The 72089-nt window shown below is 36.8% G+C and overlaps 1 long non-coding RNA gene and 1 pseudogene across 4 annotated transcripts; both read right to left on the reverse strand.

The window, feature by feature from the left end:
- Positions 1-18370: 18370 nt before the first annotated feature.
- LOC102026403 lies at positions 18371-54509 on the reverse strand. 4 transcript variants are annotated; one of them, XR_259794.1, is made up of 5 exons: positions 48854-49019; positions 40901-41007; positions 40381-40525; positions 23742-23884; positions 18371-19693 (listed from the first exon to the last, which is right to left on the reverse strand). It is a non-coding gene; the product is annotated as an uncharacterized LOC102026403 (long non-coding RNA). The 4 variants fall into 4 exon arrangements; XR_001232662.1 differs by lacking the exon at positions 18371-19693 and adding an exon at positions 43116-43198 and having other exon boundaries at positions 23261-23884; XR_001232661.1 differs by lacking the exons at positions 18371-19693; positions 48854-49019 and adding an exon at positions 54462-54509 and having other exon boundaries at positions 23261-23884.
- Positions 36588-37914, reverse strand: LOC102026080 (annotated as a pseudogene).
- Positions 54510-72089: the final 17580 nt, after the last annotated feature.

Here is a 72089-nt window from a genome sequence, read left to right on the forward strand (position 1 = left end):
GCTCACCTTTATCCCAACATGCAAGTTTTCTTCACTGATGACGTTTTGAAGGCAGTAGTATAGAATTGGATAAGACTTTCCTTTAAAAATGCCCAATGGAAAATTTAAAAGAGTTTCCTTTTTTTTTAAGGTAATGTCTATAGGTTCAGTACTGCTTTCTTAAAATAAAGTCTGTATTCACTCCCCTCCTGTGATAGTGTTCACTTTTACCTAAACATAGCTGAGCAATTGTAATTTGTGATTGGCATTATAGAGGGGGAAATAAATGCAAGCTAATTTCATGAAATAATCTCCCTAGGAAAGAACAAACTATATTAAAACAATCTCTGTTGTAGACTTTTGATGAAACTATGCTGTGTCATTGACAGAATACTCATCAGAAGCAGGATAGAAAGGCATTGTTTCAGAAGTATTATGTGCAAATCATCTAATTTTTCAAGGTTAATGAGCGTAATTTACCCATCTTTGGTTAGTGAAGGGGTTATATATGATGAACAAAACTGAGAGTTCTCCCATTTCATTTCTGTTATTGATTCGCCCACATTTGTTTGGCCTTTATGTCCATGTAATTGATTTTGCATCATTCTGTCCAAAGCAGATGGGCAACTGCTCATGACCACTTTCAAACCATTTAGATTATTATTGTACTGATGTTTATTCAAGGCCAAATGGAGAGAACATAAAAGGTGTGATGTTCAACTTAGCATAACAATATCATGAAAAATCTATTTGGTCTCAGCAGCAAAAGAGATTCTCACTACCAATCTGTTTCACAAGTGTGGGTGAATTGCTTCTGTCCGTGTGACTGGGCTAGCCGTCCAAATTAACTATGGCATCATTTTCTAGTTCCACAATAAATGCAAACTCTCCAAGAGTCTAATAAGAGTAGTCATCTCAAATGCTACTTGATGTTAAAATTCATAATGAAGACTTTTACCACTCCTCATACTTTTGAACAAGGTGATGAAAATAATAAATATATACATTCAACAATCCTGAGAGCCATATTCTACTTATTTCACTGACAACACTGACTCTGATTTTATCAATGAACAGATTTTTTGTTACTTTAGTAATATATTCTGTTGAATTTCACACCTCTGTAGTCTTACTTTGAATTGTAATTAGCATCACTGAAATCCATTATCTATACAGAATCTTTCAGTTTTCCTTGCTGAGAATTTACTATATTAATTTACATTATGTTCTATGTTTAGATTTGACACTTGGATGGATCAAAACAAGTTTAAGGGCCACTGTTTATTAGGTAAGTGGAAGTGCATAGCTATTTTTATGCTACCACAAGCTAACTAAAACTCCCTTAAATCCTATTAGTTAAGATGCTTTAGGAAGGCTAGAAGGTTATTTAAATTTTTCCCCAAGTTCTAGTGAACAATTCAGTCTAACATGCAGACCAGAGTTAGACCAGAGTAAGACACTTAGGATGCACATACAAGCTGAGCATGAAGATAGAGTTGCTTAAGCAATTGAGAAGAAAAGCAAATGACTTCTAATCATTTACTAAAAACCACACTGGCTGAGATTTGTTTGAGGCTATCAATACCATTTTTCTCTCTTTGTGCATAAGGGGAGACTACACTTCCCAGACCGCTTTGCAGTCTAAAATCCTTGAAATTGAGTTCTGGCCAATAGAATGTAGGTAGAAATGTTAAAAGGCATAATGTACATTTCCTGGTCTGACCATAACTTTCCTGGTCTCTTCCTACCAGGTTTTATTGGAGGCCTACCTAAATTTACATGGGAAAACAGGTTTCCTTAAAAAATCAAATAAAATTTTTGGTGATTAAGCTGAAACACTCTAAGCCAGAAAGCTTTGGAATCACTGAAAGTGGTTTAGAACAGTCCAATAGAAGTTATAACAATCACAGTAAGCTACCTTTTAAAAGTTCAATGTCTTAGAAATTGAAAGGTCTGTATCTAATATACCCATTACAGAGTATGGAGGATTTAGATACAATAATTAATAATGCAAGTTTAAGAAAAACCAACTATATATAATGCAATCTTTTTTGATGATTGTGAAGACACGTCAGAATTCCCAGTGCCACCGGTTCCCCCCTCTGAACACTGGGTGTTCGTTGAGTAGCACTATTGCATATGGCAAGGGTGATACAGCTAAATCTGGAGGCTCTTGTGATATTCCCAAGTTCTATTTTTAAATAAAGTACTTAAATGCAAGATAGTTTCATTAGCTCTCTCTCTGTGATATCACCCAGACAAAATCTACTTCAGCTATTTTAACTTTCCTATTTATTTATTGAAAATGAATGGAAATTTATTACATATGTGTTACCTCAATTTATTCATATAATAAAATCTATACTTATGCCCTCACTAACACCTATTACTAGACTCTTTCCCTAAGTGAAGGATAATTTAGCTTTACAGAAATGTAAATGATGCCATGCTTCGTACATATTAATATTTTTAAAACTACCATATAAAAGGCTACAGGTTTTACAATGAAGGATAGTATACTTAACAAGTTATTTTAAGGTCTGCTTTAAGTCCTACATTTAAGCATAAAAGTTATTTTCTTTATTTCCTTCTTTTATTCATCTATTTATAAATTCAAACCTCTTGAAATATTTTCCTCCTGTATTTAATGCAGGCTGATCTTTTGCTTAGAAAAATATGTTACCTCATTTTTTAATTTTTTTATATGTTCCTTAAAGAAAGTTAAAGAACTTTACCTTATAAAATGCTAACACTACAGTGTAATGATTACACTACAAAGGAAGTATATATATATATATCTGTATGTATATACATATATGTTTAACCCTTTTCTCTAAAGTGAATAATTATTGGTAAAAGAATAGTTTCTTCCCAAAGAAGGCTTTTGAATGGTACAGTCCATAATGCCACACTGTAACCTCAGAGAGTGAATGAGCTTGTCACTAGGGCATATAATCCTCTAGGCAAAAAAGGAGAAAATGTGTTAAGACATAATTAAATACTTACTCTTGGGGAAAATACAGGAAAAGAAACTTCATCTTTTGTCAAACACACTTTTGTTAACCCAGACTTTGCCAGATTTGCAGCGTGTCAAAACTGATCTGTTCCTTAGCCATTTAAGTACCAAGAATGCATACTCATTGTTCATGACTAGTTTCCGCTTGCATGTAACAAAACAGCTAGTTGGAGAGTCAGCCTCGGTCAGTGTCTATTTAGGGCAAAATGTCAAAAAAGAATGTCCTGCATTTGAGGCTCCACAATAATGAACATGGCTAAATCTGAAAATTAACAAAAGAAAGTGAACAGCTTTTTAAATTCTGAAGAACATTAGATTCTGGTGTCCTTTTTGTTCTGATTGTTGTGGCTTAACACTCTGAAAAGACCACCTGTTGGGCAGCCATTTTGTGATTGTATTAAATGCAGTGATTGCATAAAAGAACACTTTCCAAAATAACCTGGCATTATTATTCACTTATTTTATAGTAAATCTGCATTCAAAACCTACACTAAAACATGAAGCTTTTCTTCCAAGTGAAATTTAAAGCTATAAGTTTGATGTAAATGCATACTCAACTGCAAACGCATGATTTTATGGGCAAATGCATTATACTTAAAAAGGAGTTCAAGTAAACCTTTGATATGGCAATTAGGCAGTGTGTTGAATAAAGTGAAACAGTTAAAAGTGGTGCACAGTAGACAGGGAATCCCAGAGGAAATGACATAAAACTGATAGCACGTAATTATTGTGCTGACATTGGGAGACATAATGTAGTTAGAGAAAATTACTGTTGCTTATTAAAAGAATGCGCTCTCCTCTGCAATCCTGAACGTTGCTTTTACTGGTACAATACCTCCACATTCATGAAAAAAATTAAAATTATGTCCAAAATTCATGTGCTTTATAATTCATTTATACTAAAAATCTCTTCTAGAAAACAGTGCAAATGAAAATATTATTGTCTAAATTCAACCGGAGGAAATGAAAGTTTTTGTGCAGGAGACAACTATGAAAATAAAGGAAGAGAATACTAAAATTAAAACAAAGAAACTGTAAAACAAAGATAATTTACTACAGAAAGATCACTTGCTATAGGTGGCTTGCTAATAAATTTTTAAGAACATACATTTGACGTTATATATGACAAAAAGTGATCCGGGCTTTTACGAACAAATGTTTTGGATCTTTGGCCCTGTTTTATTTTGTGGTTACTTCATTCTACATTTCATGATCTTCAGAGGTATACAAACCTGTAGAGTTAATACCCTTTCTGAATTTGTAAAACATAATCACTTTCAAAATATTTTTAAGTTATTACACTAGTTTCTCATTTTTTAAGATATTACACATTTCTCATTTCATTTTAATCCCGATTATACCCTTTCTCATAAGATGATTTACTTTAAATTTGATCTACTTATTAGCCTTAAATAAGTTACATGGAATGAATAATTATATTGTTACTAAATAGCAATTTGTCACTCAGATATATCCAAAATTTCTTTTCCCTAGATTTTAAGGTTTCATTCACTCCAGGCTTTACTTCTGTAAATTTTTTAAACAGTTTAGATTTATTCTGATGTTGTATTAAAAGTGAACTTTTCCTTTGAAGAGAAAAAAAAGTGATTTCCTTATTTCTAAAGTGATAAAGTGAAATTTCCAAGTTGTAAAACATTCTAGTGTTGATTCATATGAAATATCTTGCCATATTCATCACTTTTCCAGTAAGTTCCTTAATGTACATGGTATATTTTAGTGTAAATTCTGGATGTCTAATCAAATAGTGAGCTTTTAAAATCCCTTTCCAAATAGGTATAAAGGAAGACTTCTTTTCTGGGAAATAAGCACACTTGAATTTTATTTCTCTAACTTTATGTTATTAATGAAATGCTTTACAGCACCACACCCACACCCACCATAGAAAGCATAACCCTTGGTGTTCAAAAATATTATTTTTCCCTTGAAATGTACATTAAAGAAATGTAGCCTCAAAATATAAATATACAGAAGGATACAGCAAAAAAGTAAATATTCAAAAATAAGTGGACCACTGTAAATGAGATACCTCTTATTCATAAATTGGGAATTTTCATTGAGAAAAATTATAAATGCACTCAAATATCATTATCAAGCTCAATATACAGAAATTATCTGGCAACTTTAAATTCTAGTTCATCTATCGCATATTTTGGCCCCCCACCAGTCTATTTTCCTGACATTAATGCCACTCAGTGGAATACATATCACATTCTTCTTCTATAGGAAGAAAAACAGGGAAAAGGTGATAAAGGACATCATGCTGCATTCACATCACATCCAAGCGTAACATTACAGACCCTCAGAAGTTGGTGATTTTGAAAGCCAATACAGTATAAAACAATTGGTGGTATTAGTCTATAGTTAGACTGAAATATCCAGTAATTTATTCTCCCGATGAAAATATCTTACAATACTTTCAAAATATAGGCAAAAATCATAGGATAGGTAGTATATACTAAGTTCCCTGTTTGCTAAAAGACTGATTCCATTGATTTCGTTAGACAAAATCATGGGAAAAAACTTGAGTTTATATAGAAATGTAGGTTAGACTTTAAAAAAGAAATGGACCTTTATGAGATCACAGTGTACCTTTAGCTGCAAGGGTTAAGAGGTAAGGAGGAAGTAAAGAAAAAGGAGAGGTGAAGGAAATAAGAGAAATTGAAAAGATGAAAGAAAAGGATTGAAAGAAAGGTATTATTGGTCACAGCTAGGTGTCAGAGACAAAACTAGAAAAATAAAAAATGCTTCAATATTAGATGGAAAATTTTCCAAAAAAATATATATACCACATATTAAATAGGAAAAGAAAATAAGAATAATAAAAAGACTTTCAGGCTTTTCCGTGAGCATATTTGTCAGGGGAAAATAAGCAAGCAAGAAAAGAAATAGTGAAATTGAAATTTTCTCCAAAGGTATCTCATATAGAAGGCTTCATTGTGCCTTCTTTTTCATACCAAGAATTTAATTCTGCATTCCCTTTGTCTGTCTTAAAGCATCCTTTGAGTTTATTCCATGGATTTCTTTTTCTTTAAAATTTCTCCTTATAAGCTAAAAGAAAGGAATAAAAATCAGATCTTTGCTTAGACTCCTTTGTCCCAAGTTTAGGAAAGATGGGAATGTCTTATTCATTTACACTTGGGTGTTTTCTGATTTTCTCTGCTATACCCATAACAGCCACCGTTTTCCTCCTCTTTCAGACACTTTCCCTGCAAAACTACAGTAATTCCAACAGATCCTATCTTATGAATTTATTATTAATCATTGAAGCACTTTCTATGTGTTCATGGGATAGAATAGAAAAGCTGTAACAATTTTTAATCCCAGGGTTGTAGTTCTAAATTGAGGAAATGTTGAATTTCTGACCCAAAGGTCCATCCAGGCTGGAGGGAGGTTAGAACTTCCACCAGGAGGAGCAATTTATTTCTGGATACCATGGTTATCCCAAGCCTTTCCTTGAATAAACTCAAATTTGAGTTTTAGCTCTGGGACAATTTCTTCCTTGACTTCTGTGCCAGTTTTGGCCCACAGTGACCTAATGGGGTCTCATTAGGTCATGACTCATGGGGTCACCAATTGATTCTCAACCCTGCTCATATCATCTGGCCAAGGAACTAGCCTTTTCCTATGAAAACTAGGGTATCACTTATTTCTCACTTCACAAGGACACACAAGCATATAGACACGTTTTCCTCCTCTGATCAACATCACAGAGCAGTTGCTGAAACTCCACTGAAAGAAGACACTGTGGTTCAGGTGATGACACCAGGCCCCGCGTATACACCCTGCTTAGCCCACCCCCCAAAATTAACCTAAGGCAGCAGCCCTTATACTGAGCTTCTCTCTGGTGCCCATGGCAACCCTATCTATTAATGCTGCAATGTTACCACGAGGTTGCTTTTCGTTTGTATTATCTTTCTGGAACCTTTTTGAAATGAACTGTTGATGCTGCAGTTTTTGCACATCCCTTGACTTGTGCAGAATTCACAGCCGGAACTTGCAAGCCTGAATCCAATCAGGTTTGCTAAAGCACACCATCCAAAAGCTGACTTCTGCGTTCTTCGTGATTACACCTGCCATGTAACAAAAGCTTTTTGCATTTCAGAATTCATTTTCCTCTTTTCACTATTTTTTTCTTAATTGCTACACCAGAAAACTATTTTTAGGAGCAAACCATACTATTAATGTGTTTGTGGATAGTATACTTGAATATGAATTTAAAAGCATAGGTATATTTGATGTGTAGAAAGTTCTATGTAGCTTCCTTTTCAATGTACTATTTCTCTGGACCAGCATATAAAACAGATCAATACGTACTTAGAATAGTTTTGTAGACCAATATACTTTAGAAATTATTATTTGCTCATTTGTACATTCTTTATAATCAGTTTCAAAACTGATTATAAGGAAAACAACACACTCATCAGTTTCTGAGAAGAAATTTGCTGGGGTCCTGGTAGCATTTGCTGACACTTCCTCGTTTAACTTCTTTCCTTGCAGAATACATTCCTGCAGCACACCTATTGAGGGTACTTATACTTTCATTGAAATTGTTTATCCATTTTTGTTTTTCTGCTATGAAATACTTTTAGCTTTTTAAAAGCTATTATAAAATTGTACTTATTTACCATATCTGTCTGTAAGAGATGTAAAAAAACCTTCACTGGTGTATCACCTGTTAAGAGAACATTTTTTGTAAACTTCAGTAGAATGCCAAATTAACTAGAAGAGTCAGAACTCTGTCCTGCAATCACCCACTTCAGAAATGCAGCCACTTCTTGGATAAAAAGCAATAGCTGCATGAAAGCTGCTAGCACGGCACACCTGGGTAAGAGCAGGAAAGCAGCAGAAAGACTTTGTCTACCTGAATTTTCAGGAGAGGAATTTCAAAAGATGGAATGGGATAACCCCATGTGAGAACTTGGTCCAGACATTCAGAGTTAAACCTTGCCTAATAATAAAAGATAGACCAGGCCATTATTATTGAAGAAAAGTATGTCCTTGGGGCAGAGAGAAAGGCTGTTTCCTATAGCGTCATTGAGTGTGGCAGCCAAGGCTAATTTCATTCTTTTCTTATGTCAACCCAAGTTGAAGCTACCAAGGACTTACGTAAAACCTGGTGGGCTGCTGCAATCATAGGGAAGCCGTTACAGTCCCTCAGTCCATACAAAGAGAAGCTTTGTGGCTGCTTTGAGGAAGGGCTGGCGCAGGCAGAGGAAATTATAGCTGACACATTTGCTACGCAAGAGCCAGGTAGTTACTGTCAGAGATGGTCTTTTCCTGTGAAGTGTTCTATTAATTATCCATGTGGGCAGGAATTGTTTCTCTTGAGCAGTTACTGATACAGACATTCAAACAGTTAATGAAACTCCATCTGTATAGGGGCTTCCAAGTGGGAGTGCAGGCTGCATTCATTAGTTTCAAATGTGAGGCTTTTTTTTTTTAAGCAAGGAGCAAACCCACGGTCCAAACAAACGGTACTTGTAAAGTTCTGAAAAGACATTGCCATTAGAAATGGGGAGGCAAGAAAAAGCATAAATGCTTTTTGAGGAAACCCTACTTTCTTTAACATGAAAAATAACGGTAAAGGTTTCCATGTGTAATTAAAATCTCATTCTGAAGTTAGCACTGTTACTGGCTCCCAAAGGACTCAATTAAGAGGAAACTGCAAAGACTAGGGTATTTTGAGATACTTTATGATATACTCCTAAGTAGACAATATGTTGGAGAGTAGCTCTTTCATCTATAAAAGACAAACAATTATGGTTCATTCCAGGATTAAAAAAAAAAAAACAGGGGTGGGGTCTAGGAGAAGCAGGTTTATAACATGGAAGTCAGCTCTTCTTTCAAGTGTACATATTAATCATTAGATCTCTACTGATCCAGGCTGTACAAAATCTAATTTAAGAAAATTACCTTATGTCTTTAAAAATAAACTATAAACCCTCCCCTCTCCTCTAGGACTATTTCACCTGAGAAAGAGGTGATCCCTCTGTACCCACCCACCTAAGTTGTCCTTTCCCAGAAAGGCTCTCCGTTCTTACGATTAAAGACTAAATGCACAGTCCCGGGGCTGCCTCATCCACCAGGACTTGGTGGTCCTGGTACCATCAGGTTTCATGTTACAGCACTGAACCGAGGCCTCCATAGGTGTGTGGAAATGACAGAGGAGATAACTTATGCCATCCTGTGTATGTTACTGAAGTTGAAAACCAAGCCAGTCAGCAGCGAGTGATGTGATTAAGGGATGCTTCAGGTGTCTGCTTCTTGGAGTTCTCTGAAAAAGGGGATCTTAGAAATTCTGTGCCTGAAATAACCTACTGCACCCTAAGGGCACTGACAAATTGAGTATCCCAGCCTACCCTGAAGACAGTGACCACCAGCACACCTGGGAAAAGGCTACAGCAGAGCCGGCTGTTAAAGCTAATGAGCAAACGCAGGGACACCTGGGACGGGAAATATTAATTATACCTAAAAGACGAGCAAACTCCCTGTTAGTCTCTACCTGTGATGATCTAAGACTAAGCAGCTCCTTAATTTCTGCACTTTCCCTTTGATCACAGAAGCAGACCCTGGGAATTTTCCCAATCCTTTTCTTACAGGTTTTTTTTTTTTTTTTTTTTTCGTCCCCTTCCTGGTCCTTAATGGAGATCTTGAACTGCAGAGCCGCCGTGTCAGAACTCAGATGGTTAACATTCACTTCTTGCTGTTTTATTGCATATTACTGTGCGCGCCTGAGCAGCGGGAGCAGATTCGGGCAATTACAATCAAGTCAGGGCACACGCCGCGGCAGAGCAACACGAGCATGATGAGGATACTGATGAGGCACTTATCGAAAACCCCACATCATCCACACTCATCAGCCACAACATGTCACCCCAAATGAGGCATCAGCTGCCTTCAAAAGGCTCATTGCACAGTGTTTACCGCTTCCCTCGGACCCACTTTTGATTTTACGGTCAGAACTGGGTTCAAACAGCAGCTGTCTGGCAAGGGCAGATCAGAGGCTCCTCGCTGCTTTCCCGGGAGTCCTGGGGCTTTGTCTGGGGAGCATCGGGGAGCAGGGGCAGGCAGGGCGAAGGGAAGAGGGAAGGCAGAGAAGTGTCCAGTTCCGTTTCTCGCAAAGAGGAATCCCTTTCCCAGAAGGGGCCCTTGATTAATTTCAAGCACTAGCACAGAGTGGTGGCATAATGGGGTTGGGGGCAGGGAAGTAAAATAAGGAGGCTTTCAGAGATCTCCTTAAAATAGTAACGGGGTGGGTGGGACTCAGGCAGAGACAAGTCCTTAGAAAGGTCAATCCCTCTGGAAAAGACAGATCCAACCAAGAGGGCTGCTCAAGTGGTAAAAAATTTTAATTCTTTCATCATCAACTCATTCTTGGGTGGTTGTGAGGAGCATTCGTTAGCCACGTTTAGGATGACTTTATTCAAAAAAAAAACCCGTTTTTCTGCTATAGGAGGAAGAAGACAGATTCCTAGTAATATTCCTTAAAACTATTCTTTGTTGGATTGGGTTAACACAACTTGCAGCTGAGCACATTTGTTGGGGGAAAATCTAATTGTTTACACTGCAGAAAGAATATGAAAATGATTTGACATCTAGTGTATTTTTCAAACTACAGGTGTATTTTTTTTGGGCCAGGGGAGGGCATCTTGCTGTTACTTTCTTTGCACATAACTTTTGTGGTTGGATTAATCAATGGTGTTTATTTTAAAGCTAAATGTTTCTGATTGTGTAAAAACACATTCTATGGTAAGACATTTTTGTTAGATCTAAACCACTTGATTCCGTACCAATAAAAGCAACACAGACTTTGAATTTTTCACCCTTCCCTTTAATCTCTAGTTAATACTGTCTCAACTGCCAATGCCCACAGCAGTTAATGAGAATGAACAGCAATACATGGCATGGAGCCTGGCATCAGGCAGGGATAATGCCACATGCAGAATGTTGGTCATTAGGGACAGAAGAGTAAGTAGGTTCAGAGGGACAGTATAGCCAAGGGTCAGCCACTAGAAAGAGCCGTGGCTCTGACAGAGGTGTAGGATCTTAGGAACAACCTTATCACAGGTCTGAAATGCTCCGTTAGGTACTGGGTGTCGTGAACGCTATTCTTTTCCACTTTAATCACAACCATTGCTGTTTACTTTTCATTGTTTTTTTATATACATTGGCATTAACATTTGAGTATCTAAAACATGGAGAAAAAGACTAAAGAGACCCCTTGGTCTGAAGAAAGTTGATGATTTTGAAACATTAATGTACTTTTTACGTAAGTCACTACCCACTCTTTAGAACTTAACCACAAATTTCAAAAAACCCATCCTTGAAGGACACGGCTTCTCTCCATTTTGTCTCAGGAGTTGAGATCCCACTTTCTTTCCTCCCAGGCCCCTTTCGCTTAGACTCCTGTTACGTTCCAGGCGTGGTATTATATTTTTGCCTTTTCTATCCAAACTCTTCCATAGTTTCTGGGATCTTTCCCAAGTTTAAACCCACAGGTTTCTACTGTACACTTGGATTCCAGGGAAACTCCATGACATGCTTTCAATGGTGGCCACGAGCCTCAGAGTGGCATTCAGTTCTGTTAACTGCAAAGCAGTCAAGGCAAAAGGTGCAAGCGTGTGCCTTTGGCATCTTGGACCTCTCAGGGCCTCCGGGCTTGATGTCTTAAGGCCCTTTCTATTGGATGATGGTCAGTGAATACTGGAGGGAAGAGGAAATATGAATGCAGAAATGAAAATGAACCAGCACCATGGGAGAGGGGAGAATTTTCAAAGATTAGACTAGGAGTTAACTCTTAAGTCTCAAACTCACCTTGGTCTTCCAAGTTTTGCCTATGACTCATTTTCACAAAGTGATGTCTCATTAACCTTTAACTTAACATTTTCTTTTCACAGCCCACTCAGTGGGGTGACATCTATCTATGATATACAGAGAAAAGGAATATTTAGAGTTCATCAGATTATGGAGAGGATTCATGGAGTGATCAGATGCATTTACTGGACTCTAGCAATCTTAAAAATATCAACAATGTCTTCTAGGGGCCACAAACATTACTCATAATTCTTTAGGAAATTTTAGTATCATTGTGTTGCATACGTGTTAAACTTTTATATAATGGATATCCTTTAATATTTTGCTACTGATGGGGGTGGGGACAGGGAAACCCTGCAAAGTAAATGCTGCATAATAACTTCTAGGCCATTTTCCAAGCCAAGTGAAAAGGAGTTATTTCTGGAATATCAGAGGAACTCACTGGTCAGATGGGTATTGAGTAACCTAGTTCTCAACATCTGGCTTAGGAATCTAGAGGAAAATGATTTTACAGATCCTTGCCTGGAGCTCTGAAGAAGAGAGAGTTTGCATGTGCGTATACATACATGCAGCATGCATGTCTGGAGTGTGTGTGTGTGTGTGTGAGTGTGAGAGATCTCTTTGTGGGGTCATCATCTAACGCTCTTTGTGATGCATATTCTAAATTAGGCAAAAGGGATGCATCTTTCAAATGCAGATCATGTTTGCCTTAGGAGAGCAATGAGAACACTTGTCAGTTTCAGAACATTTATGTGCTAGAAGTACTGTTAGCAGAAGAGCAGTTTAGATAAATTCAAGACTTTTTTTGCTGATCACAAACATTAAGCTTCACACCTGAAGCCCTCAACCCCCTGCTGTGCTCTAATCCTAGCACCATTCACCCTTAGAGACTCAGAGTGCTGTGCCTGGGCTCTCAAACCTTTGATTGCCCTTCGTTTGAATGCCACCACCTGCAAAAATGCCTTTTTATTCCCTTTGAGCCTCTTGAGAAGGAAGTAAAAATGATAATTCATGACAAACATTAATTAATTGTTTACAAGATGATCTTTTCTTTTTCCAACTTCTTGTTCGGCAGACATGTTGAACTGCAAGATCCCACTCGCGACGCCAGAGTTCGTCAAGAGGCCCGCATTGTTGTTTCGCGCTGGGGCGTAGGACCCACTACAGGCCATTGTTTCTTTAGCTCAAGTGGGCCTGTCTGGCTCGCATTAGAAGAATGGGGGTGACATGCGTGAGTTCCCAAGTATAAAAGAACTACCGGTTCTAGGAAGATCTGGGAGTTTAGCACCGATGCAGAGTAAATAAACATTTTTCACCACCTCTTGCTCCATGTGATTTTTTAAAGGTCAAGAGCTGCCATTACAGTATTTTAAAAGCCTCAAATTACATTTAAAGAACGTATCACTAAACTCACGGAAACCTTATTAGAATTTAGGAACCCACTGTGAGTGTTTGGTCCTTGAGTTTGTCATCGCTGGAAGGTGGGTTGTAAAAGGAATGCAGATGCCCTGTTGTTCTGATATCCTGCAATTTGCTCCGAGTGAGCGCTGCTCAAGTTCTTCCCAATTTCCCCTCAAAAATATGGAAAATGTTGAGACACTTCAATCCCAAAATTTCATGGAATCCATCTTGTAGGTCAAACATTTAGAATAGACAGAACAAGGTTCTGAGGGCCTTTCACCACAAACATGTTCAAAATACAGAATGGGTCATGTTCCTATGAAACCTCCAAAGAGTGTGTGTGTGTGTGTGTGTGTGTGTGTGTGTGTGTGAGAGAGAGAGAGAGAGAGAGAGAGAGAGAGAGAGAGAGAGAGAGGAAGCAGAGGGAGATTTCTTTTTTAAATTAAAGAATAAAAAGCTTACTTGAAGGAAGTGTAGAGCAACAGTGGAAAGACTTCCTCAGCAACTGAGGTTTTCAGATTTCAAATTAGGAGCCCTTAGATCACGGCTGCTGAGCTAAAAATCAATTCTATATTTTCTGAGTTAATACTAAGGATTGCACTTAACAGACATGGAGACTAATAAGGTATGCAGAAGGAGTAAAGCAGCACACACACACACACACACACACACACACACACACACACACAAATTCAGGCCTTAGTTTTGGCCATGATCCAGCACAATGATGTTTCAACCAGATTTGAAAAAAATCAATAACATCTGTGGTATAATGGTTAATTAAAGCAGCTCTTCAGCAGAGCTCAGGAGGAGAGGCTCGGCCTGAAATTCAGACAGCTGAAGCTTGATTATCAGGAAAGAATGCTTTTTTAGCTATGAGTGGATAGGCCAAAAGCTGCAATGTGCCAAAATGGGGAGAAAAATTGCTTTTATTTTAACTTTCTTTAAGTAATCAATACATGCTTTTCACCTGCATTAGGACACTGCTCAGATCCAAAGCCTGTTACTCCACTTCAGCATAAATTCTAGCTACTGTCTTTTGAACCTTGGGTTTAAAAAGGAGTCCCCATCTCCGGCAAAGCAAAAGAAAAAAAAACAAAAGAAAAGCATATGCAGGTTTGGGTGCATGTTCTTGAGACCAGTTAAAGCGTGGGCTCTAGGATGATTTGAAGGGTTTCGCTCATAAGCTATACGCAAAGCTGACCTGACCTTGGGGTATACAGATGTCACAGTCAAAGTCGTAAAGCTGCACAAGAAAACTACTAAAAATTCTCAAGGAAACTCTGAAGAGCAAGGTCAAATTTCGCACTTTTTTTGCCTTCCTATTGTTTTGAGTACTGTGCTGGGGATGTTTTCTTTGCCTTTCAGAGGACAAAGGTCAAGGAATCACCAATAGGTCAGCAGGTGACTTCTCTAATGGAAAATAATTAGTAACGCCCCATCTGACTTCTTTTTGGCACTTTGTTTTGGCTTCTACTTCTGATGTTTTTCTTCTATAGCAGAAGCTGTGTCTTCACATCATCGTGGTCCAATTTCAAGAAGCAAAGCTGCATTGCCCTCTCTGGCTTAAACCAGTCCCTACAAGAATAGTGTACACAGCTCACCAGTTGGTCCTTCGCTTTTTTTCATTCAATAAAATTTTTTCAGTGCCAAGCATGTGCCAATCACTGTGCCGTGTAGTTCCTGCCCTGGGAAGTTCATAGCCCTTTTGAGGGTTATGTGCTGATGAACAAACAATTGTAAATACCGTGGGGAAATACTTTGAACAGTAGTATATAGGATGGCTACAAATTCTGAAGCTCCCCCTAGTCAATTGCACTGAGAAAGGGCAAAGTCAGAGTTAGAACTTCAAGAGAGAATGAAATTAGAGTACAATTTTTCCACTACAAGGAAGTGTTCCCAGGAAGACACAGAAGAGAAGGACAGAAAAGGCATTTAGAATTTCTATAAATTTGTGTGAATCATAAAATTAATTCAGAAGGATGTATACAGAAGTGATACCAATGGCTTTTTAAATCTTCAGAATTTATATTTTACATTTTCTATTTTTGTTTTAAGGACTATTGGGATCAGAAATTCCAACATTCCTTCCTTTATAGCTATCACAATTGAGCAGTTCAGTTTTTTCATCTGATCACATTCATTGGAGGGTGAAACTTATTAGGATCTTCTCTAAATTTAATGCAGGCAGCAACTCTGGCTTTTTTTAGGGATCCAATTTTCATTCCATGGCTTTTATTTTTAATCATATTCTGGGCCGCTTTTGGTGCTTTTTTCCACAATTTCAAAATGTGAAGTAAACTTGGGGAGCCGAGAGGCAGGTTGGCCAGTATGTTTTATACTTTATTACACTTTAGAAAGCCTGACATAATGCCTAACACTTTTCATCCATCCTTGATATTTAGGTAAAATCTTGCCTTCTATTTATTGTCTGATCTTGGGCAAGTAGAAATGGGCTTCAGTTTCCTCACCTGAAAAATAGGCATAATACAGTAACTGCCTCATAAGGTTGTCTGGCTTTATTGAGTTGATTTTTGTGAAGTGTTTACAACAACGTCTGGTACAGAAGAATTACTAAGTCAGCGATAATTAAATAAAACATAGGTCCTAGCACTTATTTAACACATGATTCTCCAGTTTAGCTTAATTTTGTCATAATTTTGCTTTTTTTGGTACTAGGAATTGAACTCAGGACCTCACACTTGCCAGGCAGGCACGAGTCTGCTGAGCTATATTCCCAGCCCTTTTTGTCATAATTTTGATCGTTCATTGTACTGCTTCAAATATGACCTACTAGTTGTGTTTTCCTCTGCTTTGATATAGACCAATTCTCAACTATCACTTGGAATATAATTTTTGTCCTTTAATGTATTACCAACTCATACTTAGAGCCAATTATTTACTTGCAGTTCTTAATTTCATTATCCATATTATAAGATATATTTCAGGGCTGGGGATTTAGCTCAGCAGCAAAAGCGCCTGCCTGGCAAGCGCAAAGTCTTGAGTTTGATTCCTGGTACCGGAGAAAAACCAAAAAAAAAAAAAAAAAAGATATATTTCAAATTATGTTGCCAGGTTTTCTTTCTTAATAAAAGAGTGATATTTGCCTTTATATGTTTCTGTGTAATTTCTATGATCTTTAAGTCTTGAGGACTGTTATATTGTTATATTTGTTTTTCTGGCTTGGCCTTTGTGCTCTTCTTTGGTACACTGGTATATTTTCAAATTTTTAGGTTGCAGATTTACCTAGCACCCATCTTAAATTCTTTTTGGAATAAGGTAAGTAGAAATAATTAAATAAAATTTAAACTGCACATATTTTAAGCAATTACCAGTTTCAACACCATGCTTTCTGATGGGAATACAGGGATGTGACATGTATTGCTTAGGATTTGTTTCAGCTGCTATTAACAGAAACTTAATTCCAGGACTTCAACTCACTCAGTTTTATTTGTTTGTGTAAAATAAGATCAAAAGTTAGGTGCAAGAAATGGAAGTGTGAAAAAGTCATCGGTATCCTAGAAGTCCTTCCTTCCTTCCCAGTTTGATTTCTACTCTGAAGGTCATCTCATAGTCCAAGCTTGTTGCTGACACACTGGCTGCTACATCTTATCCCAGGCAGTAGATGAAAGATGGAAGTAAAACCAACAAGGCATATATCTCTTTCCCTTAAGGAGTCTTCCCAGAATTCTCATTCAACTATCCTGCTCACATCTTATTTGTCAGAACTTAATTGTGTTCCTAGCTGCAAAAAAGTCTGGAAGATATAAAATTTAACTGGTTCATTCATTCAGCCATAAAGTCAGGAGTTTGGTGCTAAAACAAAAGGAGAGGATGAATGAATTTTAGTGTTCAACTAGCAGTCTCTGGCCTCAGAATGACTTATGGTTCAGAGTTTATTGATAATCATAGGCAAATAACTATCATATAATGAAATAAGTGCTAGTAGTTTTATGTAAAGTTATTGGTGTCTTGTTTTTATTTTTGTGTATTGCTATTATTCACTCTTCTATAAAGATTTCCTCTCTCCTTCTTAACTTCGGCTTTCACCTCTCTTTGCCTTGTCCCTGCAGTCTCCCAGCTAAACGCACAGTAGAATATGGCTTGATCTGATTCCCCAGTGGGCAATCTCCATTGATTTTTCAGGGACTTATGTAAGTGTGTGTAGCACCTACAAGTCACAAAGCCACTTGAGAATAGGGAACAAGCCTTGGTCCTTTTGAAAAAGAGACTGTGCTTGGCTTAGGAAGTGCTCCATGGTTGCTGGAAGGATGACTTCCCATTCTTGAAAGGGTTCGTAAAAGATTGTTCAGCTCTCGAAGATTTGTCACTGAAGAATATCTACCTCAGGTTACTTCTACCAACATAGAATGGTTTTTCCCAATTCTGGTCCTGTACTTTCACCAAGTAGCTTATAAATCTAGATGTACTCTTTAACTTCTCTGGCCTGCATTCTCCTAATGTTCCTATCTAGGAATTTTAAGCATGGACAAAAGTGAAAATGATATTAAGAAAATATTAATTTCATGTTTTTCTAAAAACCTTAAAAATCAGGAATTGTTGTGGCATTTCCTTTTCCACTTGTGAAGGAAAAAATTAGGTAAATATATAATGCAGGTTTTTTTGTGGTAATGATAATACCCTAGTGAATCCAAATAAACTAACAGATGAGAAAAATGTTTTGGAAAAGCTATCACATGATATCTTTATGTATGCTTTTGTTTATATATATTTACATAAACATATATGTTTATATAATATTTATTATGTTAATAACATTTTTCACTAGAATTTCCAAACAAAATAAAGGCAGTAGCTTCTATTCCTGTAATTAGAGATAGGTTGCTCACAAGAAACTTCTATAGAATATTTCACTGCAGAATATAATGATAAGCACCATAAAGGATCTATATTGATTAGAGAGGAAGATTTTAGTGGAAAAGTCTAGCACCACATATGATGAAAAATAATTGATTCACTCAGCAATGGCTTACCTGTATGAAATAATGTGAAACCGTAAGGAGAAGTAACCCAGAGTGAATTGAAAAATATACCAACGGTAGTATAACATGTCACAAAATCTTACTGCTTCAGTGTTCAAAACTGGCAGGTCAGCTAGACTCTATGACTAAATTTAGCTCATTTCTAAGTGACATTTATTTAATTTTTATTGTCTAGATTATTCTACTGGAGAGAAGGGCCATTTAGCTAACAACATCATCACCTAAGGTTTAATTATACACAGAATGTCAAAATTTTATCAGAATAGAACAAGCATTAATGCCTAGCATTTTCTTCCTAAGCAAACTTTTAGGTACATTAACAAATAAATTCAAATAACATTCAGCAGGGCAAGTGCTATATTAAACAATTCTCATGTTATAGATAAGGACATATGACAAAATTTAAGGCAATTTTCATATCAGAGAAAGGTGGGAGTTGAGGTGATCATATTCATAAGATGGAATGAAAGAAACTCATGGGCTCCCAACATATGTTGTCAGTAGTGTGTCTTTTATTTCTGAAATTCTCTTTTACCATTGGACTAGATCGTGTCAAGCTCTATAAAAAGTTTACATCACTTCAGAATCATCTAAAGGTTCTGTTGTACTAATCTCTAAACACGTATTTTGGTAATTGTGCAAAATCTATAATTTTCTGAATCTTTAGAGACTGTGTCATTTTTCACAACTTTTCTGGTAAAATAACCCCTTAAATATTTCAAAGTCATTCCTGGAGAACTGTGGTTCTCCACGCCTTGTTATGATGTGCTTGTAGGCGGTAACTGCAGCTTTTTCAGCTGCTTAATCTACATTGTTTGTATGTTTCAATTTCCCAAACACAATCATAAAAGCAATTTGTGCAGTTTGACATTCATAGAGTTATGCCAAACATTAATGAAAATATGTGTCGAACACATAGATGTGTATTGACATGAGACTGTGGTTTTACACAAATATATGTCCATGTGCTTCTTACAGGTACACTTGAAACTAGTGAATGTCACTATTTTTATGGTATTAAAAATACAGCTAGTTTATATAACTTAAAAATCTCGTATTAGGGCCCAGGATATAGCTCAGCGGCACAAGTGCCTGCCTGCCAAGAGCAAGGTCCTGAGTTAGATCCCTGGAACCAAAAAAAAAAAATCTGGTATTAGTTTTTCCATGCCTGAAATTGAGTCTAATGTGCTTGTCTCTCTCTTCTTTAAAAAAGTGAAAGTTTGAGACTTTCAGAATGTAAAGTCTGTTTGTATTCATTTTTGTTAAAATAAGGTATTCATACCAGAAAAAATATATAACATATCAAAAATTCACAGAAAAATTTCATATTCATATTCATATGTATACTTTCTTATTTCACATGCCGTATGAGATAAAGGAATGTGTTCAAGAACTCAAGCAATTCCATTTCAACTGTCTTCTACACAGCACACTCTGATGTATCCAACTCCTAACTTCCCTAAGGACAGAGAAAAGAAAAATTCACACTGGTAAGATGAATAACTCATTCCTAGCATTTTAGAAGATTTTTTTTTAAATTAACTATAAGACTTAAGAAATTATAATGAAAAAAAATCAGCCTGTGATATGTCTCCAAAAAAGAGAACAGCCGTCTTCTTACCTGTGGACAGCATTTCTGATTGGCTTATGTAACAGCTATTCCTTCCCCCAAGCCCCAGAAAGACTTGCTTTCCAGACATACCAGGGTAGCCCCCTGTCCCTTTGTCCTGCCTAGACAAGGGCATGGTTTACATGAGTAATACTCAGTGCAGAACCAAGTTGTCTTTCATATGCGAAACTATTAGGAAGTCATAGATCAAAAGTATATCTCAGTGCTGCCCTAGTAGTAATGAATCCAAAACTGCAGAAACATGCTATGCCTAGAATCATCTTTATCAGTGAGAAATTCAGTACAAATTCCATCAATGACTTCTATTACCAAATAAAGATTTCTTTTAGAGGTGAAAAAAATTCTAATGTCAAAATAGCTATTGAAGAACCCAGTCAATGTGATACCTAGGCTAAAACAGGAAATATTAATGCAGTTCACAGGTCTGAAACTCCCTTCAAATTAAAGCTTCGTGGGAGATGTTTATGTGGAGTTCACAAATTTTGGATACGTTTTGCTGATCTGTCACCTGGCTGGCAGGCCAGTGTTGGGTAAGGGGTTCTTCTCCAACATAAGACTGTATTTTAAGCTCCTCTTTATCAGCTGAGTTAGCTAGTGAGCACAGTAAGTACAGTGCCTGGGGTCCACAATACTTTTAGGGGTCACAAAATTGTTAATTTTAATTTCTTTAAAAAGTAGGGAAAATAACATACTAATGAGCCCATGCTGGTTTGTATTTGTATTTATACCAATGTAGTCATAACATTTTTAATTTTTGTGATTTTTTTTAAGTGGAGGAAGATGCCCACAAAGGTGAAAGTATCTGAGGCTCATGAAGACCATAATATGGCCCTGGCCTAGCAAGATAAACAGCCCTAGTCAGCCAGGCAAAAGTGCAGCTGGTCAAGTTCATCCTGGTTCCCAAATTCAGCAGTCCTCTTCCTCCACTTAATAAGGGCCCTGGATTTATAGCTGTAGTTTCAGGCCTACTCTTACTCCAAACACCATTTCTTCTTTCAGTCCCAGAGAAGGCTTAACCCTGAATAAAGCAGCTCTGATGAAAACAAATTTAAGAATATCAACACTTCAGTTAGCATACCTTAATACTATAATTTAGTGCTAAATTCTTTCTATAGGAGATGACATAGTTATATAAGACTGGCATTGAGGGCAAAGAGTAGGTCTTGGGACATGTTAGAACTTTACACAGAACATACATGATAAGGATTAGATGCCTGGTTGGCTTATTACATGACCTGTTTTTGTTTTTTGTTTTTTAGGGGTTTTTTGGCTTTTTTGCAGTACTGGGAATCGAACTCACGACCTTGTGCTTGCCAGGCAGGTGCTGTGCCACTGAGCTAAATCCTCAGCCCCTCTTATTGCATGGATAGATGGATGGATGGATGGATGGATGGACAGATGGATGGATAGATGGATGGATGCTAAGGATCAGAACCTGTCTTCAGTTGCCTAAACTCTTAAAGACCTAAGACAGTGTCAGTAAAATTTTTCTGCACTACATAATAAATATTTTGGGTTTTCTGGGCTATATGGTCTCGGTTACAACTATTCAATCCTGATGTCATAGTGTGAAGAAATCATAGACAATGTATGAATGAATGAATGTGGCTGTGTTCCAATGAAACTTACTGAAATTTCAATTTCATATGATTTTCACATGTTACAGAATCTTATTGTTGGGATTTTTTTTTAGCCATTTGAAAATGAAAGAAACATTCTTAGCTAACAGGGTATATGATAAACGTTGGTGAACCAGGATGGGCCACAGGCTATAGTTTACTGACCTTTGACTTAACCTCTAGAATGGGGCTGACAAATAAAGATTTGCTCCAAACAAAAAGGCCACTGTTGCTCCTGAGGAAGCAAAACCATCAGATATGCCTTTTCCATTACTTTCACAGACTTTCATTTGTCAAGCAAGGCTCCTCATCACTGGAAACACTGAATCAAGCTCCAAAATTTCATCATCACCAACATCAAAACTTACTTCATCTATCATTGTATGAGATTCCATCTCTTTTCACAAAGTTTCTAGCCTTTATCATTCCAAGAATCTTGATCTATACAGGTGAAATAGATGTGACGTTTTACTATCAGTTTAAACTCAACCTGTATAAAATGAAGCTCATTCCCTTTTCTTCAAGGTGGACTCCCCATAGTTTCTAAGCTATCCAGGTGAAAACTTCAGGTATCTTTGAATCTCTCTTCCCCAATCCTTAGATCTGGTTTTCTCTTCAGACAAAAATTTGGCCACCGCTATCCCAGAACTCAGCACAGTCCAGAGTTCTTGGTTCAACTCTTGCCATGAAAAGGCCAGATGATCTCTGAGGTGATGCTGACTTGCTCTAAAGATACTGACTCCTCTAAAGATGCTTTATGAATTTGGCAAAGGACGGTATCTTGGTGAACTAAAAGTGTTCAGGAAACATGACGTTCACTTACATAGACCTTACAAAAATAAGAGACTCTCAACTGGTAGCTGCTGAGTGACATGCATACCTAGGGTGGTCAGCCTGATTCATTTTCTTTCTCTTCTCCTATGCCTTTTGTCACCCCACTTAGATATTGTCATTATCTATGATGTTTAAATAGGAAGCTTCTTACAAAAAGTCACCATACCTTTTAGCACCAGTTATTGACTACATACTGAAGTCTAAGAATTTCTCCCTTTTCAGTGAAAAGCAACATGCAGTTCTCTTGATTTGTGGCCTATCTAAAATGAAAGAGAGCAGATCTGACAGCAAAAGAACGTAATTTAACCAGAATTCCTGTGCTCTGTACTTGAGCCATAAACAGTCTTTATAAGGGCCTTCTGCACTTTTAAACTTTAATAACTCAGGTTGTGCGTGTTAGAGAAACAATCTAAACGGCACTCAAAAGTAAATGTATTAAAGTTTAGGACAACTACATTACACAACTGCACACAATATATACTCATTTCAGATCCTGTGACAAATGAAATATGGCCAGCAGAATTGAAGTTCATGACAGCTCTAAGAAGAAAATTGAATTTGCCTTTAAATTCCATTTACAGTTTACTGTCATGTCTACCTTGTATGCTTTTGAAGTTAAGTTTAAAAATGGTACAGACTTTATAAAGACCCTGTACTTGAATTCAATGATAAGTATAGTTAGAGAGAACATCACATCACCTCTTAGCAAAGATGATATACTTGCTTACTTTGGTCGCTTTTAAAACAGCCTCAGAAATAGAAAGTATAGTGGGTCTCCATGGTTAGTAGCACTCAGTAAACAAGAATAAAACAGGATATCTTAAATACAAGTCTAGTTCTGGGCTTTGCCCATATCTTGCTGAATGATTCGGGAAAATACCGTACAGTTTTCTCCTGGACTTCAGAGTTTTTCATCCTGTGATAAAAAAGGGTTACTTGGCCACACATGGTTTTTATGAGAGAAAAGAGAAAGAGAACGAGGAAACGTAGCATCTTCTATATTTTCCTAGTTAAAAATCTGGTCCAATGTATCTCACTATGAGAACAAAATACGTAAAACAAATGTAGTATTACTAGTCTCTCCTTGTTTCAAAATAGATTTCAAAATCAAAGTCCCCACGCCTCTAAAAATATCTGGCTGTACACATTCAAGAGGAATGACAAGAGCGAGGTTTCTCTTGAAGTCATACGGAGCACAAACAGCCAAGAGCTGCGACGGGATTGCACAATTCCAAAGTGATTCATTTCCTGTGTTTGGTCAAGATAGGGGAAAGTTGGGCACACACAAATTTGATGTGGCTTTTGATTAGAATACTTTATAAGATAAAGAGATCATGATAGGGACAGAGAACATTTTAATGCTTAAGATCAAGGTCAGCTGGAGAAGATGATATAATCCAAAGGTGTCCATATTCCCAATCTACCTTTTGGGAAATCTTTTCTCTTCCTCGTTGCTTTCCTGATTTTCTGAAGAGGCTCCAAGTGCTTCAACCACAACCTTATTCATAAGGGAATCTGATAAATATCTTCTCACTGAGTTGAGCATTACTATTGACTTCCAGTGGTGCTGCATTTTAAAAGAATCAGAATTAAATTTAACAGAATTAAATAAACCTCGAATTGAAAATTTTCAGGTACCCCTGGAGTTAGGAAAGTATGTAGGGGAAGTCAATGCAAAGGAGAAGGGAGGTGTCTGAAATTCCTGAAATTCTAAAATGGGGGTCCTCTTCCTAAGCATCTCCATATCAGTAGGCAGGCTTTACTTGAAGTCAGTTTTCATTTGCCTGTAGGGTTTTAGAAATGGCCTGGAAGTGTAAATTTTGGGGTGATAAATGGGCTTTAATACTTGGAAAAATGAGATGAACTTATACCTATAGAGGTATTTATTTTTTCTGAGAAGTACTTAGATAAGACTATAGTAACCTGAATAGTTCCAGAAATAGGGACATTATATATGCAACATCCTATTAAAAGTCTGTCAAAAATAAACAAATAAACAAATAATAAAAAAGCAAAGGGCAAAATTTTTTTTGAAAGTCTGTCAAGGAAGTTGAGGGAATGTTTTTGAAAACATGATATTCCAAACACATTATTTAAAAAAAAATTAACTCTAGGGTAAAGTTGAATTTTATATTGAAAACTATATATCACCACCTAGATTCTGCATTAAGACTGTACTGTGTTTACTTCATCAGTTTTCTAATGATTTACCACCCCCCAGCCATTTATTAATCTATCATACCTTTTTCATACACATCAAACATTGGATGCATCAGTATGCTTTCTTCTAAATACAACAGCATTCATATTTTAAACTCAAGTTCAAAACCAACAATTTCTTTTTAAGTAAAGTTTATATAAAATGCATTGCAAAAATATTAAGGGTATATTCCCTCAGTTTTGATGTGATACCTATATAATTCAAATTCTTATCAAGATATAGAACATTACTACATTATACCACATCAGCCATAGAGTGCTCCTTATGTTCCTCACAATAGATTGAGTTTCCTAGATTCCTAATAATTTTTTTTCTGTATAGGTAATTAATTTTGTCACATTTCTTTGAACAGAATCATATTATTTTCTCCTTTAATCTGTTCATGTGAAGAATACCATTGCTCAATTTCCAAATGTTATACCATTCTTATAATCTTAAACAATACCCAAGTTGGGCATCATGGTATATGCCTATAAACCCAGCACTTGGAAGGCTGAGGCAGGAGGATCACCATGAGTTTAAGGCCAACCTGGATTACATAGTGAATTCAAGGACAGCCTGGACTACAAAGTAAGACCCTATCTCAAAAAACTAAAACAACAAAACAAACAAAAAAACAGTACCCAGTTAAACCATTCTTAAATATGTGCTTGGCTTTGACTTGCTAATACTGTAGTCAGGGTTTTTTTTTTAATATTTATATGTGAATCCATTCCCTAATAGGCCTCCAATTTTGGCTAATACACATCTTTTAAGAAATATATAAATAAGACTTCATATTTGACACACAGTATAATATTTAGCTATTAATATTTTCTGCCGTTTTAGACCTGTATTTATATTACAAATTTTTAAAAAATATTTTTCTTTAAAAAATTTTATATAGTTGATTCACAGTTTTATTTACCACTTAGATTTGACTATTTAAATGGTTCAGATATTCACTGTTAGTTCCTTTATAACATAGTTTTTCCTATGTTTTATCTACATTTTGTTGGTACACATTTTGTTAACTTTCAAGTTAACTCTTCAAAAAGGATGGTGATTTCACTTAGCATAATAACAAACAGCCTCCAGATCAGACAACTGCAAAAGATTGTAGCAGCCGGGACTGTACAATCCTAAGGCTCCATCTTATCAGAGGATAAAAGTTATTAGGTGAGGTTTAGCATGATGTGCACTCAGACAGATTCTAAGTGATTAAACATTTGCGCTTGTGGGGGTTGTCTTCAAATAATTGGATATGTGAAAATTTGAGCTTGATGCCTGGGGCTTTTGAACTAATGGGTCTCAGCCTATAGGGAAGAGAGAAACAGCTTGGGGGCAGTGGTTACTAGCTCATCCATTAACACTTTTTTTTTGTTGTTTTGTTTTTCTCCAGTACCGGGAACCGAACTCATGACCTTGCGCTTGCCAGGCAGGCGCTTTTGCCACTGAGCTAAATCCCCAGCCCCTCATTAACACTTTCAAGTGATTTTCCTGGACTAATTTTGTAAAGCTTCTGTTCTCTATCACATATGGCCCCTGAAAACTCTGCTTAATTAAAGAATGAACAAGTTTCCCCAAATGTCTGGAGCAAATATCATGTCCTTGGCCTTTGCCTAGAGTCCTTTTGTTTGTGTTGAGGCATGCCCTTGGTGCTCAGGCAGGCAGTTTACAAGCCTTTGGTTAATTTCCAGAGCTCTGAAAAAGTTGATTTTGACAATGCTTTTGCCATTTTCTAATTGCTTAGGAACAAGTTGTGTGCAGGAGCAAGTTTTTAAAGGTCCTTACCATTCTTGCTGATGTCATTCTCATTTATTCTTCAACCCACTTCAATCAGGCTTTTGTTGTTAGTGCTTCACCAAAATTCCATTTACCAAGGTTACCAATGTCTCCCAGTAAAATCCACTTGTCATTTTACTCGGCCTACTAGGAATATGTCACAGTTTTTCCTTCTAGAAACACTGTATTCAATCTCCTGGTCTTTCTTTTTTTCTTTTGGTATGGTGTTTTTTATTCTACTTCACTGTTACACTCCTCCTCCCCCCAACTCTCCTTCTCCTTCCCTCCCATTCTCTTCCTCTCTTCCTTCTTTTCCTCCTCCTCCTTATCCTCCCTCTCCTTCTCCCTCTCCCTCTCTCTCATCAAATTCAAAGCCTTGAACATGTACTGTCCCACTGAGGTAGTCCCTCAACCCTCTCCATCTCTTTTGGTCACAGTTTTGCATTTCTCCAATCTCTAAATACATGAAACTTAGTTGTGGAATTCTCTACACTTACTTTCTTAGTACTTGCAATCTAATTGTATGGGTCCAAATATCATGTAGACATTGACAACTTACTAGAATTCTGCCCCAAGTTAAAACAGTTGCATCCAATTTTATTCTTGACATGTCCACCTGGATATCTAATAAGTAAAACTCATATGGTCAAAAGAAAGCTCTTGATCTCTTCCCTTAACCTAGCATGGTCTTCTGTTTCAATGATTATCAATTCTATTATCAAAGAATTTGAGATTGTCCTTGGCTCCTTTTTCTCTTGTATCATATTTGATCTGTTGGCAAATTATTTTGGCTTTACTTTCAAGATTTATTCAGATCTCTGTCACTTCTCACCATCTCTTTGCCATTTTCCTCATCAAAGCCACCATTGTCTCTTACCATAATTATGGTAATAGCCTCCTAACATATCTCCCTATTTCTTTCTTGCTCTCTCCCTTCAAAATCTATTGTCAATAAAGCAGCAAATCTGTCCTTCAAAATTAAAGGAAAGACCTTCCAAGATAATCATAAATTAAAGAAATTCATGACCACTAAGCCAACAATACAGAAGATAAAGGAATCCTACAGACTGAAGATGAAGATGAAGAATAGATGAATTATTGAGAATTAGAAAAGAATAAAACCAAAATGATAAGAACTATTACATACCTTTTTCTAACGATAAATATAAGTGGTCATAATTCTCCAAATAAAGAGACAGATTGGCAGACTGGATAAAAACCAAGATGGAACTCTTTGCTGCTTTCAGGAAACATACTTCACCAGCAAAAGCATATACAGACTGCAAGTGAGAAGATGGAAGACAATATTCCATGCAAATGAAACCCGAAAGTAAGCAGGAGTAGTTATCCACATATCTGATAAAGCAGACTACAAGACAAAATTAGTCAGATGAAACAAAGAAGGCCACTACATATTGGTAAAGGGAGCAATCAACTAAGAAGCTGTAACAATGAAAAGTATATAGTCACTTAACACAGTACACTCAATTTCATAAAATACACATTACTCAATATAGAGGGTTTTGGGGAATATCTACCAAAAGCTTCATATATTTGGAAGGTGATGTGACCATAGGGACACTACAGCTAACTTGCTGTTAGGAGGTGGGGCATAGTTGGAGATGGGTCACTATGGTGTGGAAAGGTATATCTTTATCCCTGGCTCTTCTTCTCCTCCTGCTTTCCCACCACTATGACATGAAAAACTTTCTTCCACCAGACCCTTCTACCATGCTTTTCGTGTCTTGGAGCCAGCTAAATATGGGCTGAGTATTCTAAAAACCTCTACTCCTTTAAGTTGTGAATAGTGGGTATTTTGTCTAGTGACAAGGAAAGTGACTAAGAAATTGGTACCAGAAGTGGGGGTGTGGCTAAGACTATACACTTCACCATGTGGTTTAGAAGCTGTTAGAATTGATTCATGGGAAAAGTTTGGAATGATTGGGAAATGTCTACTAGAGCAGTCCTAGAATGCTATAAGTCAAATTGATGGAAGATTCTAGTCGGAGCTCAGAAGGCCAGAATACTGAAAAAAAAAACAGATAGTAAATACCTAGGGATCAATTTAACCAAGCAGGTCAAAGACATCTACAATGAAAATTTCATAACACTGGAGAAAATAATTGAAGACACCAGAAGATGGAAAATTCTCCCATGTTCATGAATTGGTGGAATTAATATTATCAAAATGGCAACATTAACAATATAATCTACAGATTCAATGAAATTGCTATCAAAATATCAATGACAATTTTCACAGAACTGGAAAAAAATTTTGAAAATTTATATGGAAACACAAAAGATTCAGACTAGCAAAAGCAAGCCTAAGCAAAATGAGCAAGGCTGGAGACATCATAATACCTGATTTCAAGTTATACTACAGAGCCATAATAAGAAAACCAACATAGCACTGTCATAAAAATAATCATGTCAAACAGTGGAACAGAACAAAGAACACAGAAACAAACTAACATGGCTACAACTATCTGATCCTGGACAAAAGAGCTAAAAATATACATTGGATAAAAGATTGCCTCTTTAACAAATGGTTCTGGGAAAAATGGATTTGGGGAGAAAAGGAACCCTTCTACACTGCTTGTGAGAATATAAATTAGTATAAACTCTGTGGAAGTATGAGTATTCCTCATGAGTATTCCTCAAAAAAGTAAAACTGGAGCTACCATTTGATCCAGCATTAGATATACACCCACTCCTTGGTATGTTCTCAAAGCAATTATAATCAGCATACTGTAGGGATAACTATATACCCAAGCTTACTACAGCACAATTAACAATAGCCACAATAAGGAACAAACCGATAGATAGATAGATAGATAGATAGATAGATAGATAGATAGATAGAGACATATTTAAGCCACAAGGAAGAATGAAATTTTGTCATCTGAAAGAAAATGAATGGACTTGGAGCCTATATGTTTTAGAGAAATAAGCAACACTCAGAAAGACAGATATTGGACTGGATGTTCTCCATAATATGTGGTATCTAAAAAACATGACAAATAAGTAGAAGAAAAACTATTTTTATGCAGAAAGAAGGGAATAAGAGGGAGGGGAATGAGTGTAAGGGCAGGTAATGGGGAGAGGGTGATATAAACAAATGTGAAACTAATGTGGAGGGCAGGGCAAGGGGGTGATGGGGGATAAAAATGACCAAAATATATTATATGCATGTATGAATTTGCCAGTATGAAGCCCAATAATCTTTATAACAAAAAAGTGGAAAAAAGCAGGCAGAATTATGCTTTAAAAATCATATCAGGACACCCTTCTTATCCTAACTTGGCTCAGTGACTTCCCATCCCTCTCAGAGTAAAAGCCAGGTTCTTTGAATGACATACAGAATCAGTGGTCTGGCATCCACTCGTCACATTTCCCAACTTCCCTCTCCCCACACTCTGCTCCAGCCACACCTGCTTCCTTGCTGATACTGGGTCATACCAGGCGTACTTCAGTTTTGTGACTTTTGAACTTGCTATTTCCTCTGCCTGGAACTCTTGCCCAGAATGCCCTCGTGATTTTCAGTTTTGGTTTAATATAACTTAATCAATCAAGCTTTCCATGGCCACCTTTTCAGAAAGTACCTTTCCCCTCTCTTCTCTGGGCATTCTTTATTCTTCTATTTTTAATTGTTCTTGTAACTATCTAATATACTGTAGTTTAGTTTAGACACTTATTGGAGAGCCTGACCAAACTGTGTAGGGCTCCAATTATTGCAAGACACTTCTGCTCGTATTTCTTATGCATTGCCTATATGGACTGAAAATAATCTGCTTTGCCTATATATGTAAAACTATTCACCTATTATTATAATTAATATAATATGAATTCATGAAAGCATCATTGTATTTTTATAAACATTGTCTTATAAATGAGAAAAAAATACAGTACTATTTTTATATATTTATATGCATCTGTACTATACTGATTACTCTAAGTCTTTGGAAATAATTTCTTACTTTTTGAATAACACCTTGAAGTACTCATGGGCCTTTTAAAATTTTATTTTAATTAAAGTAATTAATTAGTTTATTTATTTATTTTGTGGGTAGTTGAAGTGGAAATCTAGGGGTTCACATATCCCAGGGAATACTCTACCACTGAACTAGGAAATCCTCTACCACGTGCTCAGCCCAAAATACTTTTTTAAGGTAATACATATTTATTTTTGAAAATCAAAGAAAATATGAAAAAAGTTAGTCTCCCCATTCAAATGAAACCATTGTTAGCAGTTTATAATTCTTGATGCTGTTTTGTGAATTAAAAGGATTTCTTTTTTTACATAATTATTACTATCCTAATTCCTACATATCTCATTTAAAATATTATGAGTGTGAGTTACACTTTTTAAGCACTTGAAAATAGCCATAGTGAGTTTAAGGGACTTAAAGATGGATTGGCAAACGCAGCTAACCATTCTTTTTGAGGAAATATGGACTGAGCAACTGTATTCCTACAGGATGTCTCTCTAAGACAGCTGCTTAAATCAGAGACACTAATAATTACATTGAAACTTGTACTGTATGGTCTTATAAAATGGAATCTGGTTTTCCATTAATAATTATAATTACATTAACTTCATACATCTGGGAGTTAGAGCCAAGGGCTAACCTCTTTCCTTTCCTTGCTCATCCCCACCAAAGTGTGGCTTTCCTAGGATGGGACCTACATCTTTGAGGTGAGTTAAGAGGAGACTCTCTTCCTGCCATAAGTGGAATTACCAATTTAATTTAATTACAAGTTGTCCTCACTGAACTGAATGTTGTTAAAGTGATTTTATCTGTGTCATTTCTTGTGAAAGTTTGCGATCAATTTGGTTATTCCTTAGAATAGTAATGATCTTATTCTCCAATCTAAGTCACTAATATCTAAGGAAAATAGCCATTAAGAGCTATGGAAATGTAATTGCTCCACCAACTGGTCAGCTATAATATTTTATTACAGGGATAAAAACAAAAGCAATGTTTACCTACAGGAAAATTTATTTTTAGATGTAAAAATAAAAATGGAAGTGGATTTTTAAAAGTGATTGTTGGACACTAATTTTGTGAAATCAGTCTCTTTCTTGCCTCTTGCTGATGGATATTGTTGACTTTTTTTCCCAAATTTTATTCCAAATTATTATGTGTTTATTCAATCTATAGTCTTGTTCTGTGGCAAGCTAGTAACTGAGATGGATTTAATGTAAGACCTTTCCAAGGGGTACTTAATGTTAAACAAGAATTCTTAATTAATTCCAAAGCATACCACACAACTCCATATATGTGTAGTCCCCAAAGATATTTCTCATGGCTAATGCCTTTGGCTCACAATTTAAAAGAAAGAATATTTCTGTTCTTATTGGTTTCTTTTTTCCCCAACCTTTCGAGTTATTAACCCCTCTTCTATGTAAAGAAAATATTCTATGATGTTTCTGCTTCTCTGAATTCTTCCCCAAACTGAATTCTCCCAAGACTCTTCCCTGTAATTGATGAGCTGCTCAGAGATGACTGGACAGGAGATAGGTATCTGAGAGTCTAGTTCCTCCTTTGCCGTTGATCCCCTATATAGTTCTGAGAACACATTTTTCCCTTCTTTGTGCCTGAGTTTCCTTATCCATAACTTGAGTTCCTCTTTAAGGTCACCTTTCTTCCTACATTAAATAATTCATGAGTTTAAATTGTTCATGAGTTGTACTTACACTTATGACAAAGCACTCAATTCTTTATGAAACAAGGATACTTTGAAGTCTTGTTTCTAGTCTTGATGTTAAAAGAATTTACACCAAATATCACGCTAATAGGAGAAACCAGTTTGTTGGGGGTCGATGGGATACAGACACTCATCTTTACATACACCATCCTTCTCTCTTTAACTCCCATGACACCGATGGCATCTATGGTGTCACTCTTTTGGAAGTCCCCTGAGTGAATGTCTCTAAATGTTCCAGGTCTAGCAACTAAAGACACTTTAGAAAGTTGCCTATCTCCATGCTTTTAGAAAGTGTAGGAATCAAACTATCCTGCAAACATTTGAGTCATCGAGTGATAATTTCTTCATTTATTAATTCATGACATATGTATTGAGCACTTAGTGTTGGTCTCTGTACAAGGAACAATATCTTCAAAGAAGGAGGGGAATGAATGAGGAAGAAGAGAATTCCCTAGGACAGAACGACTAAGATAGAGCTGATTATTTTGGAATTCATCCAGTAAAATTCTTGTAAGTATGGTAGATTTAAATGCTGATCCTTCAAATAAGAAAATATTGAGGATTACAATGCACTTCACAAGTTATAAGATGGTACAGCAGTAAATGGGAAGTGATGGTGCTATTTTTGGATAGAAGATGCTAAATTGCACTTAAATGAAAGGCACTGCGCCAATCGCTGTGTCTGAAAAGTCAGATTGGAGGCAGTCAATGAAGAATAAACTTGGATGAACCAAAAGTCAGAATAAATATAAGTACCAATACCTAAAGCAAATAGACCCTGAAACATTTTGTTTCATAACAATGAAGTGACTTAGATAGCAAGAGAAAATGTGTGAAGGTTTAATGCTCCTGTTTTGCTATTCTTTTGATACCCAGTTTATTACCCACAGAACACAAGTTCTGCCTATTCCCACCCACACTACCTCACACCCTGTTATATTTTCAAGGTGCCAGCCGTGACTCATCACACACCTCATTTTGCTTTCAAGCCTCCCTACACAATACACTAGGAACTGTGCATATGCTTCTAGGTATGGCTGTATTTTCTCCCAAGTTTTGTCCTTCAAAATAAACACTGCAGTAGTTTTTACACGTATTCCAATAATGTTAAAGGTATAGAGCAAAACCTTGGAATGCAAATAACTTGTTCTGGGAGCGTTCTGCGAAACAACCAAGCATTTCTAATAAATTTTAACTTGATAACCTAGTGATGTCTTGCAATAGGAGTAGTGTGTGACACAGCATCACATGCTCACCACTGAGCCAGCGGTTCTCTCTCTCTCTCCCTCTGTGGAATTGTGTGTGATCATCTCACAACAGGAAGAGATTATGTAAGAGATCTCATCAGCAGAGGAGGATGAGGAGAAAAAGGGAAAGGAATCCTTCACTTGAAATGAGATTAAGGAGATGTGTAAAATGTGGGAAACAGTGCAAAATTTTCTGGAAAAGCACCACCCAATTAAGTTTGTAGCTGTATAAGGGCTGAATCTGTTTAACAATGCAATGTCACATTTCTGCAAAATCCTCCAATGGAAGCATATGCCAGTGTCATTGAATAGGTTCCTTGTTAAAGCTGCACAAAAAGAAAAAGACTCCATTGAACCAATAGAGAGCAGTGATTCCATGAGTGATAGTGAAAATCGTCCTACACTATAGTCCTCCTCTTTCTTGCCTCCCTCATACCAGCCACAGAAATTATCAAAGGTAAATGCAGATTAATTTGTTTACTTTTCTTTATATTTTGTATTTTCTTCATTATTTTATATTACAGTATTGTAATCATTTTATATGAATATTTTGGGGTTGTGGAACAAATCATCTGAGTTTCCCTTCTTTTTCTTTTTTTTCTTGAGACAGGGTTTCAGGCCAGCTTTGAGCTTACTTTGTAGCCCAAACTGGCCTTGAACTCATAGCGATTCTCCTACCTCAGCCTCCCAAGTGCTGGGATTATAGGTGTGCACCATCACAACTGTTTTTCCATTATTTCTTATGGGGGAATTAATTTTGATATACAAGTGCTTCAGATTACAAGTATGTTTCTGGAATGAATTATGCTTGCACACCAAGGTTTTACTGTATTTGAAATTTCTCTTTTAGGATTTTGAGAATAAGTCTATATTACCAAGAACATCAGGCTGAACTTATATCTGAACTCTTTTCCAAAGCCAGTCCCACTCGTTGCAGCTGGTTTCTATGAAATTCTTGTTTCAAAAATCAAATCTATCTTCTTCAACAATATTGAAAAGAAAGTGCTGTATGCTTTAAATACCATTCCAAGAAGGAACATCCAAAAGTTGGCCAAGAAATGTAACACCCGGGTCTACCAGACATATCACTTTCATTTATTTGGATGGCTTTATTTTAGAAATTTAAGCAAACCACCATATTCGATTTTTGTGGTACAGTGGGTCATTTCTCCCAGGAAAGCCACAAATCATGGCATAACCTCTAAGTTTTCTCATCACCTACGAACTCCTTACACTGAAATTTGATAACATACTAAAGTAACAGTTTATTTCTCATCAAGGTGGTTCCTTTCCAGTGTGTTTAAGAATTTGACCTTTGAGCTTCTGCAATGTGGATTAAACATTCAAACAGCATTTACTCTGCTAGGTACTCTGAGAGATATGAAATGAAACTAGACATTCTCCTCCTCTCTTTTTGATGCTTGATGATGTCCTTCAAGATTATTCACTACCTGTTATGGTTTGTGTCTAGATGTCCTCCCCAAAGCCTACCTTTATGGGGTAGGCTTCTAGAGTTTATGATTGACTCATGGCCCAATGCCAGAATTGGGATTCATCCAGAATTATAGATGTGAGTGCTACACCCACCCTAGGATGGGCAACCTGCATACAATATAAGGGAGGGAAGAGAGATTTATTCACTGCAACTTCTGCCTATTGGTCATGTTGCTTTTGCTGTTTTCCACCGCCATGAACTGTTGCTCTCTACCACATGCCACTCTGCCTTGGAGCCAGCCAGATACAGACTGAAACCTCCACAAACTGTGAGCTAAATAAACCTTTCCTTCCTTAATTTTGGGCATTGAGTATTTTTTCTCAGCAATGACAGAAAAGTAACCAAGACACTACCTTTGGAAATTTTTACATTAAAAAAAGCCACAGATATACAATACTTTAAACAGATAAGTCAATTTATGAGTAATGTGGCAGGGACTATAGGACAAGGTCTGTCAGTGCTATGGAGGAAGTTTAATGTTGCTTCCCCCTACCTCAAAACTAGTATTCTCTACTAATATATGCTCAATGGAAGAAAAGCATCATTTCCATAAAAATTATTTTATAGAGAAGCCATACAATGCCAAGCGATGCTTCTGAGATACAACAGCAAATGCTACCATGAGCTGTATGATAATTCTGGTTTTACTCCATAGCAAGAATAACTGGGATATTCCAAAATGACAAAGAGAGCTGATAAACAGTGTAAAATTATCTCAGTGATGATTTTCTTCTACACTTCATCATTAAAAATATTAAACAAAGCAAAGTTTAAAAGATTTTATAACAGACACCCATTTACTCACCATCTACATTTAACCATTCACATAATTAATTTCCATACTTTCCTTAAATAAATAAATACATGAGTAAAACAGGAGAAATGGTAAGGAATAAGACAAACATTTTGGAGATGGGGAAGAGAACTGGCAGAACAAGGAAAGAGGAGAAAAGGGATGGAAAAGGGTTAAAATTGCTTACATACATGCACCAGTTTCCCCAGATGAACATAGCCATTATGTATGGCAAACATACACTTGTAAATAAGAGTGTACATATGAAAAATAAAATATTTTGCCTCCTTATTTCACTGTACTTATACTTTGTAAAAACAATTTAAAATAACAAATTTGGCTGTTTATATTTAAGGTACTATCTAAAACATGAGGTTATGAGACACATTTAGAAATAAAATAGTTACTATAGTGAAGCACATTAACGTACCCATCATCCCTCATATTCACCCATTTTGTGTATGTGCCAATCTGCAGTACTTATTTGACAAAAATCTTAACTACAATATACTGTTCTTTTTTCCCCCAAACTGAACAATTTTATTTTGTCTTTAAAAAACCAGTCATCTTTTTGTCCTGAAGTAAAAAAAGTTTTAAAAAGCCAAGTACCAATTTTTAAGTTGTACATATATATGCCAACGCAATATATCAATATATAGAAGAACATTGTCTTAATAATAACGCAATGACAAAAACAGCTAATTATATGGTATAGTTTTAAAAAATGGAAAAAAGTGAATCCTATAAAGTTTTAATACCAAAATAAACATTATTTCAAAAAGTGGTTTGCTTTATAGAGTTTTAAGTTAATACAGATTTAAAGAAAGTATCCACTAAAATGGAAGACAGGTGGACATAGAATAGATAATGAACAGCATCAATTACTACATTTCTGCTTTTGGGTTTGTCCCAAAATTCTCTTGGATTTACCTTAGGTAAAATTAAGGACCACAGTGTAATGGCGAAAAACTTCATTTTAGCGTATGAACTGCTTAAGACTGCATATAAATTTTCAGAGCTAGACAAGAACACACCTTACAATAGTAATAGAGCCCTTTTTTACTGTAAATAATGAGAACTTTCCAAACGTGCCGAAGAAAAAGTAATTTTACATATGTTCCTTTGGTTCACTGAACTTTCTCCTTTTGGGCACAGACTCTTGACTAGAAAAATCACAGTGATAGAAGACGGTTTTCCCAAATGCAGGTTGAGTTCTCTTCTGAGTTTCTTTAGAAGATTTCATTGGTTGGGTTTCCATGTGCCATTTGATTCTGAAAGATTTTTCCACTTCGTGTTTTGCTTTCAGATATATCAAGTTCAGATGTTTTATTAACTAACTGTTCAACCTGGAAATGAGAAATTGAAAGATTGGGACTTTCTTTACACCTCATAATTTCATCTTCCTCCATAATTAAATTTGGTTCTCCAATTTTATAAGCTCCAGGGTTGTTTTTTTTTCTGTTCTTCCATTTTGGTTTTAAAGTAAAAATCATCACTTATATAATGCTCCTGTTCATCTTCTATATCATCTTTGTCCACCAGGATTTTCTGAAGAGGTGTTTTTAACTGTTTTGGTAATAGTATAGATGAATCAATATTTTCCATTCATTCTTTCTCAGTAGTAACTTTTACTATGAAGGTATGAAAAGGTGTTGAGGTTTTCCCGCATTTAAGTACATAGGCTCCCCTTCAAATATGACTCCTTCACAATCACCATCCTTAAAACCAGGAGGCTGGTAATATGGGGGTGTAACTTCATCATAGAAAAAGTTTCATGGCCAAGCAAACATCACTTGGTAAAGGTCCCAGATTTTGCATTAGAATATAAGCCTTTCGAATGAGAATATTTGCTTTCTTGGTGTCTGCAGACGACATGCTAGATTCACTGCTTTGATTTTTACTGATAAAGTCCATAATAGGTCCATTTTTGGTGTACTTGAATTTAAAGTGGTAACATTCTGAAATTGTCTGAGGGTCTTCTGGATTAGTGTATACAACTAGAATGACCATCCTTAGATTTTTTTTGTAAAGCATCATAGCATCCTGGCATCCACTTCACTAACTGTGTAGATCCTGGACAGTTTTTATCTTCTCTCAGAATTTTGACACAAAGATCATCTAGATATCTTGTGCCATAAGCACATTCTGGGAATATTCCTCTCAAATATGTGATGCAGGATACTGAAACTGCTAGGAGCCTCTTCACTAACACCAAAGACTGCTGCTTGGTTGATATCATATTGGGAAATATCAACTTACTCATGGAAGTCCTCTGCAACTGCGCTGTGGCCATCTTTCTCCTGATAAAATACTTTCTTTAATTCAACATGGAGTGTGAGGCGAACTGGCAATGAGATGAATTGCATGATGCGGCACATTCTCTCCTGAGGTGCATCAGTATACCGTTCTTAAGCATAGACCTCATGTTGCATATTAGATCTTTGCACTTTCATATCTCCTACATTGTATCTTTTCACCTACATCTGCTCCTCTGTAGCCTTTGACCTGCATTTCCACATTCCTTCCTCTATCCCACCCCTAGTGACGTGACTCTTTCATTCTCTATCTGTGTATATTTGACCCTATACAAATGGTGTACATCATTTGAGAGACCGTATACTGTTGTTTTCCCCATGGCTTGGTGGCTATGAGGGGAAAATGAGATGGTCCATAGCCCTCAGCACATTCCTCCCTCGGAAGGCCCATCCATCTCTGTCACCACAGGGCTTTTGTTTCTTCCCTCAGAGTAGACCACATGATCCAAGGAAAACTGTCTTTTGGGTGGATTATATGATGGGTTCTGGGACAGGGACATGTTAATGGTGAGAAAGCTCCTCTGGCTGAGATGGAATGGGGAAAGAGACATCCAAGTGTGTGTGTCCACACAGTTTGGGAGTAGTTAAACAAAAGGGAAAGTAGGCAAGGAGAAGGGAACACAAAGAAGAATGAACACTGAGAAAACATTTGAGAGATTGCCTAGTTCTCTTTACGAAGTTATCTTTCAGTAGTGCATTTTCAGTCCCAAGGGGCTGAGGACAGCTTGGCTCTGCCTCCTAAGACATCCTGCAGTGACCTTTGTGTTTGCCCCCTTTGTGCGGGAAAAACTCACCAAAGTCCAGGAACTCTGATCCACCTGCTGCTCTCAGGAAATAGGGTGAGCTGACTATTCTGGCGGAGAACAGGATGGATACATAGGAGCTGAAACTGTCTAGCATTGCTTAGCACTGCAAGACTGTGATGGCTTGCCTTTATAGTTGCAGTAATCATTATTTAGATTGAGCAAAAATGTAGAATTCAGTTACACTTCATTTTCTATACTTTAGTTTTACGCCAGGTTTAGTGTATATAACCAATTTCTAATGAAGCTTTGGATTGTTTTTGTAACCATTCTACTGGACAATACCACATATAATGTGTCAAGGTCTGTATATATAATGTTATTATTGTTCAAGCAACTTCTAATTTAATTGATTAACAGGTTTGTTAATGTCCTAATTCTAATAACTACTTTTTACAGCTGAGAGAGACACAGGACTAATACTACTCAAAATCATCAAACTCCTAAGTTGGATGAATTCAGAAGGACAATGTATTTTATTTGGATTACTTGTGTATAGTCTGCTTATTACCCATATGGTTTCCACCTATTGAAAATATAGTGGTTCTGCCCCAACTCTAGATAAAACTGCTAGAAATGGACTCTCTTTCATTTAATATTTGCCTAAAAGATCCCTGGTAGAGAATTTTACAGAGTCTAATTCCATCTCCTGGAGAAACCTCCCCTTAACTTTACCCTCAGAATCAAGATAAAGACAGTTATGAAAGATTGCCAGGGGGAAATGTGTGTTGAATTGAGTTTGAAGCCAGAGAATTTTAGTAATCGGTGAGGGGAAAGAAAAAGGAAAGAAACAGGAGAAAGACAGTTAAGACTCAGGAAGAGCAGGTTTGCTTACAGGAGCAAATGTTTCATTAAAGAACAATGAAAAGTGAGGGCAGAAGCATGAAGAAAAAGGGATGTCTTGATAATTCTAGAATGTGCTTCTGCAGTTCGGGAGAGTCATGGAATGCACTGAAGAAAGGTAAACTTCTATTTGCTTAGTGGTTACCGAGGCACACTGGAAAACCAGCCAGAAGCCCTAGGATAAAGTTCATATCAGATGTAAAGAGAGGAGTGATGGGGATGAGCACCAACAAGCGATTCCACTTCTAGTTGTTGAATGAGGACAGCACAGGCCAAGTTTTATTTAAGCCAGGCCTGAAAATTATCTGGGGACACCAGTTTCTGTCACATCAAAACTTCAAGTTTCCGGGTAGGAGTTTAAGTTTTCCTCTGTGCTCATCAGATTGTCCCCAGATGCATTAAGAAAATAATTTGATTTGAGTCTGACCTTACCCAATCTGTTTTCATCTTCTCTGAGCAATAAATTGGAGGTTTTCTTCCAGAGCCAACTTGTTCAAATGTCTTTTGAATTTCTCTATGTTTTATGATCAAGATTTTCAAACTGACAGCAAAAAAAGATTTTCAAACATCATCTTAATGGAATCTTGTTAATTTTTTCAAGTGTTAATATACTGAAACTTAATGAAGTGGCTATTCAAAGTGTGACCATATAAATGGTATCTTGAAATAAACCAAGGTGACTTAGAGTGTTTTGAGTTATCTAAAGATTGATTTATGCTAATACTAGCTCAAGAATTTTAGTCCTGGTAGCATTACCTAATGGTTTGGAGTCAGCTAGCTTGAATTTGAACCGTGGTTGTCCTGCTTGCTGGTCATATGACTTTATTTAACCTACCTCTCAGTTTCTGTATCATTTAAATAGGGAATGCTTACCTGACAGAGCAGCAGTTCTTAACAATTTGTCCCCAGACTAGAAGCATCATATTACTTCTGAGAACTTGTTAGTCTTGGACATCCTCAGGTCCCACCAAATTGTTTGAGTCATAAATGAATGAAGACCAGCAGTCTGTTTTAACAGCTGTCCAAGTAAATTTAATGCTTGTTAAAGTATAAGGACCACTGGCATAGGGTAAACATTATAACAATTGTAATAAATCAAGGTGAAAACACATATAAAGTGTTTGGTATAAGCCTGGCACAAATAAATGCTCCATAATTTTCAGGGATGGTGATAGAGCTGGTGGTGGTGACCACCTTCACAGAGCTGAATAGAAGATTTCATGATACTAGGCCACCAAATAGAATACTTTTTCTGAGAAGTGAAAACTAAGCTAGGGGCCTCACAAGTAGCAAATATTTGTTCCCTAAAAGTGCTCAAACATGAGGACATAATTTTCATCTGAGACGGTCATACCAACTTGTCAGTGGTTTAACATAGATTCTTTGAACTTACGCTTATTTTCTAAAACTGCTCAAACATGAGGCTGTACTTCTCATTTCAGACACAGTTATGTTGACTTGTCAATAGTTTAGCATAGATCCTTTGACCATGTGGGATCCCTGAAAACAAGATAAAAATAAATCAGCTATCATCACTTTTATTCACCAATAAAAAGTTGCAGGCTATCATTCTATCCCCAACTTCTACCACTCACTGTCGATGTGAAAAGCATGTCATTGCTAGGACTCTGAGAAACCATGATTTGTCTATTTACATGATGATGGATAAAAGCTGATCTTCTCTTTTTTCCAATGAAATTTCCATTGGACCCTTATGCACAGTATTCCTGCAGCAGGGGTGGGAGCTGACCCATTAATTAGCCCAAAAGTGAGACTTTATATGATTTCTAAATGAGAGACCAATACAACAAAGGATAGACAAAGTAATAAAATATAGTTTCCATGGTTTTTCTGTCAATTTATGCAAAAACTAGTTTTGAGGTTCTGCAGCTTCTAGGTCTAGTGATATGGCAAACAAAACAGCCCAAGGAATGACAACTAGAGGAGATAGATATTAACCAGACTGTCATATATTTGATTTTTTAAAAATTGCAATTGTGATAAATATCACGAAAAAGAGATGTATGGTGTTATATGAGCTTGAAAGATGAGATGAGACCCAATTCTTGTGTTGGAGAAAGCTTCCTTGAGGAAGTAAATTGAATTTGATACTTAGGAAAGGCAGAATTTTCAGAGATTCCGTGATTGTGGCTTCTTGGTTTTGTGCCTGTATATTCTCACCTTTGGAATGAGCAGAACTCACAGTTTGCTTCTAACCAATAGAATATACATAGCAAAGGTAAAGAGAACTCACTCCCATGGTCGCATTACAATAAACACTAGACCAGGAGGCTGGAAGTGGAAATGTAGAGAAGCAAGTGAACTTGAGAAAAATCTACAAGATAAAATTGACAGGACTATGTGATGGCTTAAAGATGACGGTGTGGAAGAGGGAAATATGAAAGATAACCTCCTCTGTTTCTGCCCTTGTTATTCTTGGGGATGATTAAAAGGTGGTCAGATGTGAGGCAAGTGGTCCAAGATGATGAGTTTTATGTACCAGGTAAGTGTGAGGCATGGAAACAAGTCACAGTAGCTGTAAGCAGCAGTTCAGAGTTCAGAGAAATGCTCTGGGCAGAAGAATATTTTCTTTGTTAGGAACTTTGCTAGAAACAGAATCATGGACTTGGTTGCCCAAGGAGAGAGAGAAAGGGAGAAGAAAAGACAAAAGAGTCCTCTATTTGAACCTTGTGGTTCTGCTCCACTTAATGGCTGAGAGCTGAGGGAGAGCCCTGGGGAGCAGGTGGGAGGCACCAGGAACTTCCAGAGAAAAGGGGAGAGCACCAGGGAATAGTGAGACCTGCGTAGTTACCTCTCCAAGTGTCCCTCTTGTGGGGTGCAGGTATCTTCACCACAAGCATTACTGAGACCCTCACTCTCCCTCCTTGATTAGCCTAGAAGCACTTGAAGGTATTCCTCACACTTTTGCTCTAACTCCCCCAATTCTAATAGCATACAGAGCACATAGTAGGCACTGGCCAAGTATTTCTTGAATGGAATCATTTCCTTGATATTTAAGAAAGGGTGGAATGAATACATGTGGAGACCCAACTCCTTCAAGCACATAAACAAATGAGCAGCGCACAGGATACTGTTTCATTAGGAAGAAGGTAAATACACAGCTATGTGACTAAAATAGTTCAAAAGCCATTTCAGTAGTTTCTGTTGCTGAAATATGTTTAATCAAATGTTTGATCTCTCAGAGATTTGGAGAACTGATAACAAAACAGGACTTTTTGGCTTTACCTTGCAATCAGAAGTTAATTATTGTTCATAGGCTTGGCGTTCCTTCTCTGTTCCTTCTCTCATTCTTGAAAATGGTGAATGCCCAGTGAAAATGGTATTAGAGTAATTTATTCAAAAATTCATAATGAATTTATTGCATTCATAATCAGATTTTGAACAAAACCTACTAGTTGTATACTGGGCTATAGGCTCTTTGGGAGTGTGTATAAACATCCCTGATGCCTTACCAGGTGCTAGTCGATAATACAGTCCCAACAAACCAGCCAAATCCAGACTTCTCAGAAAATGATGCTAGGGAACGATGCCCCACCTCCCCAAAACACTGTGTCACTCTTTAGAGATATAAGCCTCAAAAAACATACCTGCATTGGCTTCCTGAACGCACTGTAGCAAATAATCACAAACTGTATGCTGTAACGCAACGCAAACGTATCCTTTCACAGTTCTAGAGGGCAGAAGTCCAAAATCAGGGTATAAGCAGGGCCTTGTCCCTCCGAAGTTTCTGGGTAAGAAGCTGTATTAGGAGTTCCTTCTGGATGGGATATGACACTTCCCTCCCCAAAGTGCCTTCTGACTAAAGATATCTTCAGGATCTCCAGTCCCTACCATTAGCTATACTCTTTGAAGGACTCTTAGAAAGAGACACACGCTAACTAAGCAAAAGCATGTGCCTTGAGAAAAGTGAAGCACTTGTTAGCTAATGTTTCAGTGGATATTAACTCATTTGATTGATTTATCTCCCCAAATCACCTAACTTGGTGCTAAATTATAAACTATGTTTGTGAGAATCTAGTTCATGCTATCACTAACCATTATTAAAAAGTGATATAAAATTTATTCAAGGTTAATTCACCTTACTTCCTCCTAATCCAAGGTATTGTCTTCCCAAGAATTAGTTCTTATCAGAGAAAAAATGTTTTGGTGACCTGGAGGCGGTGGAGGGGTGCTTGTAAAGCCCAGGAAGTCTGTGATGCCCAGGAAACCAAATAACCAACCTCCTGCCATTGAACTTGCAATGGGACACATAACTGTCTTCCTCTTTAAACCCAAATGAAAGTGTTATGGATTATCATGCATTTTTCTCAGAATAATTTGTGGAGTCTCAGAGGGAAATATTGGCCAAACTTGTTTTTCAGTGCTCATAATTTTTATAGCAATATTACAGACACTTTGGAAGGAACATAGCTTGGAGGGACTACAAATATTGTCAAAAAATATGTACATCCTTGTTGAAAACAACCAGTTACTAAAATAATTCCAAAAAGGTGGAAGGAGAAAGAATGAAATTTTCCCAAGGCAATGAGAATGGTGTTGCTTATAAACTAAACATAATTAGGCGTCCTGACTCATGCTGATTGCTTATATTGGTGAGCATTTAGCATGGGGCTGGGAGGGCATAAGTTACTCTGGGCTAAGACATTTCATGTCAGATTGTAGGAGAGCAGAATATAGAACCTTAAACTTAGATTAAAGGCGTAATCTCTCTGATTCCCTGTCCACTGGATTTGATCATGCCAGTCCCTTAATTGGAAGGCCGAATGTGATCAAGGACCCCAAGTTATTGGAGTTCCAAGAAAGAATGATGTAATATGAACAACAAAGGCATATTAACCATGGTCTGTTCATTGGCTGACAAGACAGGGCAAGGACAATGGCGCAAACCACCACCATGTTCAATTTTCCAAAGCTGCAGGATGCAGCGTGTTGCTTCTTGACCTAGAAATGCCAGTGTCTTTCAACTGACAAATCAAGTCAAACTTTTCTTGACAGAATCAATTTCTGTTATATTATCAACCCACAAGATTCTAAAAGCACAAGGAAAAAAATATTATCTCCAGATTCCAGCACCCCAAAGTAACCACTGCTCTACATTACATTTTGGCATATGTTGTTCTAGTTTCTTTGAAATACAGTATAAATTTGGAAGCAACAAATAAGTAAATGGAATTCAAGGCTCACTCTGCATGAACTCAGTCATTCCACAAAAGTTAATGGACTCTGCTACATGCCAGGCATCATGAGCAACACTACAGTGACAAAGATGAGTAAGACCATATCATCTCCAAGCTAATAAGAAAGGAGACTTATAGGGGAGGGTATTAGTTTGCTTTTGTGTGAGCTTCAGAAATCAAAGGTGCTGAAATTTCCAAGTCCTTCCCTCGTGGCCACTTTCTCAGCTCAGCCATCCCTACTGCCCCCTGTTCTGGCAGGGGCCGTCACTAGCCTCGGGCAATGGCTTTAACATTTGAAACTGTCCTTGTACATTGTGTAGTGTCTATTTGTTCGTTACAGAAAAAGGTGCTGATTTCTGTATGTTAACAGACTTCCTTAATGACTATTCTATAAGGCCACACATGTGCTCCCATGCTCAAGGACAATTCTCCATTTCTTTCTCAGAGTCTCCTATCGTGAACAGAAAAATCATGACAAGTGCCACCTCAGGTCGGAGTAAAAATTCTGATAGGCCAAGGGGCAAAACAAGCCAGGAAAGGAGGCAGAGAGACTTCAGTTCTAAGTGAAAGCAAACAGCCCAGATGCCCCTCAGTGTAAAACAACAGCCAGAGTGAAAGAGAAGATAAGACCATTTTATATTTATCAAGCACTTATTATGTGCTGGATATCGTGCTAAACGCTTTGAAAACACAAACTCATTTAAGCCTCATGACATACGTAGGAGATTGGGATTAGAATTCTTGTTATATAGACAAAATATTTGAGGCTGGAGAACTTAAATAATTCTCCCAAGATTATCCAGTTAAAAAGTGGCAAACTGTGCTTAGCACCCCCACATCAGTGCTCTTAACCCCAGGAAATTCACAACCCGTAAGGTGAACTCTGGCCAAAAGAGGCCACACAGCACAAAGGAAGTTACATGAGCTTCCAAATTATACACACAAGTGGCTTCACACTCACATTCACATCCAAGGCCTATTCTTCCCCAAATCACCTAACTTGTTGCTAAATTATAAACTAGTTCATGCTATCACTAATCATTATTAAAAAGCAATATAAAATCTATTCAAGGCGAAGTGTCAAGTGGCTCTCTCTTGTTTTGGCCAGGCCCCTTAACTTTTTTGCTGGTTGGTTTTTCCCGTTTCTGTGTAGGGAGCCATATCTTGTTTGTCACTAGTCATCAACATCTTTGGTTGACTGCCAGCTTAGAACATAGGCCCCCCCCCCAATAACGTGTTCAGCAAATGCCAGTTTAACTTACCTTACCTTACAGGCAGGGTAAGAAAATGTATTTTTATGGGCCTGAAACACCTCAGAAGTGGCCAACCTCACCATCGCACAAAGGAAGGGTGGGTGGGAGAAAGTGAAAGGCACCAATGGGCTTTTTCCCTTAATCCGAACTTTCAGAGGATCTCTCCCCTTCAGGCATATTCCAGAATGTGTGAGGCCACTCGGAGAATCAAAGAGGGAGAACCAGACAGGCACAAACTCAGTGTGGGAACCTCACACAGAATTGTCATACTGGGATGAATTTCCTGGAGTATAAAGACGCTCGCCTTCATGCATGTGCACGGAGCCTCTGGCTCCCTCAAGCATTTTCAAGCTTAAGGCAATGCCAGGCTCAGTGTGTGCATGTCCTGTATTGTTCTCCTGAGGCAAAGGGAAAAATCCTTTTTGATTCCTTCTTCATCCATAGGAAAAAAAAATACATACTAGAGAAGTCCTTAGTGGTAACAGCACTGTCACTGAGCATAATAGAAATATTTTGAAGATAAATTTCTTCCAATTGCTGTGGCTTTTTATCCGGCAACTCAGAAAAGGGTGTTAAAATTGATAAGCAGATTTTCTCTGCAGTCAAGTAAAGTATCAGAGACTGTATAGAAGGAATGGTCACATTTATATTGTCTAAAATACTATCTGGCTTTTGTAAAGTGTGGGACTACTTAAGATACCACTGTTTATCTCCTACAAAGCTGACTACGCTGTTTTCTCACCTTTTCACAATAATCTCATAGAAAAACCTTTTTTCCTCTTTGTATTTAACATGGAATCTGGCAGCAACTCTCCTGGCTTTCTTTAGGGAGGAGGCCACTACACCTGATGAGCCACTCTCCCCCATATCCAATCATCAGCCGCATTCCCCTGCAATCAAGGAGGTCTTGGTATAAACAAATACTTTGGCCAAATTCAAGCCTCCCTCTCAGTGGTGATTTCCATATAAGCTGCTGTAACTCACTTTCACACTAGGATTTCTTCTTTCTGCCCACGACAGCATGTCCTCTCCCCTTTCCTTCGTCCCTATCCTCCCTCTGATGGCAGAGAGGAAGAGGATGATTCTTCTCAGCTCCTGGCTCAAGATGTGTATTCACCAACCCAAGGAGGAGGACAGAGGTGCTTCCAGGCAGCCTGTCCCCAGCGCTGCCGAAAGCGACCTCCCACACACTGCTTCCAGGGGAAGTTCCACCTGAAGGAGCCGAGGGCTTGAAAAAGGTTGTTTCTCTTAAAGAACCAACATGACTTTTGTGATTAGTCAAGAAGACACTATAATCCACAAGGTTTCTCTGCCCCACTGGAAAGCTCCAAACCAGAAATTGTATTATTTTTTGATAGAATTTCTTGATACAAATTTTTCTTCAATTGTCACTTTGTTTGTTGTCTTACAAGTCTGCTTCATCAGAACTCCATTTCTTTTCTGACTTGCCTCAAACTTTTTTAAAGTAAATGAGGTATGAATAAATAGTTTAAAAGTGGTTCTCATCCTTCTAACCATACTTTTCCTGTCACCTAAGCAAGAGGAAAATTATATCAGGTAAAACAATTTAGAACCATTTTCCTAACGAGGGATTTCTAGCTAGAAGCTCTTGGCCGTGCACTAAGATCAAAATAAAGACAGTAATTCTGTCATTCATATAAAAAAGTCACCATCCGTAAACATTTACTTATGGATTCAAATCCAACTCATTTTTGCTGTCTGAAAACTGGACATTTTGCTGCCCTGTCCTAATGTTTTTATAATACCATTAAGTTCAAAATCATCCCATTTGATAGATAGATAAACTGAGTCACAGAAAGTCAAAATAAAAATCAAATCACAGAAAGTCAAAATAAGTAGGGTAAAAAACCATATATACTAATTTATAGAACAAATTATAAGTGAAAAAGATAAGGGGGTAGAGCTAACTTAAAGTCTGCAAATTGGAGCCATACGACCCCACTCTAACTCAAATTATCTTAACTGGACAATTTAAAAGGTTAGGTCTCATTTCTCTTCACCTATAATTTCTCTAAAGAAATGATGGTATTTTATATATTTTACTTCTTGAGGGGGCACTATCGATTGCTATTTATCATTTAATAAAATAATCCTAATTAACATTTTTCTGTTCAGGAGAGAGAAAGATAAATCTGCCTTGGAAAAGCCTGTTACTCCAAATCAGATCATGTGATTCACTAAACACATCCACCAAATTAATAAAGCACAACACATTACAGAGTGAGAAAAATGTAATCAGAGAGACTGAGGCAGAGGTCATCCTATACAAAACTTATTTATGATTCAACTACCTGTGTCTGCAATCAAGGCGTGACATCAGTATAACTGCCACTTCAAAGACGCATACATATACATTGTACTAAACGTCTCAGAAAGGGGCCAGAAATTCTGAGGGGAGTAAACCAAGGCAGATACAGAGGCAGGCGATGAGGATAATGCCCCTCTACTCCTGTTGTCTGACTACAGAACTACCGCGACCCTCTCAGCCTAACTTTCTCCAGTCATTAGAATTGGCCAGGGTCACGGCAATCAATATACCCCAGAAACATGCTCACAGAAGTGAGCCATGTATGATCCCAACACGAAGCTGGGTTTGTGAGCATGTTGGTTACGAATCCGGCGGCAGTCTCACTTTATTTGCGCCTATATATTTGAAAAAAGGGGGGGAGGGGTACACACCCAAGTTTACTTTTTTAAAACTAAATAACGTTGCCTTGTGGCACTTATATTGTATCTATTACACATTTCACTTCAAAACCTCATCTCCCCTAAACCCTCTTCAATGCGCTTGAAGTAGCACTGCCAAAGGAAAGGAATTTTCTATTTAACTAGAGCACTGACATTCTGTTACACAATTCGATCTTGTCTATTTACCTGCTCTCAAAAACACAAGATACTAAACACGAAATGCTGAATGCGTGGAGTCTGCGGTGCCATAGGTGTCTGAATGCATCTGTAGCTTCCCTCTCACTCATCAGTGTAATTGTTGCCATGTTATTCCATTTTTTGATTAGTCTAGTCCCTCAAGCTCAATGCTTTTTTCTGGCCCAACGTTCTTCTGCTGGTTGTCATGGTGACTGAATTGTTAGAGAGGAGAAAGGCTCTGTTGTCTGTCATTGTTCTGTTGTGGTTTAGGTAATGCAGGAGGCAACACAAGTGAAGTGGATGGACCTTTTTTGCTCTGCATCATTTCATAGTATTGAAAAATCTCACATAAAAAAGGAGCAAATAGGCCCAACCAAAGAAATAACCAAGCTCTTTCTAAGGAAAGTGCACATTATTATAAAGAGGCAAAATGGCACTAATGATGAACTGAGTAGTCTATGAAAAATGCTGCTGAATATTACATTTATTACTAGAACAATCGCTGCAACTTAAACATCACATACAATACCTACCATTTTGCAATTTGGAGTAAATATAGTTTTTAACTATAGAATTGTAGCATCAACCCTGATTCTGTAGGCTGTGTTACTTTAACCTTACGTTCTGTTTAACCTAAAGACATCATGTGAGGTGTTGAGATTGGAGCGGGATTAAGAGTTGGGGGAATTTTCTTTTGGTGGTCAGATGGTATTAGGGTCAATTTCCACTTTGGGAATGTTCAAATAATTTTCTTCAAGATTGAAACTGACTATAAAGAAAGCCTTCTTATTTCAAATGGTGTAAGAGGTTTTCAAAGCTAACTAAAAATAATTCCTCCTCTATTTTTCAATTTTCTTGATTTTTCTGGCTAGAAAGTATAGGACTATAGCATAGATACATGACAAAGAAAAGTGAGTATCATAGAAAAGGAAAAAATCAACAACTGTTCCTATGAAAACTGCTTTGAATCATCTTCCATCATTACCTTGGTAGACATATACTTTCATTAGTACTGGAATTATTTTGTTCACTACAAATTCATTCATTTTTTTGAGTTTTAGAATAATTTAATTTTATGTAACTTTTATTTAATTATCAAAATGATACAAAGATTTAAGTCAATGTCATCTGATGAAATACAGTTTGAAAATTAAAAAAGAAAAAAGTTCACTATGAAAGATTTTCCTCCCATGCCTGAAACCCACCTGTTTTAGTTCTCCCCACCCCCGCCCTAGTGCTGAGGACTGAACTCAGGGCCTTCACCCTGAGATACGCCTCCAGCCCTTTGTAATTTTTTTATTTTGAAACAAGGGCTCACTAAGCTTCCCAGGCTGGACTTGAACTTGCAGTCTTCCTGCTTCAGCATCCCAGAATGCTGATGTTACAGGCATGTGCCACCACGTCTAGCTTGTTTTAGTTCTCTCTCACTCCTGTATATGTAAATATTGTTGTTAAGATTTTATTTTGTTTTGGTTTTCAAACTTTCCTACACAGATATTAAGAAATGCTAACAGAGTCTTAGATTTTCTCTTGCATACACAAATACCAGCATATTATTCACATTGTTCTGCTCTCTTCAGATGCCTTTTCATATCAGGACATAGAGATCTTTTCCCCTTTCTTCTTTATACAGCAGTGTAGTACTTCATTGTGTAGGTACACTGTAATTTACCGAATTAATATTAATGTACATTTGTGCTCTTCTTGATACTCTGCTTTTATAAAAAATAATGATATATATTTTTAATTTCTCCTATATGCAAAAGTGAAAGCTAAAATCTCAGAAGTGAAATTTCTAGGTTAAAGAATATATTTGCATTCAATTTTAACCAAAATTGTTCAGTTCCCCTCTGTAGAGGTTATTCTAATTCACACTGCTATCAGCAGTGTAAAAGGGTACCTATTTCACCAAAATTTACTGACAAATATGAAGCTACCGAAATTCTGCCAATCTAATTAGCAAAAAATATATGGTACCATTATATAGTTTTCATTTGCATTTTTGTTACTAGTGATGTCAAGTATCTTTTCCTGTTACAGAACCAATTGTATCTCATGTTAATAATTTGTTTTCATATTGTGTCCATATTTTGGGGGGTATTAATGTTTTTCTTTCTGTATTTGGGATATTTATCTTTTTATTGTGTTATGAGTGGCAAATATTTTTCTCAATTTTTCATTTGTCTTTTGACTTTGCAAATCTGCAGCTTTGTCCATGCAGAAGTTCTGATTTTTATGTCATACCAATTTTTTTATGGCTTCTGGCTTTTGTCTCCCTTCCTTACCCCAAGATTATAAAGAATTCTCCCATGCATTTTTGTAATCCTAGTGCTGTTTCTTTTTCTTTGTGTTTCTTTAAAATGTTAATATTACTATTTTGAGTTTATCCTTGAACAGGCATAAGACACAGATCCAGTTTTAAATTTTTCAGACAGCTATCCAGTCATTCTTAACCAATTATGAAATAATCTCTCTTTTCCCACCACTGACTTTTGAGCCACCCTTTATCAGAGACTACAGTCTATGATATTTTCGGTTTATTTCTGGAATTCCTGTTCTATTCCCTGACTGTTTCTCCAGGGAGTAATAGTACAGTTAATATAGTACAAACACAATGAACAGGAAACTGCAAAAACTGTACTTAGTTCATAAACGTTCTTGGTTATATTTGTATTTTCGCACCACAAGTATTTTGTCATATTTAGCCACTGCTGACAGCAACATCGCCATCATCCAAACCTGATTCCTGAGGAAGTATACCCATTATGTGGAACCAGACCCTGATAGTCATTCAATTTTTCATAAAATATGGCTCAGACAGCACCAAATTTTCAATTAAAACTATAAGGTAATGAACAAGGTAGAAGGCTGTTTTCTCTTTCTGAATATGCCTTTAAGGGTCCAGAGCTGTGGGGTGTTCACAAGTCTTAGAGTACATTTGTTCAGCCTCTCATAGCGGTTTACAGCAACAGAAATCTGCGAACCACGCTGCTCTAGCTTTCTGAGGGTGCTCCGCGATAACTTTAAAGCCTAGCCATTAAAGAGCCTTTGAAAGGGCACTTACTATTTAGTACCCAGTAAACATATATTTTGATTTTCTTTCATACTGTTTAATGGCATAATATTCAGCAAGGACCGGTGGAAACCAGCTAGCAATCACAACAGACATACTCCACAGAGGAGGACCCGCACTTCCCCGCTTGTGCGTCCTTCCTCCCCGCAGCACAAGGGCTTCGGCCCATTTCATCATCACGCCAAATATTCACAAGCTTGTTGTCTGTTATTGGTTTAATGTAGTACATTCGCACAGATTGAAGTTGATTTTCAGTAAAGGTCTATAAATAATACTCTTTGGCTGTGATCTTGAGGCTTTTGAGATCAGACTTCCTGCTTCCACCCCTCCTTCTTAGCAAGCATTTCAACACTGGGGAGAAGATTAATGTCCTCACAACAAAAGATGATTTGGGGAGCAGAATCTACCCAATAATCAGAAGTGGCGAGCAGAAGAGGGCAGGTGGTGACCTCTCTCTGCGACACGCGCAAGAAGAAGCTGGAGGAGAGTTCCTTTTTGCTTAGAAAGTGCCCAAACCACTCATTGCGGGAAGCGTTTGGCTACCGATCACTTCTCGGAGGCCCATTATAAAAGGTGAGCAAAACTGAAAGCTCTCCCCGTCCCTCCCCAATTAGTTCAGATTGCAGTCGACCTTCAAAGATATCCATTGCAGGGGAGTTTTTCTGGTGATGATGCTGTGAAAATAATTTTCTTTTTTGAAGGGCTTTCTCGCTATTCTCTCCCCATGGCAACTTTTGAAAATTTGCTAAAACGCACACACGCACACAAACCTCTCAGGCTATCCACAAGCTCTCTAGGTGAGTGGGAACAAATGGCAGCCTATCACAGAAGTGCACCCAGGACAATTGCACAGTTGTGATCATTTGGGGATTTCATACAGTCTCTCCTGCAGGCCCCCTCCACCACTGGGAGATTTTTTTTTTACGTACACAATAAGACAAGGTAGGTTGAGACTAAGGTGAGTGCAGAGATGTTTGTTTAATTAAGCAAAAGGTAATTTGTCCTAACTGCTTTAAAACTGCAAAGAGAAATATCGTATTATGCCAATCTCTGCACAGAAAGGGTAGCAAGAGAGGTAAGGCGTCTATATCTTTGGAGCATCTGTGCACTTGTTATGTGCATGAATTCAATGGCTGAGACTAGAAACTGACGGGTGAGGGAGCTTGTGGAAATAGAAAGGGAATTTGTGGACTGGATTCTGCCAAGGATCTGAGGGGATCATGGTCTTGCCCTGGTGCTAGTGCCAGGGCTTAAGTCACGGTAAGACGTGTCATATCAATAGAAACTTCCCTCATAGTCATGAATATCTATTTGGTGTGTAGGGAAGAAAATCATACATACCCCAGTTTTTGGTAAGCACTAGTCTCATTTCAGCCATCCTAATGTTCCACTGATATTTCTTTTCTGGGCGCCCTTATTGTAAAATGTTCGTTAAGTTAGGTCCCCCAAAGCAAAAGCTCGAGGTCACTTTCATGTAGTAGAATTTCTGGAAGAGGAAAAAAATGGCTGTTTGTAATTTTTCTGCCTAAACACAAGAATGGCGTGCCGGGAATAACGCTGAGGCTCGGAGTTAATGGCCGCACTAGGAACTGGAAGCAGCACCTGTGGACCAGAATTTAAATCCCACGGACAGTTTCTCTTCATGCTTTTAGGGAACATGAATGAGGAGATAATTTAAAAATAAGCTCAATCCTACTTAAAAAGATAAGAAGGAACTGGATGTGTGTAAATGTTTGCATTAAATATGACCAAGGACTGCACTGTATTTAAACGGCTTGGCACTTTGAAAATGATGGAATCAGGCTTCATAATGGTACAAGCTCATACTTAAAGGAACTAAATTTGAAATATAGGTGCATAGTGGAAAAGGACAACAGACACGTGATGCATCAAAGAATGAAACTTACTAAGTTTCATGATTGCCCTTATGGGTAGCCTCTCTGCTCTGACAATGAGATGTGAATTATCCTATTATTACAAGTGAGGAGATCATCTTATTAATGCACCCTAGTCCTTCACATTTTTATTTAACTTTAAATTAAATTGAACCATTTCAGGAACATCCTCCCATCCCATAAAACACAGGTTGATACCCAGCAATGTTTTCTGTGTAGCTTTATATATTTTTTCCTTCCCGGAGACACACTTTCACCTCTGCCACACTGTAATGCCCTGGTTTTCATTTGGATAGAGCTGATGTGTCTTGGAAGTTTCTCTGTAAATTCCTTCAAATCCAGAGGAGCTGAAGGAGATTCTAAGGGGCTCTGCACCTCTTAATGACTCCACATGGAACAGTATCTTTAGAATTCTGATTTGGAGACTGTCAGCCACTTGATACCCCTGTACAACTGACTTCATCCGCGTACAACTCTCCCCTTAACTCAAAATTAGGCAGTGAAGTAATATTTGTTTAGAAACACTTACCAAGCACCTGCTTAATGCCATAAATGCAATCCTGGCAAAGCTTTTTCACACAAAAGAAATATTTCACTGGAAGGTCAATATCTGCAACTACTGAAAGAAATAGAGCTGTTTCAAACTCACCGACAAAGCTGCTGTCTCACCCCACTCTTTTTTTTCTTTTTGGTTTTGTTTCCTTTCAGCATATTTTAGGAGCTAATCAGCTTTATAAAAGGTACCACTGTTAATCTACTGTTTGTCTTGGTCTTCATTGCAACTCCTTAAAAGATAGAGTGCAAACAAAGCAAGAATTAAGGTCATTCCATTTAAATCCTTCAGTGAGAAGGACAAGGGCTAAGTTATTGCTGAGGACTACAGAGAACAGGCCTGAAGGAATCCAGGATGGAAAAAAACGCTCATTGTTTATTATTTGCCATATTTGTGGAAGGATCACCCTCCCATCTTCAGAGATTAACGGAAAGCCCAGACAATTCCCTGGCCTACATCCACCCTGCTCCAGAAAGCATTCTCTGGAAAGGTGGGCCTGGGAGTACACTTGCATGGGGATGAAAAGTGTGGCACGTTTACTACACACACAGTCTGATGTGATGCATCCTCTGCTATTAGAGGTACGCAAGCAAACGTGACTACTAACACACACACATAGAAGCAAAATCACCTACCAAGAAGTGGTTAGACACATGAATGTCAGCATATGTCAGATTTAGGCAAAAATAAAAATAACAATCCATGTAAAATCATCGCAATAGCCTACAATAATGCCCCCTTTCTTCTACAGTCCTGATTACAATCCAACTCCCCATATTTATTTGAGACCGCAGTCAGTTGCCATAGTTTTCCATTAAGTACACTAAAGTATATTAAAATGAAAATATGGGGCAATGGGTTAATCTGTTTCCATGGATGATGCATTATAAATTCTGTGTTTAAAGCAAGGTCAAGAAGTAGATTTCAACATCATTGGTCTCTACTAAGGTATATTCCGCTTAGAGTACTGAGTTGGTTTGGCACACTATAAATGCTCTATAAATACTCACATGAAGAAAAATTTTAGCGTTTTTGACTGCTTTAATAACAATAGCAATAATATTAATTGTGTGTGTTTATTGAGAATTTACAGTGTTCAATTCAATGGGCTAAGTACTTTATTTATGCTATCTATTTCACTTAACCCCAATTTTAGTACACAAATTTATCATCCCCATTTTACAGATCAGGAAAACCAAAGTCTACTGAAGTGAAGTCACTTACACAAGGTCATAAGTAGTCAATATCAACATCAGCCTATAGGGCTATCTTGTCTTATTCCAGACCCTGTGTTCTTAATGCTATATTATTACTCCTTCAAGGTAGAATTTTTTAGCTTACATTTAGAAACTATGCAGTATTATTTGAGTGCCATTTTATTACATAGACCACTTATTCTCAGAGAGAATGAAGGCACCACCCTTAGCCAAAACAAGGAATAAGAAGAGGCTGCAGAGTGGCATCAAGTTTTTTCCACAAATCCTAGAAGAATTTACCTACTCATAAAGTACAATGACAGCTCAACTCGGTAGTGCTGTGTTGAAAATTGTATGACCAAATCTCCTGAAAAGAGCTATGCTTCCTCCTTGAGGAATCTCTTACCTCTGCAGTTACCCGCCCCCCTCTCCATACACAGTGTGAATTTTCTCAGGCGGGATGAGATCTGTTTGCAGCACCCTTGGCATATGGTAGGTCTGCCTGGCTTTCTGCAGTGTTTGATTATGATTGGCCTAGTTAATTCATTTCATTGTACGTTCACCCCTTCTTGGAAACTGAACAAGATTAAATTAGACTTTTAAAGCTTTAACAAATCACTGTGTGATTTAAAGCAGAACAAAGACAAACATTGAGATAGTTTTTTGAGGAAATTCTGACAACATTTGTAGCCCAGCAGGAATGTTTATCCAAAGATGCTTCTGGCCTTAGAGACACCCAGTTTTATGCATATTAACTTCTCAGTAATAAATGTGGGATCCTAACCAAAGACTAGACAGTAAAAACCTATACATAAAACTGTTATTTCTACTTAAATAATACTAAAACCCCATTTTAGCAAATAGCACAATTTACTCACTCTAAAAATTTCGTTTGCTTACAAACTAGGCCAGTGAGAATTGAATTATATACATTTACATAAAAACTTCCCTTCTTCAGAAAAATATGCTAGAAAGCATTATGGTAACCAAAAGAAAAAAGAGGAAGAAAAACTAGCATTAACAATGCATAACTAAGATAATGTATTTCTAAGTTAGTAAACTGAAAGTTCCTAGAATAAAAGCTGTACTTATTACTTAAGTACTATATGTTACTGAACTGTCATACTTTCTAGCATGATTGTTTACCTTGTCTTCTCTGCACCACAGCTTTTATACTACTCTACCTCCAAATAAATAAAGTAGATAAATAAAATAATTCATATTTGTTCAATTTTTTGCAGTCTTATATAACTCTATTAGAAAAATTTTGACTTATAAGGCCCACTTAACTACTAATTTCAGTGTGTCGTGGTTTAGAATTTCTTGATGCTCTTATCTGGCACAAGTTTTATAGAATTTTAATATAATCAGTATCAAGCTTTTCAGGAATAGCAACCAGGGACCATAATCAAAGCAGGAATGTTTCCATCACCCACTTTCATTTCCAAAGCCAACTCTACAGATACTGCTCTGAGCTTATGGTGATGATGACTTAGGTTCTACATCCCACAGTCAGCAAAGCTGCTGCTAATTTTTTAGTGAAATTCATCAGTCTCATCATTATGTGAGCTTTAGGGCTCTCTTGCTGGATAAGCAGTTAAATTGAATATAAAAAGAACTGTATTGATACGGCAATATAATAGTTTACTTTAATGAAAAATTCTATTTCTAAAGTAAGCAGAAAGTTTTTCTACCCTCTCTCCCCATCCAAAAAGACAAGGGGGGGGGAACTAAAATACAGGAAAGTGAACTTTTGTTTGAGCATTGGCATCAGCGTTATTTACACAACATACACAGAAAAAAATCTTTGAAAATGCCTAATTTTAAAAACATATTTTTATTAGTGCCTATTAATTTTACAAAATGTTGGATTTGGTGCGTATATTTTAGCCCCTGTTACCCTCTTTTACACCCACTGCCCCATATCCCTTCCTCTTGTCTAATAATAGTCTCCATCTCCTTTTATGTCATCTCTTTTAGAAGCCACACATTAGGGAGAACATGTAATAAGAAATTGCTTCAGGTTTTAGAGAAATTGTCCCCAAGGTGAGACAAGTACACAGACTACAGACAGAAAACCTTTAAGTTGGGAGCTGGGGATTTAGCTCAGCGGCAAAGCTCCTGCCTGGCAAGCGCAAGGTTGTGAGTTTGGTTCCCGGTACCGGAGAAAAACAAAAAAAAACAAACAAAAGAAAACCATCAAGTTGATAGAAGTGGTGAGTATCCTATGAGACATGCTGAATCAGTACTTTAAGGTATCAATATTATTTCTTTAAAGTTAAGCCTACAGAATAAATTATAATAACCAAACCAATAGGGTTTGCATTATTAAAAGATTCCCAGAGTACAGAATGACTACTTAACAATTAATCCCCACACAGCTGTATTTCATTTAATTTACAAATGACAGTCAACTGGCCACATGTAAATTATTTGTAAACCATTTTATAAGTATCCTTCCAGAGAACTATAGATCAAGATGGCAGACCAACACATCCATCTCCTTCTGCCTTGAAAAGACAGGTATTTTAAACGAATAAGTTCATGAAAGCATTAAAAAGTAAAACAATCTTATTAGCAGAGAAGAAATTCTAAAGAATCCTAGAAAATAAAAAATCAGAGGGGATAATTCTGACTGAAAACAAAAACAAAAGGAAAGAAACACAGTCTGAGCCAGGAGAAGGAAAGAAACACAGATTAAAAGCAGTTCCACTCTTAAGAGCAGCCCCAGCGGGAACTTCGGAGTCGGCGGGAGGTAAGTGGACTAATTCACTAAAGAACTTTCACTGGAATACCAGAGGCTTCCAGGTGTCTCCTTTCCCTCGGTTTATTTGGAGGTGCTGGTAGGGGTGTTTTTAACCCTTGGCTAGCTCTCAGAAAAACTTTATCAGGAAATATCCTGTTTATGAGATTCCTACACGAGTAGAAGGCCTGAAAGTGGAGCAAGAGAGAATTTAAGGAACCTTTAGAGCTTGGGGAACAAGGAGGTATAGTAAGTGGGCACCTGTGTAGAGGAGGCTAATACACTGAGAAGTCTCAGTAGTAGAATCTTCAGATCAGTGGGGAGGTGTTGAAGGCAGAGACTTATTTGTAGGGGAAACCATTGAGTATTACGCTAGAGAAGACACGTATGGTATTAGCTGTTCTATCACTGGAACTAGTCTTCTATCATCATTTATATAAAATAAACAACCAACAATGACCAAACTTTATGATTCTAAAAACTAACAATATTTAACATCAGCAATGAGAAAAATCTTTCCCAAGGATTAATGATTCTTAGAATAAGAAAACTAAAAAAATCAATTGCGTCAACATTTTCAAAAGGACATGAGTCTATTCCATCCGTCAGATAAAAATTAGGATACTACCTAGTATAACAAGGCCAAGAAGATAAAAACATCATACTATACGGATACATCCACTCCTATGTTTACAGTAGCACAATTCACAACAGCTAACTCTGAACAGAGCCATTCATCAACAGATGAACAGATAAAGAAAATGTGTGTACATACACACCAAGTAATATTGCGCAGCCATAAAGTAGAATGGAACCTTGTCATCTGCAGGAAAATGGATAGATCTTGAAGACCATAATGTCAAGCAAAAATAAGTCAGATAAAGAAAGTTAAATATCATGTGGTTTCTCGTATATAAAAATATAAATGAATTAAAGGGTAAAATAAAGGAGAGACGGTAAGACAGAAAAGGAGAAGGAGATCAAAGGAAGGGAGAGTGGGAGGAGTTAAAGGGATAAAAAATGATCAAGAAATTATGCATATATGATATGTTTATATCAGTTGCCCAAAACAAATATAACAATTATATATTGCAAGCGTACACTTAAAAACCTAGGTAGCTTTAATGTGCTATTTTTTTTAAAAAGTACAAAACATTTATCATTTGTATCTCTTCAATCTTTGTTAATCACATATTTCTTGGTGCTAAGCAATCAAAATAAAACAAATTTGACTGCCCCAACCATCCATAATTAAAAGTTTGTATTCAAAATACCTTTATTGTTCACACTGTAAATGTTATAAATTAGAGCACTGAATACACTGATTTTAAAAGCTACATGTAGAATACTTATATTGCAGCTTTACAAAAAATTTAATTATTTCTTAAAAATTAGTTAAGTTTATTGGTACATTTTAGGTATGCAATGATCACATTCATTATAGGGAATTTGCATCTGTGCATGATATAAATTTATTCTTTTCTTCTTTCATTCCCTTACCTTCCCTTGAGGGGAAGAAGGGTTGAAATAATTTAATTTATAAATGCAGTTATTTTACCAAAACACTTTAAAGGCTTAGATTATGACTTATAGAATTTCTTTTGTATTAGTACCTGTAACTAGTATAATTTTGGGGATATTACTATTGCTATCTTATGATTATTGATTTTTTTACGAATAAATCATTGTACTTGAAAAGAAAATAGTGGAAAATCTATGACAAAATAAGGAATTAAAATTCATATTAAGCTGAAAAGAAATGAGACCAAAACAAAAATCACTTTTTAGAAAAAAGAGAGAGAGAAGCAGAGAAATGAGATACACCCGCCTGAAAAGGAGAGACAGACTGTCATTATCCATAGACATACAATTGTCTATAAAGACAATGCAAGGGGCTCAGCTGAAATGCTACTAAAATTAATTACAGTGGTTAGCAAGACAGCTGACATTGAAATCAAGAAACACAAATCAATAGTCTTACTATACCCCAGGTGGGAGAGAGTTTGGTTGACCTACTACCCATTCTTATGTCCCTTTCCTTTGTTGCCACCTGGAGGTGGCTGTGTGGCAGAGTTCTGGCTGGTGAGAAGTGGGCCAAGTGTCCTGAGGAGCCTTTTTTTGTTTTGTTTTGGTTTTGGTTTTGGTTTTGGTTTTCTCCGGTACCGGGAACCGAACTCACGACCTTGCGCTTGCCAGGCAGGCGCTTTTGCCGCTGAGCTAAATCCCCAGCCCCCTGAGGAGCCTTTTGCATTGCTGATACAGACATCACACTGCTTCCTTCCCTTCTTGTGAGAATGCTGACACGGCTAACGCATGCCACAGGAGGTAAAAGTTATCCCTTGCCATCATAAAACGACCACACAACACTGGTAGCTGCTTACCTGTGGACTTTTTGTTATGTAACATAACCTTCTGTTTCTCTAAGACATAGTTTGGTTTTCAGTTGCTTATGGACAATCACTTTTCTAAAAGACATACATGTAAAAAAATCAGTGTAATGGAAAAAGGATTTAATGAACAAAAGAAGCAAGAACTGTAATAGAAATAAATACAAATTCTGAGAGAAAAAGTAAAAAGCATGAAGAATTTTAGAATTCAAAGGAAGAAATAATATTGAGGAAGGCATGGTCTTGCAAGAACTTGATAGCTGAGGGATTGATAGAACTTGATCAGATGATTCTAAAATTAATCTGAAGAAGAAAATGGACAGAACAAACCTTGCCCATTCTTTTTTTGAGAAGAAAATGAAGACTATTAACTCTATCATATAACAAATGTATGATGAAGTGCTATTATTTAAAGCATTATATGAACAGTACAGGAACAGGCAAACATTCTTAGAGAACAAAAATACTTAGAAATATACTGTAGAAACCTGAAAACAGACACTTGTATATATCAAATTTGGTATATAATAGAAGTGGCATTTCAAATCATCAGGAAAAGAGAGTACTATTTAATACATGTATTTAGAAAGGCAAATACAATTTAATAAGAATAAAACTTATGTACTATATTATTTCACATGCAAATACATTTCAGATGGAATAAAAAGCCATGCATAATAAGTAAAATATTTAAATCATTGGAATAAAATAACAAAACTATTTTTTAAATTTATAACTGATTTAGCTATACAGTTGTCATAAAGACTGCATGATCAAAATAAAAGATAATCTATAGCTTGGAAGAAAAAGTTTCCAGCATACATAGCAGAAAAAAGATCAATACCAATAACTGTAGAATTCTCATAAATCAATAAACTCAACTCAGCTACAAAGACTATAAAAAAAGCAAGACAGTGATGAAGAAATATGAATATCTAGAAATTATATATGAAAGGTTCCTTCATTAACAATGAGGAAATTGCAAATTAAAGAGTGCTTGCCAGCAGACTATTAAAAGCTGGAAATTATATTAATATGTGGTCATCAAAGGATAAAAAAATAGGTTCTCTTATACACAATAGTAGAAGTGAAGTAGAAGTGTAGAAGTGAATAGATATATCTTTGGGGGGGGAGGCAATCAGATACACAGATGATCCTTGCTTATGGAGTTACAACCCAATAAGCCCATTGTAAACATAAAATGTAAGTCAAAACTGCATTTAATACACCTAACCTGCTAAATACCATAGCTTAGGAACTCAGTACACTGTAGAATGTTAGTTATTTACCCCTCTGACAGCAGGACTGAAAGCTACCCTTTGTTTTGTTTTGTTTTTTGTTTTTTTTTGTTTTTTTCTCCAGTACTGGGAACCGAACTCACGACCTTGCTCTTGCCAGGCAGGCGCTTTGCCGCTGAGCTAAATCCCCAGCCCCAAAAGCTACCCTTTGTTATGAAAGTATGCCACATATTGTTAGCCCAGGAAAAGATCAAAATTCAAAATTAAAGAGCAGTTTTATTGAATGTGTATGTTTTTTGCATCATTTTAAGTTAAAAATTTGTAAGTCAGATTGTTTTCAGTCAAGGACAGATGTATCTATTCATATTGAAAGTGTACGATGCATTTTGACTTGGTAATACCATAGATTCTCCTTTAGCTCTATTGTTCATCTTACCATCACAGCAATGTCCTAGAAGGACTATTCTATACCCACTTTCTTATCTTCCATTCACTTTTTGAATTTTAGTAGTGTGACTTATTACATATATCCTATCCCCAATTACATTGAAACTTATGGTGGGAGTGACTAATAATTACCTAGTTATAATCTATGATGGAAAGTGTTTCAAGGACTTGTCCTATTTGTCCTTGAAATATCTGATGCTGTGGAACATGCCTTCCTCAGTATTATTTCTTCCTTTGAATTCTAAAATTCTTCATGCTTTTTATTTTTTCTCTCAGTTTCCTTTGCTTACTCTTCTTGAATAGCCCTTCTAATCTGTCCTTCCCCAAGGATTATTGCCTACCTTTCTACTTTACATGATCTCAACAAGTGAAATGAACTTATGGTTTTAATTTCTACCTACAGTGGGCTCAAGATTCTAAAATAACCAGTATCTTCAACCCAGACATTGAACTCTAGATCTTTTCTGTCTGTCTTGGTTACTTTTCTCTCGTTGCTGAGACAAAACATCCAACTCCCAAAATTAAAGAAGGAAAGGTTTGTTTAGCTCACAGTTTGTGGAGGTTTCAGTCCATACTTGGCTGGCTCCAAGGCAGAGTGGCACATGGCAGAGGTCAACTGTTCATGGTGGTGGAAAACAGCAAAAACAACAAGAGCAGAAGGGAGGAGCAGCAGAGAGCAAGCCTCTTTCCCTCCCTTATACTGTGTGCAAACTAACTGCCCCAGGGCAGGTGTGCACTCACACCCATAATCCCAGCATTGACCTTGAATCAATCATAAACTCTGGAAGCCTGCCCCATGACTGCATGAGGCTTTGGGGGGACATCCAGACACAAACCATGACACTGCCACTGCCACCAAGATACTTCACAGGTATCCCAACAACCTCAATAACATGTCACTTTCTATTCTTTACTTTGATTAAAGTTCTATTGTCTGCGTAACCACTGCAAGCTAGAATCCTGGAAATCATCTGACATTCTTTTCCAGCTCCATATTCAACCCATCAGCAAATCCCATACATTCTTTGTTATCCTCTGATAGCCACATGTTTCTTTCTATCCTCAAAGCTAATGGTCTTATCACCTATTTAGGAGGTTCTGACCTGGAATTCATGGATTCTTATGAAGTTATGAGTGGATGCCAAGAGATCCATAAATCACTTGACATTATATATGAGGAATATTTGCTTATATTATTCTTAAAAATGGATTAGGGCCCCTCAAGTTAAGAACAATTAACTTTATTTAATTATTGTTATAGTCTCCTAGTTATTCTTTCTTTTTCTAGTTTCACTCTTCTAGCCTATTCTTCCCCCTGTTGGCATAATACCTTTCCAAAATATAGATCCCACTGTAGCCTTCTTATTTTAAATAATTGTGACATTTTACCCTCTTAAGATAAAACTCAAAGTAATTCTAAGGCTCCCAATATTCTTGCTCCTGCCAACTTTTGCAGCTTTTCTGTATCAATTTTTCTTTTCAGGTTACATCTCTCAACTCCAACCCATGAAAATCTTTTAATGTTTAAATTGTTCTTAATGTCCTGTTTGTTTCCTACTTCTCTGCCTTTATTCACTTTGCTTGTTTGGCCCAAGTAGCCCCCTTCACAAAGCTTTTCCTGTGCTCTCTTTGCTTTCCAGCACTGTCAGATCTTCCACCCAGGTAAAATTGACCCTTTTTCCTCTGTGCCCAGAATATACATTATTCTGCACTTCACCACAATCCTTGTATTCCCACATTGTTTACTTAAGGTTACAGATCAGTTCATCTATTCTGAGAGCAGGAACAGTGTCTCAGTTTGTTTTTGTCTCCTCCAACAAATAATACAGGGCTTGGACCATCAGGCTATGCCATAAGTGCTGATTAAATGACTTTAAATGGGATACCATTCTGGCTGTTTTTGTAACCATCAACTTTTGCCCACATCCTAAAAGGATAAGAAGTTGAAAGAGGATGAGAGCAAGAAGGCTCATCCCTGATAAAAAAAAATGTGATTGAAAATATTTCCTAATTATAAACAAAACCTTATAAATATCAAATCCTCATTAAAGGCCAAGAATGATAAAAATAATGTGAAATAAGACAACGGATAGAATTTTTTCAACTTTTGATGGGCACTCAGCTTTCTGTTAGCTTCATTCAAACATTCATTTTATGAGTCATTTTTCATAACCGTTAAGTAATGTTAAAAGATGTACTAGGCAGAGGTCTGTACTAAGAAATAAGGCATCAGTGTTTTCTCAAAAATAAGAAGGGTAAGAAGAGGGAAGACAGAGGGAGGTTGTGTGGTGAGTACCAAAACAGAACTGCATAGGAGGAATAAGTTCTAATATTCTATAGCACATTTTATAACATACTTTATGAAGAACAAGAAGAGAGAAATTCAAAGCTTCCCAGCACAAAGAAATGATAACTGTTTAAGGAAACAGAAATGCTAATTTCTGATTTCTGCATTGTATACATGGATCTAATTATACTGCATACCATCATACATATACCATTACTGTCTATATATGTTTGAAAAACTACATAAAGAAAAGACATCAGTGTTCTGAATTTGCACATCAACTAGCTGAATATTAGAGAACAGAAAATAAGAACCAACCTGCCATGTTCTTACATTGAGGTCACATAAAAATGAAACTTGCAATTCTAAGATTTTGATATATTACAGGCAAGATCATAGCTTTAACAAAATTCCTGTACATGTAATCTTGAAAAGTAATGTGAACAAGAATGTGTATTGTTGTGTTGCATTGTGTGTGGTCAAATGTTGAAAGCAGGAAGGGAAATAGAGAAAGATGAAAGAAAATATCCCATATACATACCTGAGAGGGGAAAGAGAATTTCTAAAAAATACACCAAGCTCTTGAAAAGGAAGTTTCCTACTTGCTTCAGTGAAATAACAATCTAACATTAAAAAGGCATTATCATTGCATCATGCAAATATTGACTGACTTAGCTAATCAGGGCTGTGTATCAACAGCCTCTGTTTCCCTGGAGTCTGCAGCGACAGCTTTGTGTACTCTGCAGTCTCTTGTGCCTGAGCCAACAACTGATAGAGTATTAGATCAAAGCCTTGGTACACAGATGCCAGGCAATTTGGTATTAAACCAGTGATAAGAGTACAAAAGAAGTCTCAATGTATTTTCACCACAATTTGAACAGCAAATAGTTAATTGGATTGATAATAGATGTCAACATTTCATATGATGTCATGGTTCTAGAAGGTGTAACTTCTCCCGCCCTGAAGTGGAAAGCCAAATTATTTTATTTTTTAAATGAAGCAAATTTGAATATCATTTCATTATTTATGCTTTTTTTTCCATCTGAAGCATTTGGTTAAACATAGTTTTAATGATATCTTCAAGGATTTTCATAAAAGGACAGAATATAATTTTTATCTGCAGAATTTAAACGAGGTGTTTAAAGGTGATGATCAGCCAGGAAGGTTTGCATTCAATGCAAATAATCAAGGCCAGAATTCATTAGAGATTATGGAGATGCTGCTATTTCCAGATTTTTCTTATGTGTGTGATTTATGAAATATCTTGCCTGTTCATTCTGTAACACAAAAATTAATACCATGGAGAATGAAACACTTTTATCTTCCTGATATTTTTATCTGAATGAGAAGTAAAATAATCAACCATATAGTTACTTCAATTTAAATCAAATGTCAGAAAAAAATGAGGGTATTTTTTTTTAACTTAAGCATTATATAAACAGGTCAAAAGAATGAAATGCTTTGAAGGTTACTATTGAGACCGTGTATCCTCACCTGTCTCTAGTATCACTTGCACGATAAATAAGGGATTTCCTAATACCAAATGAAGGATAAAACCCTTAAACCTAAGCTTACAAGTTGCTTTAATTTATGTAAAGGGAAAAGTAGCCCTAAAATAAATCCACCATAGCTAGTGTAAGGAAAGATGAAAATAATACCATAGCAATCACAGAGTCAATAGTTGGCAAAGACCAAATAAGTGAAGTATCACTAACTTTAAGTGGAACAACCACATAGTAAATCTCTGGAATACTACTTCCCTTTTCCAGCTTTCATAATAAAATCAATGTATATTAACAGTGCCATCTACTGCTTAACAGTAACACTACAGTGCCCCAAAATGGCCCAATGAATTCAAGGCGGTTATTTCCATTTCTGTTGGGGGTGCCATCATTGCGATCGGTCTATGGTGCGTTCTGAGGGCACTGTGAAAAGTGTTAAACATATAGAATCCTGAGCATCTCCTCATTTTAAAAAAGGCCAGGTTTGCTTCCAAATAGTAATTAATGAGAGCAACAACATAATGAAAAAGTACGAGAGTCCGACAAACTGTGTTCATGTTCTTGTTCTTATTCTTGTTCTTGTTCTTGTTTTGCCGTTGCTTGGCCTTGTATTCTGGTTTGGCTTCACCATCCTTCTTGGTGTAATGCTAGCAAGACAATCTTTTGGACTTCTTTATTTTGGGAAAAAATCTATCACATTGTTATGTGAGCTCAGAATGAAGGTGTTTCAGTCATCTTCAACATGCAAATGTGTCTCAAACTTACTGAGATTTCTGTAGTTGTGAACACAGAGAGTTATTTTTGGGCTACTTAACATGCAAATAAAATTATCTCCTTGGAATCTAAAATATACAGATAATTTGTTTAACCTATAAAATGCCAATTAGTAAATATTTCCCCTTGTTTATAATCTTGGACGTAGAGCTCAAATCCAACGAGAATGGAAAAAATCCTCCACATAACATTGGTGTGTTAATATTTTTAAGATGGTGTCTTCCTACATTGCCCACAGTTTGTACAGCACCTAGGCTCAAGCGATTCTCCTACCTCAGCCTCTCAAGTAGCTGGGGCTACAGGCATGTGCCATCACACTCAGCTTTGCTTTAAAAAAAATTTTAACACCTGAAATTATGTACCTCATGATGTACTGAGAACACAGTATCATTTGAGGTAATATTTGTGTCAAAAATGGAAAACCTCAGTCTAATCAATATGGAACCGTTAGACAACACAAATTAAAAGACTTTCTACAACAAATTTGCCTGAAATTTTCCAAAATGTCAAAGTGGTGCATAGCAAAGAACTGAGAACTGTTTTAAATTCAAGAAGAGTAAAGAGACATGACAACTACATTCTATGTGTGATCCTGGATTTAGTCCTCAAGCAGGAGAAAATTGACATTTAAAAAAAAATTCCTGGGACAACTAGAAAAATGTGGACTTTAAAAATTAGATACTGGTAATGAATCAGGGTTAATGTTCTTGAATTTGATAAATATAGATATGTAAGAAAAATCATTGCACTTAGGAAATACATCCTAAAACATATGGTGATAAAAGGTACAATGTCTACTACTAACTCAAATACTTCAGAAACAAAATAGATTTCAAGGAGAGGGTGGAAAGATAGTAAAGTAAATGAGGTAAAAGGTTATAATTGGTGAATGTGGGTAAAATGTAAACAGGAATAATTTTGTTTTATTCTTGAAATTTCTCAGTAAGTTTGAAATCATTTTAAAGTAAATAATAGTAGACACGTTGTCTTTAATTTTAAAACATAGGTTTCAAAGCTGAAAGAGGATTGAAGAAGATCATTTGGTCCACATATTTTACTTTGTGAGGCCATTTCAGCTGGAAGTACTTAGAAGAACTTCTGAAGGCTACAATTTCTTCTCCCGGTTCTCGATCCAGTAACCTTCCCAACAAACCACACTGCCCACGAATAGATGACATACCACAAGTGTCACAGTGCCATTTACCAGCCCAGATCCTGTTGTTCAAATCTCCCCAGTCCTCATAATAAAACCAGCTCATCCTCCAACACTTTCTCGGCTTGAGGAAACCACAATGAAAAAGACCTTCTCTTTCCCTCTCGTGAACTCTGAAACTGTGCAAGAGTCACAGGGCATACATAACCCCAAACGTGGCCTTTGATCTGATTTTAAACCTGAAATTACATGTAAAGGGGTCAATTATTGGGTTAACAAAACACTTACAAGTATTTTGTATAGATTGTACATTTTGTTGGTTATATCTTTTGTTGCAGGATAAAAGATGATGGAGTTAAAAGTAAAATGCTGGGGCTCTTGGAATCCAGCATTAGCACTCCTCTCTAGACTGTAGGTTTCCTTATATGGTACAATCAGCACTCATTAGGAGATAAGATGAATGGGCCTATTTTCTACATCAAAGTGTCAGCAGTTTTAGGGAAAGAAAAGAAAAAGGCGATAAGCAGTAGAAATACATCAAGAAGTAAGCTAGTCCCTTTAATCCACATACTTCACTTTTTTTAATAAAAAAACTTACTGATTAAACAGCAAATTCTAAACACAATGATAAAATACCTTTTAACATGTAAACCAGTCATTTTTTATACCTGTACTTAACATTCATACTTGTATGTTAGCTAGCAAAACCTCTAGTAAAGTCTCACTTAAAATTTTTCATATTAGGTTACCCATTTAAAGGCAATAACTGAGTGCTAAAGGAAAATGATTCCCTAATGCTCAGATGTCTGATTAATCTGTTGAGAATTCTGTCAATCATCCAATGTCTCATCTGTATTTACCTCATTAGCACCAGCATTCAAAGTCACCAAATACCACACAATTTAGATGATAACGCTCCATTTTCATGAGATTCTTTTCCCCCTTTCTGGACTGGCTAAAACTCTACCAATATACAAATGAAAGGCTTTAAAAGTAGTAGACTGGATCAGGCCCAGGTTTCAGCCTGCCCATGTCTTACCCTATGACCAAGGAGCCTACAATATGTTGTAGGCATGCATGTTTTTGTCCCTAAGAATCCTAACAATTTTGTTTCAGATTCATGGAAGAAATTCATCTACAAAAGTATTGAAAATTGAGTAATAACAGAGATAACAGTGCTTCATATAAGTTAAGTTATAACTTCTGGAATTTCTACTGGAAGCAGACTGCTAGTAAGAGTGGCAGGATAGCATGTGGTCAGAAGAGTGGTGTGGGTCAGACCACTTTGTGTTGAGTCCTAACTCTGTTGTTTATTCTATGATTCAGTTTCCTCACTTGGAAAATGGGGCAGTACAGTGACCTACATCATGAGTCTCAGGTCTACAAGCTGGTGGATGTGAGTAAGCAAAGTGTACCAACAATTTAAACTTTTTCTCTTGATACATTTTATAAGGCCCTTCTGTGCACAGTCCAGAGACTTTCTATATCATTTGCTCTATTTTGTTAACATGCACATTCTGGGGCTCTACTATGCCTCAGATGGGATCAGAATTTCAAGGGTTAAGCCCCTGTGTGCTGAATTTCAATATTTTGCCTAGGAGTTTAGAACCAGAATGTTATCAATTTATACACGTTCCATTTCTTTTGTTCTTTTGTTGTTGATGTTACTGGGTTTTTTTGTTTAAAAATATTTTTATTTTGGTAAGAACGCAACAGGAGATCTACCTTCTCAATTTTTTAAATGTGCTAACTATAGCCACAATGTTGCACGGCAGATTTCTAGAATTTATTCATACTGTGTGACTAACACTTTATACTTGCTGTTAGGAACTCTGCATTCCGTCCTCCTCCCCAGCCCTGACAGTCATCACTGTGCTCTCTGCTTCTGTGAGTTAGAGTGTTTTAGATATCTGGTATAAGTGGATCTATGCTGAATTTGTCCTTCTGTGGCTGGCTTACTTTATTTAGCACACTGTCCTCTAGATTTATGCATGTCGTCACATATGGCAGGGTTTTCTTCTTTGTAAAGGCTGAATAATATTGCATTATATTGTTATACTACATTTTCTATATCCATTCACCTACCTATAGAAAATTAGGTTGGTTCCACATCTTGGTAAAGAGTGCTACAACGAACCTGGGACTATTATCTCTTCATGATCATGATTTTACTTCTTTTGGATAAATATCCAGAAGTGGGATTGCTATATCATATATTGCCAGCTTTGTTCTTTCTCACAACTGTTTCAGCTGTTTGGAGTCATTTGTTGTTTCGTATGCATTTTAGAATTGTGTTTTCTCTGTCTGTAAAAATATCTCTAGGATATTGATAGGAATTTCTTTCAGTCTGTAGATGACTTTGGGTAGTATGGGTATTTCAACTATGTTAAAACCTATGAATATAAGATGTTTTTCCATTTATTTATATCTCCTTTAATTTCTTCACCACATTTTGCAGTTTCCAGTGTGCAAATCTTTCACCTCAGTTCCTTATTCCTATTTTTTTATTTTAATGCTACTGTAAGTACAATTGTTTTCCTAATTTCCTTTTCAGATAGTTTGTTGCTATTGTATAGAAACACAACTGATTCTTATGTGTTGATTGTATCCTATTACTTTACTGAATTCAATTTTGGCTTAATAGTTTTGTTTTGTAAAATCCTTTGAGTTTTCCATATGTTAGATCATGCCATCTCTAACAAGCACAGTTTTACTCCTTCCTTCCTGATCTGGATGATTTTATTTCATTTTCTCACCTAACTGCTCTGACTAGGACTTCTAGCATTATGGTTGGGTAACTTTGCCTTTCTTATTCCTAATCTTACAGGAAAAGCTTTTACTTTTTCACCACTGAGGATGATGTTACTTCTGGTCTTTTCATATATGATTTTTATTATCATGTTGAAGAAATATTCCTCTATTACTAGTTTGTCACAAGTTTTAAATACAAAATAACATTGAAATTTAGTCAACATTTTCTCTATTGAGATGATCGAGTTATTTTTATTCTTCATCCCATTAAGCTGGTGCATCACGCTCACTGGGTGTCAGATGTGCGACCATTCTTGCATCCCCACAATGGATCCCTTTTGGTCCAGTCATATGATCCTTTTATTGTGCTGCTGTATTTAGTATGCTAAGTACTTAGCTGAAGACTTTTGCAACTGTATTCATTACTTTGCTCCTTTCTCACTTAAATTTACTGCCATACAAACTACATAATGACAGGAAGGCCAAAATAAAATTAAATTGATTTTACCAAGAAATATGAATTGTAAACCTAAGCCTATGGGTGATATTCTGGTTGATAGCATTTACATGCTAGACTTATTAAAAGACTACCAATTACATCTGTCTCTTAGTTTCCTAAAGCAGGACGTCAATAACTTGATGTTTACTGCCAAAAACAACATTCTTTCTCTGATAAGTTTTATGCTGTCCACAAAAATCATCCAAGAAATGGGAGGGTGCAAGTCCCCAGTGGAAATGTGAATTTCAGAGTATGTGATATGTGGAACAGACCCAGAAGTCTACTGGCTGGCTTCTAGAGAGCAATTTTTATATATCTCACTAACAAGGTTCTTTCATTCATTTAATCAATATTTCTGAAGTACTTCCCATGTGCTAGGAAGTGGTCTCACATACGGCTAATGCCTTAAATCTGGTGGTCAAGCCCTGTCTACCATCATATTAGCAAATTCAAATGCAGTTCTATGTGAGGAGTCTGTAAGAGTGTTGCATAGGAGGAGGAATGGAAATGCAGACCAAATATTTTCTTAAAAAGGAATTTACAGGACTGAAATAAACTGACATTGAAGCCTATTGTTATGATGTATGCTCTCCTGAGGTATCCACCCTTTTTCCTGAGAACAAAGATACCTGGTGTTCAGTAAGTTGCACCTGCAACTTCAGAAGCTGTGGTGGAATTCTGCTGATGGCATTCTGAGGCAAAGATGAAGATCAGAGAACCCACCATGGGGATATGAAATTATATCTG

This window comes from Chinchilla lanigera, unplaced genomic scaffold (assembly GCF_000276665.1).
Source record: "Chinchilla lanigera isolate Chin_1 unplaced genomic scaffold, ChiLan1.0 scaffold00008, whole genome shotgun sequence".
In the NCBI taxonomy this organism is placed as follows: Eukaryota; Metazoa; Chordata; class Mammalia; order Rodentia; family Chinchillidae; genus Chinchilla; species Chinchilla lanigera.